General features: G+C 53.5%; 2 protein-coding genes across 3 annotated transcripts; both read left to right on the top strand.

Moving 5' to 3' along the window:
• Nucleotides 1–32,736: 32,736 nt before the first annotated feature.
• On the top strand, nucleotides 32,737–60,465 carry Sema3f (semaphorin 3F). Of its 2 annotated transcripts, XM_075964685.1 has the most exons (19): nucleotides 32,737–33,292; nucleotides 37,045–37,204; nucleotides 49,380–49,540; nucleotides 49,645–49,707; nucleotides 49,810–49,929; nucleotides 50,681–50,773; nucleotides 52,287–52,380; nucleotides 53,609–53,728; nucleotides 53,918–54,057; nucleotides 54,162–54,276; nucleotides 54,412–54,481; nucleotides 54,624–54,768; nucleotides 56,246–56,468; nucleotides 57,035–57,123; nucleotides 57,253–57,294; nucleotides 57,462–57,619; nucleotides 57,801–57,868; nucleotides 58,123–58,256; nucleotides 59,084–60,465. In XM_075964685.1, the coding sequence occupies exons 2-19, from the start codon at nucleotides 37,093–37,095 to the stop codon at nucleotides 59,492–59,494; spliced, it is 2,358 nt and encodes a 785-aa protein (XP_075820800.1). In that variant the 5' UTR covers nucleotides 32,737–33,292; nucleotides 37,045–37,092; the 3' UTR covers nucleotides 59,495–60,465. The 2 variants fall into 2 exon arrangements, with proteins under 2 accessions (XP_075820800.1, XP_075820801.1); XM_075964686.1 differs by lacking the exon at nucleotides 50,681–50,773 and having other exon boundaries at nucleotides 59,084–60,464.
• A 1,596-nt stretch (nucleotides 60,466–62,061) lies between these two features.
• On the top strand, nucleotides 62,062–67,248 carry Gnat1 (G protein subunit alpha transducin 1). Its single transcript, XM_075967708.1, has 9 exons — nucleotides 62,062–62,825; nucleotides 64,074–64,116; nucleotides 64,203–64,344; nucleotides 64,430–64,587; nucleotides 64,718–64,846; nucleotides 65,058–65,187; nucleotides 65,371–65,524; nucleotides 65,640–65,871; nucleotides 66,136–67,248. The coding sequence occupies exons 1-8, from the start codon at nucleotides 62,720–62,722 to the stop codon at nucleotides 65,828–65,830; spliced, it is 1,053 nt and encodes a 350-aa protein (XP_075823823.1). The 5' UTR covers nucleotides 62,062–62,719; the 3' UTR covers nucleotides 65,831–65,871; nucleotides 66,136–67,248.
• Nucleotides 67,249–69,287: the final 2,039 nt, after the last annotated feature.

Genomic DNA, 69,287 nt, shown 5'->3' on the forward strand with positions numbered 1-69,287 from the left:
TAAAGGCGTGCGCCACTACCGCCCGGCTTAATTTTTAATTTTTAAAAGCAATTTTAGATTTATGTGTATTCATGTATATGTCTGTGCTTATGAGCTGCTTTGTGGGCACTGGCAGTCAAGCCTTGGTCCTGGGGAGAACAGTGCCTTTATTACTACTGAACCATCTCCTGCTCCCTGTTGTTTATTTTCCGTCTTACAATGTAACCAGGCTAGCCTTGAACTTGAGGTCCTTCTGTCTCAGCCTTCAGAGTGCTGGGATTATGGGCATGACCCTCACTGTTTTGGCAGTAATTCAGATAAAACTTCCTCCTCTGCTGGCATGAAGATACCAATGCCAACCCACACAGTTCTCCTCACTTCCTGTTTTCCCAGATGCTAAGGAAAAGTGCTGGGCCTCATTATGGGGCTTTCTATTTTGGCAGATAAAATTTCATCCTTATCACTAGGACAAGAAACATTTTAGCCAAAAAGACTTTTGTGTTTTTTTGTTTTTCAAAATGGTTTTTCTGTAGTCCTGTCTGCCCTAGAACTAGCTCCGTAGATCAGGCTGGCCTCAAACTCAGAGATCCTCCTTCTGCCTCCCAAATGCTGAGATTGAAGGCATGCACCACCATCGCCCACCATTCTTTGATTTTTTTTTTTAATTCTACATGTATAGGTGTTCTGCCTGTATGCACCACAGTATGCCTGGAGCCTGTAGAGGCCAGAAGTTATGTCGGATTCCCTGGAATCTTCAATGTGATTATTAGGGTTCAAATCCAAGTCTAATGCAAGAGCAGCCAGCGTTCAATTGCTGAACTGTCTCCCAGCCCCCATTACTTGATTTTTTTCTTTAGTTTTTGAGATGGTCTCTCTATGTATCCCTGGCTGTCTTGGAAATCCCTATGTAAACAAGGCTGGACTTGAACACCGAGATCCTGCTTCTGCCTTTCAAGTGCAGGAACTTTGGGTGTGCCACCGCAGCTGGGATTAGTGCTGGCACAGCAATGTGAAATTTCTTTAACTCCACTGTGTTCAGGTGGGCATGGGCCTTCCACAGTTGGGATGGACCATAGAAAGGACTGAATAGGCCAGTCTCAGCCAGCCTAGTAGTGCTCTAGGGAGCTGTGTTGCAGCTTTCCTAGGCAAAAGTGAGATCAAATGCAAAACTCCCAAGTGTGGTCATACATGGCAACCTCTCAGAGGAGGCCACACATTCCCAACACTTGGGCACTGAATGTATCACCTGGACAAATGTCTCCCTAAGGGATGCATCAGCCCTACCTCGGGAAGTCTCTAGGGAGAGGCTAGTGCTTTCACCACCTGAGCAACAGTCATAAGCAGCCTCGTTAACTCTTGTCGGGCAGCGTGGATGGCTCTTCATGTGAGCACAGGTGGGGTGGGCTCTGGGAAGCTCCTTGTTAGCTGCACCCAAATCACCAAAGCTTGGGTAGTAGTTTCTTCCCTGCAGAAGCCAGTCCTCCCTCAACCATCTCAAGCCTTAAGTTGATGGCCCATACCAACAGAAGCATATAAATCCTTTCTACACTGCTTGTTGGAGGGAAAGAAACTCCGACTTTTATGTTGCTCCTCAGCTTCACCTGTTAGCATGCATCTGAGCCCAGGTGTTTGAAGTTTTACAGGCTTGGGGCTTGGTCTCATGCAAGACCACGTTTGGAGGATTCTGGTACTGTAGAGCTCTCACCCCTGTGACTGATCATCGGGATTGGATTCAGCACCAGTACCAGGGATGAAATTGCTCTACCCTGCCTACAGCGTGCATTTCTCCTAGCTAGGTTTGGGTTTAGGTGGATGCTGCCAAGGCACTGTAAACTTCCCCATCAGCTCAGACTGGCCTGGAGGAAGCCTCCAGGGTCCTGAGTCCAGACTGTCCTTGGCTGGGACAGCTGCTGCAATGTGCAGGGCTTTGAGGACCATCCAGGAGCAGCTGTCATGGCCATGCATCAAACAAGTTTCAAAGCCCAGATGAGTAGCCAGGCCTGAGCTAAGCTCTCCAGGCATGCACAGTCTGGCTGGGGGGTCTCAAGGGTGCCTGGAGCCCAGCTACCCCTATTCCAGAGGGGTGAATGCCCTCAGGGACAGGTGGAGTGATCAGGAGACCCAGTGCCTGAGAACACAGTGCTTCATACAGCCAGGAGGTGGCAGCACTCGGTCATCTATCTGGCCAAGCCAGTTGGGCAGTAGTAAGCAGGAGACTGTCCTGTCCCAGGACCTGAGGCACTGGAAGTTCACAACTTTTCTTAAACCAAATGTAGGAAATATAGCTAAACTCATACCATAAAGTACTATGTTGTCAAGGCTGTAAGTCCTCAAAGGTTCTTCTCTCCTCTAAAAGCTCCACTAGCTAAAAGTTTTCTTATGATATATAATCCTAGCTTTTAGAACCAGATACAGGAGGACTAAGATAAGGTCAGCCTGAGCTACATAGTGAGAACTTGCCAAAAAAGAGAGAGGGTGCTGGAGAGACAGCTCAGCAGAAAATAGTGTATGGTCGGTGCTCTTGTTGAGCACCACTCTGGGCTGTTCACAGCTGCCCGTAACTCTAGCTCCGGGGGATCTGACCACATAATTAAAAATCTTTTTATTTGCTAGATGGTGGTGGTACACGCCTTTAATCCCAGGACTCAGGAGACAAAGGCAGGTGAATCTGAGTTCGAGGCACAGAGCAAGCTCCAGGACTGCCAGGACTACAAAGAGAAACACCCTGTCTTGGGTGTTTCTTAAAGTTGTCACCTGGTGATGTGGCAGTATACACCTTTAATCCTAGCATTTGGAAGGTAGAGGTAGGCAAATTCCTATACATTCCAGACCAGCCTGATCTAGACAGTGAGCTCTGGGCCAGCCAAGGCTACATAATGAGACTCTGTCTCTCTAAAATGGAAGAAAAAGAAATTTCCACAGCCCCTAGCTGTGGGGCAGTGGAACAAGGACTAGGCTAGCCCTGTGCACAGCAAGTGCTTTAGTCTCCTAGCAATCACTTCCTACCCAGGTAAATAATTCCTTCGGTCGATAAAATGCACTTCTGCCTCTCGGGCTCCCTTCATCCATCTACATAATTATTGACTCAGAATAATCTTGGCCTAGTTCCCATCAGACCTGAAGCTTATATCTCCACACTCCGTCGGGAGTTGCACACATTCTTGTCCAGAGCTCTCAGAAGCTGGGATGCCCTAGTCTTCCAAAAAGTGGCAGGAGGGAAAGATGTATAAGCATCTGCTAAGGTCAGAACAAACTACAGTGAGGAGCCACACCTAGACAGAAAACAGTCCACAGCAAGAAGTACAGTGTTCTCTTCTGTCTCAGTCCAAGCTCCATTTTCATCCAGTTTAGAGAGAAAACTGATGCTCAAGTAGCTGGAGGTTACTGCTGGTGAATATCAAAGCTGGATTCCAACTCAGGTACCTTGTCAAACCTCAAGATCTGGGGCCATCAATTCAGGGTGAGTACTGTAGTTACCGGCTAAGTAGGATGATGACAGGCTTGGCTGAAGAACAAACTGAAAGCTGGCATCTCCAGACCCTCTGAGGAGCTGACTCAGATCCTCCAGCCTGCCGAAACAAGGGCGGGCTCCAGCACCCATCACTCCAGCTCTGGAGTGATCCGGCCCTTCGGATGTACCCCCAGTGCCCCAGGGAGAAAAAGACAGACAAGAGACAAAGAGCAAGACCTAGAGGATGCTGGGAAGAGAAGCTGGAGAGACCTGCAGCTGCTGCGAGGGGGCGGGAGGCTGAGGGGGTGGGAGGCTGAGGGGGCAGGAGGCTGAGGGGGCAAGATAAGAAGGGGAGGAGCAGCCAGCCAGAGGGTCTGGAGGAGTCTTCCATTCTGCTCTGCCCACGAGGCTGCTGAGATAAGACAACTGTGCAATGGGTGGGTTCCGCATACTGATGAGGCCACAGTGAGTGGGAGAAAAAGGAGTCAGGACTCTTATTCTCTCTTCAGAGGCCAGGAATCTTCCCTGAGCCCAGGTGAACTTGACAGTCCTAGACATCACCTCTCAGGGTCAGGCTGGACAGAGGCTATTTGCAATGACTCATGGGAGCAATTAAGCCTCTGCTCTTGATGACTTGAGCCCAGAGGCAGTGTGTGAAAACCCATCAGAGCCTGCCCTGCAGGTGATGCCTATCTCTCAGGCCTGAAACATGGCAAAGTTGAGTTCATATCCTGAAGGGTACCACAACTGGGGCTTCTTTCCCTCCTATTGCTCAGCCCTTGGCCTGGCTGAGGGGTCACCCTCTACACTCAGGTGGTGTGGACACAGACTGAGATAGTCATCCTGCATCCGGATGTCATCCAGAAAATATGCATATTTTCTCAGAAGCCTGGACGTATACAGGGCCACTGCATCAAATGCCTTCAGTCTAATGTGTAGAGCACATATGTCATGTGTACCTCCATGACAGCCTTCGGTACAAAGGGCAGGGCAGATAAAGTCATCAAAGTTCAGCCCTGTGTGCCAAGAACAGCCTGGAGGGAATCAGATATACTCACTCCTGAATGAAGGAGACCTATGCTGGCAGCTGGCTATGAACTAAGATGAAGATGGGAATCCTCAGGGCTATAGCATTCATGACAGCAATGCGAATCACCACCCAGGACATACTCCTGTGCACATATTCATTCTGCAGGTCCTCCTTGTTTGATGGGGGTTGTTTGTTTCATTTTATTGGTTTTTTTGCTTTTTTCCCAAAAAGTGTGTGTGTGTGTGTGTGTGTGTGTGTGTGTGTGTGTGTGTGTGTATAGCGGGATTTAGAGAGAGGGTTTGTCTAATCTAATCCTGGTTGTCCTGGAACTCGCCCTGTAGACCAGAGACCAGGCTACCTTCAAACTCAGAGATGCATCTGCCTCTTACCTCTCAAGAGCTGGGATTAAAGGCAAGATTTATTTTTTTTAATGTGTATGGCGATTTTGCATGCATATGCATATATGTCTGTGCACCAAGTGCATGCCTAGTGCCCTTAGAGGCCAAAAGAGGGCAGCAGATCCCCCTAGGACTGGAGTTACAGATGGTTGGTTGCTGCCATGTGGGTACTGGGAATTGAACCTGGGTCCTTTGCAAGAGCAGCAGCGAATCTTAGGCATTTCCTGAGCTCCCAAATTGATAAAAAAAAAAAAAAGGGCCAGTCACCGCTTAGCATCAGGACTGAGTCAAAGTTGCAAGAAGATTGAGGGATGAATTAATGGCCTTAGGTCTCATAATACAGTAGCCATACCACCCCAGGAAAAGAGGGAGAGAGAACAGACTGGTAAAAACGGGGCTCGGTACCTCATGCAAATGAGGGGTCCCCTGGCTCTCATCTCCAGAGATTGCTGTCTGACTTTCCCCAAGGCTGGTTTCTGCCATCCTTCATGCTGAACCTTCAGACCAGCCATCTCTCCCTTCTCCCCATCTCAGGAAAGAGTCCCCGCAGTTGGATGGGCTCTTCTCCCCTACAGGAGTCTCTCAAGTTGAACTAAACACTAACTTAACACTGGCCCAGAGGCCCCTTCTGAGCCTCTCACTGCTGCCCTCTACCAGCCTCCAATACAAACTGAGTGGTAACCACACACCCTGCCTGTCACACACACCCCACCTCTCCCCACACACGGATTTTTCTGGTTCTTATTAATGTAAATGAAATCTGCTCGGAGCTAGCGTCCTTAATGGAAAGCGTTCCTGGAATTTGTGCACACATGGGGCAGGGGGCGGGGGTGGGGACTGAGATTAACTCTTGTGCAGCCAGACTCAGTCTAATCAGGTTACAGAGACCCTGGTGAAGACTGGAAAAGTTATTCAGCCTTTCCCAGAATTGTGACCTTGAAGGCAAGTGGCAGAGCTTCATCTACATCCTATCCCTTGTCCTGGGACCAGTCGGATGCTTCTTACTCAAAAAAGGTGACCTGAACAGAAAAGGGGAGTCCTTGATCAAGAGATAGCCAAAAACCTGGCTGGGACCTAGAAGAAGGAGTTACTACCTAACAGGCTGCTGTCTTGTCCTCTCTCAACTATACACCCACATTTGGAGATGGGACCCAGACATTCTGCACAAAGAAGACCCACCTTTGAAATTCCCTCCTCTCCTCCACTCCATGCATCTTCGGGGACTATCAGTGTAACTGGGGCGGGGCAGTGAAGAGAGGGAGTTTGGGACCCCAGATTGGATGCCCAAGGCCAGTTGGCATGAGGGGATCAGGTCAGAAAAGCTTTGGCTTGGAGCCTGCAGCATGCCCTGTTTGGCTTCCTTCCCCAAATCTGAATGCTTGTTCTGGCACGGCCCACAGCCTGGCCCCAGTGGAGCTGTGTTTTACTGCCTTTCGTGGCCGGGACAGGGATGTCTGCTCCATTGGCGGGGGTAGGGGAAGAGTCTAAGATTTCAATTTCTCCCAGGTGTGGCTCAGTCTGGAGGATGCCTTAGGGAGGCTGGCTGAGCTGCCCCACCCCCGCCCCCCACACCTACGGGGGTTGGTGTGTAGAGTACGGGAGAAGCCCACGAGAAAGGAGGCAGGAAGGGGGGAGGTGAGAGGGAGCTCAGGGGGACTCCTTGGGAGGAGGTAGTGGCCCTTTGAAGGACAGAGTCTGGGAGTGCTGGGAGAGGGGCTGGAGGCTTAAAGGGAGTTGGGAGACAGGAGCTACAAGATAAGGATATAAAGACAGGGCGGGGGTGGGGGGTAGGCAGGGGCTAAGGAAGGGGGGTCAAGGGACAGGGGCTAAGAACAGACCTGACTTCCTAGAGGGACAATAGGCTGAGAAGCCTCCTCCCCAACCCACACCTGTCAGGCAGCTCAGGGAGGAGACTGACCCACTTAGCTGCCTCTCCCCGTGGGCTTCTACTAATGAGCGCTCTGGGCTTTGGGAGGGAGCCTTCCCCCCCAGGCTGTGCCTGAGGCTGTCCCTCCCCCCCCCCCCGTGTCCCTCATTATCAACTGGGGTGTTCATTGGCTCTGGCTGTCCTCCTTATCTTTAGCAGTGTTTGAGAAGGAAACACTGGGCCCCAAAATATGCCCTCTCTGCCCCTACTCCTCCTGTTCTTCCCCAGACTGGGGAGCCTTTGTCTCCCCGGTCCCTGCTGTGCTGCTCAGCTCTGTGCTGCAGAGAGCTTTGATTCCACCTGTGGGTCTCACCAGCATGCCAATGAGGAGAGGCAGCGGCAGGGTGCCAGTGGCACCAGAGGAGAGCTAGGCTGAGGATCTGAGAAGATCCCCCTCCCCCAGGTGGCCAGCCTGCTTGACTCACCTAGGTTCACAGGGCCTCTGGTTAGAGAGGAAAGAGGCTCAGGTGGACGAAAGGAGCCCGGACTCCTGGGTGAGCACAGATTTGGAAGATGGAGAAAGGGAGTAGTTTGAGAGGACATTTTTGGAAGATGGGAGCAAGGTGCTCAAGGAGGGACAAAGGATCTGGAGTAATTCCAAAAGGAGGGTTTGGGGTGGGAGAGATGGTGGGACAAGGTAAGAGACTTGCACCAGGCACAGCCTTTCCACAGCAAGGGCAGTAAGCTCACAGACACGTGGATCCAGAAAGAGCATCGCTGTGGAGGAGCGCCATGGCTGGGAGTGTGTGGTACCATTCTTAGGACATTTGGGCAATGCAGTTCTAGGACTGTGTGGGGAATGAGGTCACAACAGGGGATGATGATGGTTAGCGCCAACTATGTGGAGAGCACAGCTCTCAAACACCCCTGGTGTAGCCTAAGAAGGCTAAAGTGTCTCCAGTAGCCTTGCCTGTTTGCCCCCCCCCCCCCACCAAGCACTCCTGGTGTAGCCTAAGAAGGCTACAATGTCTCCAGTAGCCTTGCCTGTTTGCCCCCCCCCCCACCAAGCACTCCTGGTGTAGCCTAAGAAGGCTAAAGTGTCTCCAATAGCCTTGACTGTTTGCCCCCCCCCATTTTTCTTGGGCGCACAAGGTCTGGTTGCTGGATTATACCCAAACTCTCCCTGACTGTCCCGCTGTCCACCTGTCTTCTCCCTCCAGAGGATCCAGGGCGGCACTCTCCCCTCCCAGTACCCTCATTAGGAAAGGGCTTTGAGATCCTCTACAGCATCTGCCCCCACCCCTGCTTTCTACCCTTCTCCTAGCCAGCTGCAGGCTCTAGCCCCTGGAGCCTGATAAATATTTATGCAGAGACAAGCAGAATCTGCCAGGTCCCGGCCCAAACCTTTGTCCTGAAAGCAGGAAAGAGAGGCGGCCTCAAAACCACAAGTCTTTAGTTTCTGGGGGACAGCCTGGTCTCAGAGCAGGCTTAGGGGCTTCTTACTGGACAGGGGTGGGTGGGGCTCCAGGAAAACCTACTGGCATAGGACAAGGCTCAGGAGCAGGTGGTGAGGGAACCTCTTCTAAGATGCCACACTAGCCAGGGCCCATCACCCCTGCACTTCTCCGCTACACAGTTTGTCCCCATGCCAGGCTGAGTCTGTGGAGGAGGAAGACAGCTCTTCTCCAACCATCTGCCAGGACACTACCCGCCACCCTGGCTAATGACTGAAGTGACCCTCAACCAAGTCACCCAGTGCGGGCTGGAAGGAATGAGAACTACTCAGTACACTTCTGAGAAAAAAATCTAGGGGAAGCAGCCCAGCAACCTATCACAGGTTATAGAACGCTCTTCCAGGCTGGTCCTCTCTTTCCGACCTCTCCATTTGCCTCCCCATGGGAATGCCATGACCAACAGCAGAAAAGGCTAAAGGTTGTTCAAGAAGGAAGGCAGAGGCCAGGGGTAACGGTTTCACACGCCTTTCATCCCAGCACTGGGAAGGTAGAGGTAGGCGGATCTCTGTGAGTTTGAGGCTAGCCTGGTCTACATATCTAGTTCCAGGTCAGCTAGGGCTACATAGGAGACCCTGTCTCAAAAATCATAAATAAGCCTCACTCTATATGCTGAGTACTGATGAATACTGTCTCTGCTTCAGGAGCAGATCTTCTCTATGCTAAGCTATGCAGCTAAACTCTGTGCTCAGGGACTGTCATACTTAGGCTGCTAGGAAACAAAACAACCGGCGTTGGGGTAAACACTGTTCTGAGTTCATGAGCAAATGCTGCACTGGAGAAGAGAAGCACACTTCTCCAGGCAGGGGTGGGGGCAGGGGTGTCGTAAAATGTGAGTAAATATTGGTGATTTCCAGACATAAATACCGTCTTTCGTTTGTGGGCGTGCATGCGGTACCTGGAACAGAATGTTACATGCACAGGATGGAAGTGTGTCGGATGTGGTAAGTCAGATCTCATGTAGAGTTAGGGCTGGGGGGCGGGGTAATGTGCTTATCTCCTGTGTTGGGAGCATGGTGACTGACTGTCCTTAGCTAAGGAATTCAATGCAGTCCTTACTTAGCTGGACCTGGTAGCTCATGCCTGTAATCCTTGCACCCTGAGGCCGAGGCAGGAGTTTGAGGCTAGCCTGGGCAACACCATAAATTAAGTCTCAAAACCAAAATAGTAACAGCAAAGCAGCCCTGAACTTGAGTCATTAGAAATGTCACACCATGTGGAAAGCAGGCATTTCTGTCCCACAGCCTTTGGCCCAAGTGACCTGGCTATCCATGTTTTCCCTACCTGCACTCAGGGTACACTCCCGGTAAGGTCAGCCCTGCCCTAGCTAGCTAGGTTCCTGGATTAAGGGAGGAGGCAGTCAAGTAAACCTACAGAAAAGACCATCACCACCAAGACCCTTCTATGCTCTGGCTCCTGCCCACTGTTTCCTTTTTCTCATGGAAGCTTGGGAGCCACCCAGCAGAAGAACCAGGCACATCTGTGCAGACTGGTGCAGAGATGGACCCAGCCTGGGGCTAGAGTCTTCCTCCTTTGGGGCCAGCCTGGTGCCTAATATCCCAGATACTCATATCTGTGGGCCCCAGACCACAGCAGAAAGGTACCAATTGCTCACTTAAACTACACAGTGCTGTGTCCCACGAGGCCCAACCCAGGCCAGGTTGAGTGGGCATGGAGATGGCACTTGTCAGCCAAGCACAGTTCGAAAGCGTCTATCTGGAGAAGGGTCTCAGCCATCTCAGGACAAGGATGTGCATGCAGTCCCCGTGTGTGCCCACCTGTGAGAGGTAGTGTTGTGGAATATTATTTTGTGTATATGAAGATGTGTTACATTTGTTTATGCTGCATTTGTTTAGTTATGTAAAGATGAGTTGCATTTGTTTCACCTTGCCTGCCTAAGGCACCTGAGTGGTCTAATAAAGAGCTGAACAGCCAATAGCCAGGTAGGAGAAAGGCTAGGCGGAGCTGATGGGCAGAGAGAATTAATAGGAGGAAAAATCTAGACAAAGGAGTGAACAAGGGAGAAAGACAGGGACTGCCAAGGGCAGGAAGTCAAGCAAGCAGCCTCCAGCCAGTTAGACATGAGAAGCAGTGAAAGTCAGATATACAGAAGGAAAGAAAGCTAAAAACCCTGAAACAAAATGTAGATGAAGAGAAACAGGTTAAGTTATAAGAGTTAGCGGGGGGGGGGGGGGGGGGGGGGCTGGAGAGATGGCTCGGTGGTTGGGAGCATTGCCAGTTCTTCCAAGGGACCCAAGTTCGATTCCCGGCGACCGCATGGTGGCTCACAACCATCTGTGGGGGGGGTCTGGCGCCCTCTTCTGGCCTTCAGGCATACAGACAGAAAATTGTATACATAAAAAAAAAAAAAAAGAGTTAGCGGGGCTGGAGAGATGGCTCAGAGGTTAAGAGCACTGACTGCTCTTCCAGAGGTCCTGAAGTTCAATTCCCAGCAACCACATGGTGGCTCACAGCCATCTGTAATGAGATCTGGTGCCCTCTTCTGGCATGCAAGCATACATGGAAGGAATGTTGTATACATAATAAATAAATAAATCTTTAAAAAAAAAGTTAGCAAGAGCTGGGCGGTGGTAATACACACCTTCAATTCTAGCACCCGGGAGGCAGAGGCAGGCGGATCTCTGTGAGTTTGAGGCCAGCCTGGTCTACAGAGCTAGTTCCAGGACAGGCTTCAAAGCAATAGAGAAACCCTGTCTTGACAAACAACAACAACAAAAAAGGGGGGGGGGGAATCTTCATGTCATGATTTGGGAGCTGGTTGGTGGCCCAGGACAAAGCCTCAAAGCCTGGTACAAGGTTTGGGTTCCGTCACACTCAATCCTATCAGGGGTCAAGGTCAGTGACTCCTCCCTGCCTCAGTGGTTTCGAGTACAAAACCCTGAACGATGAAGACTCCATCTTACCCTTATTGGTCCTTCCTCCTTGGGCTGGTGGAGCCAGGGTACGTACACAGCCAGGCAGGGTGGTCTCTGTGGTAACAGAAGAGCTCCTGGAGGCTGTTGAGATGGTTCAGTGGGTAAAGAGAATCTCACTGCCAAGCCTGGTAATAAGTTCAGCCCCGGAGGCCCACACGATAGGAAAGAACCAACTCCTGCAGGTTGTCCTCTGATCTCCATGCCCACATGCACACTGAGATACACACATGTAATAAAAATGTTACAAAAACACCAACAGAGAACAGTTGTTCTCAGTAGTTGGTCAGTGGCTAATCTAGGTTGACTTGAACTGGAGGGTAGGATCCTAAAGGGGTCCCCTGAGCCCCTCATCCCAGTCTCCCTACCCATGACCAAGGCACTGGGGCTAAGAGCTGAGACACTGACTAGTCCTTGGACTTGGGGAACAAAAGGAAAGCCTTTGCCCCCTCTTACTCGTCAGTATGCAGCAGGCAGCATCAGCTGCCAGGGGCTGCTTCTGCCTTCTTCCCCAAACCTTCATGACTTACTCCACTCACTGATGCAGGTTTACCCAGCCTACTACCTGGGCAGCCCAGGCTCAGCAGCCTGCCAGGTGCTCCTGTGTCTCCTCAGAATCTCAGAATCCTGGTGACCACGCCATGCCCTCAATTTGAGGGAACTCATCTGGATTGGAGCAGCCCACTAAAAACTGGCCTGGTGAGCAGTCTGGGAAGGTCTCCCACTCCACTCCCCCCATCCCCACAGCCAGGTCTCCAAGGCCACCGGCAGCCTGTATCAGCCCTGCTTCACTGAGCCATTAATGGAAAAGTCGGCCACTCCAGGAGCCAGGATGCTCCCAGGTGTGTCTAACAAGCATCTTACGGTGTCACTGGGTAACCCAAGTGTCTGTTGGTAGACAGTAAGGCCATGGGGAACAGTGGGCCTAAATGTCCAGTCCTTAGCACAGGGCCTATGCTGGATGACGCATAGTCAGGACTGACGGTGCCTGCCCCAGGGCCACCTCAAGTCATGTGTCTCTCGCTGCCGGGTTTGTCCTGAAATCTTCAGGGATATCAAAAGATGATTCTTTCTGCCTCTCTCTGGACCATCACCAAATGGCTCTGAGGACCAGGTTTGTGGGTAAGAGGACTGCTTCCTGTAGATCATCCTCCGGGTGAGTGGCTGTCACCGTCATCATCCAGGTATGTGTGTCAGTGGCACCTCAGCATAGGCAAAGCTGTCTTCTAGGCATCCTGGGCCTGGTCCCTGCCATGTCCTACTTTCTCAAGACCTGCGAGCGGAGCTGATGACTCCCTAGGTTGTCCTTTCTGAAGTCAAGGAGCCCAACTAAAGAGTTTCTAAGTTCTGGGTTCTGCCTAGTTTAGAAGCCCAGCATCCCACTTCAGTTTCCCAGGATGGGGATGATATGAGCTGAGGGCTGGTGGTGGGAGCCAGGGGATCACTCCTCAACATTCTTTCTCTTGTGACCCCGCTGCCAGGAAGAAAATATCCAGCCTGGCCTTCTGGTCCCCCGAAAAAGTGGGCAAATAATTCTGGGCTCCCAGTCCCCCACCCCCAACTGCTATAGCCCGCCTCCTCTGCCCACCCCCTCCGGCCATATCCCAAATCCCCAATACCAGCAGCAGACCTCGGTGTTTGCCTGTTGCCATGGTGATGGGATGCACCTTTCTGTTACTATGGCAACCAGCCAGGGGTTTTTAAAATTCAGTTGAGGTAATTTCCACCCCTCAATCCTCATCCTCAGACACCTTGTTTCTTCTCTTTTCTTCTCTGGCTGTTAGAATGTGGAGGGGGGTGGGGGTGCCCATAACCACCAGCTAGGGATGGAGGGGTGAAGGACTGACAGCCAGACTGGTCCAGTCCTTCCCTGAGGGGATCCTGGAGAAAAGATGAGCCTTTCCCAACGCCTCCCCAGGCCCAGGTCAAGGGAAGATGAGTTTTACATGGCTTGACAGGCAGAGACCAGTCTACCTGGAGCCTCGATAAGGGTGCAAACCATCTGGATATATGGCTATAGAAGAACACAGGAGCATGCAAAGTCCACAGTGACCCAAGCCATGACAGGCCTTCTATGTCCCCAGGGCTCATCCTAGGATCTCAAGATACTGGCGCTCAGGACCCTGAGCCAGGGGACAGATGTTGTTTATGCTGTGTCCTGGTGCTAAGTAGCTTAGCATAGCAGAACCCGAGGCAGACTGGATTTGAGCAAAGGGCATCTAAGGAGGAGGAGCAAAGGGAGGGGCCGAAGATACAGTCCAGCAACTTCCTGTCTCCCCTCTGTCCCTAGACACCTGATTCATTAAGTGTACTCATTGCAAATTCATAAGGGTCAATATACCGTCCCTCTTTCTCAGCTAACGAAGAGACTATGATAGACCAAGACAGACAGACAGATATCCTCGACTTCATGGCTAGGTCTGGGAGACAATGGGGTCACAAGCAGCACCTGCTCGCTGAGACTACCTCATCTGCATGTCACTTTCACACCTTGGCCTGTCTCCGGAGCAGGCAGACAGAAGAGGTTCCCAAATCGGGGAAGTTCCTGGAGGTTTTGCAGCAGGCGCGAGTCGCCCATGCCCCCAGCTCTGCTCTGTGCCTGTCCCCCGCATCCCTCCATCACTTGGGCTGGGTGTCAGACACGAACGGAAGCCACTTCTAGCTCCCCTGTCCCTTGAGCATTGCAGTCATTCTGAAGGTCCAGATGGGTGAATCAACTTTGGGGTGCTACAGGTAAATTGAAGGTCCTGTCAATCATGCCCCTCTTTCCCTAGCAGAGACGCCCTGCCCTAGAGGCCAGTGTTTAGAGGTGAGCATTGCCCTCCCCAGGCTCCAGTAAGTAGTAGCCCGGTCACAGATTCTATTCCACATGGGGTAGGGAGTCCCTCCTGTGCTTTCCACTAAACCCACAGGAGCCGGAACACCTGGGTCTGTTGTCCTCGCCTGCAGGAAGATAAAGTCTGTTTGACACTTCTTGTGAGTTATTATCCCCACCAGCCTTGTAGGCCCCACTGGCTCAGACAAAGCCACACAGTTTTCAAGGGCAGGCATCATTAATTCTTCTGTCCTCCTGCCAGCTGGTGTGATGGGTGGAGGAGGGGTTGGACCAGGACCTCAGACAAAGAGGATGGGGAGGATGAGCTTGAATGGAGGAGTGCTACCTGCTTTTCCCAGGCTCCTAGACTAGAGAAACCCCAGGCTAAGTTGACTCCTGGGGATGTCCAGAAACCCTCCTCCCAGGCACTCACCTTTGACTCCTGGGGATGTCCAGAAACCCTCCTCCCAGGCACTCACCTTTGACTCCTGGGGATGTCCAGAAACCCTCCTCCCAGGCACTCACCTTTGACTCCTGGGGATGTCCAGAAACCCTCCTCCCAGGCACTCACCTTTGACTCCTGGGGATGTCCAGAAACCCTCCTCCCAGGCACTCACCTTTCTCTAATCAGTGTAGTCTCCCAGAGTTATACAGGCCAGGAGCTGCTGGGCGCTCTCTCCTCAACAACTCGGGGCTCCTAAATTAACAATGAGCTCCCTCTGAGCCACACTGCAGTTCTGTTGAGGTCTCCACACTTCAGACTCCATAGCTAAAGTCCTGCGGATGCACATAGAGGGAGTGTGACTTGCTCAAGCTTGCCATCAGGTCAAAAAAAGACCTCTGGTCTTGGACAGTTAATGCAGCAGCCCAATTCCGAATTAATGAAGGCCGCACTTGAGAGATCATCAGGAAGGCTCTGAGGTCCTCTGCTGGGGCAGGACAAGGCTCAGCTGGGTGCCAGTGTAAGGAGCTCATTCAGCACTGGGCACAGCCTAGACTCCTGGCACCTTGGCTTCTCTAATGTCAGACACCTCCAACACCTCGCCCCTCCCCCGCCTATGCATATTCAGGGAGCTAGAGATTCTGAGAAGTCCCTGGGGCTCTGGGATTATGTATCAGGGCCCAGAAAGCGCTCTCTCTCTCTCTCTCTCTCTCTCTCTCTCTCTCTCTCTCTCTGTGTGTGTGTGTGTGTTGGGGGCATTTAAGAGAAGGGTTGAGATGATGCCAACAAGCAGTTATAGCCTAATGGATGAACCAGCTCAAGCCGAGAACACGTGTCATGTTCTCTGGGCAGCCACCTCACTCTAATCTGTGAGACAACCAAGATTCAGTAGCAGTGAGCCGGTGCCTTAGCCTCATCCCACAGCACCATGCACGACTGTCCTCAATGGCCCACCCTCATCTCCTGATCTTCTGCCCGGCCCACCTCTCTCTGGCCTTCTCCAGGGAAGCACCTCTTTCCTCAATTCCAGTTTTGTCTTCAGGGAAAATTCTGGGCTTCCTGAAGGAAGAAACCACATGTCTAGAGCCCTCCCCACCATGCGCCCTTTTCACCACCTGTCCTGTTCCCTACCACCTGCGCTGCTCCCCACCACCTGCCCTGCTCCCCACCACCTGCCCTGCTCCCCACCACCTGCCCTGTTCCCCACCACCTGCCCCTGTTCCCCACCACCTGCCCTGTTCCCCACCAGATGTCCTGTTCCCCACCACCTGCCCTGCTCCCCACCACCTGCCCTGTTCCCCACCACCTGCCCCTGTTCCCCACCACCTGCCCTGTTCCCCACCAGATGTCCTGTTCCCCACTACCTGTCCTGTTCCCCACCACCTGCCCTGCTCCACACCACCTGCTCCATTGCCCACCACCTGCCCGTTTCCCACCACCTGCCCCTGTTCCCCTCCTCCTGCCCCTGTTCCCCACCACCTCCCCCTGTTCCTCTCCTCCTGCCCCTGTTTCCCACCACCTGCCCCATTCCCCACACCTGCCCCTGTTGTCCACCACCTGCCCCTGTTGTCCACCACCTGCCCTTTCCAAGGTCTGGGAAAAAGGACGCACAGGCTGTACACATGCAAAGCAGGGAAGAAATTCATTAATTAAAACATTTTAAAGGTGCCTGAATCTTAGGATCTATTGGCTGGTTGGCTGAACTGTTACTCAGTGTCCCCAAGGGTGACATCTGACCAGTCCAAACCTGTGTACTCTTCCCTCTTTAGCCCTGGACCAAAGTGACCAAGGCAGGTGTGGTCCCCATATTATCAGAAGACAAAGGAAAAGAATAGAGGACAGACGGAGCCCTTTGCCCTGTGCTAGGAACCACAGGAGATGTGAACTACTGAGGAAGATGGATGAGGGAGACTCCCTTGAAGAGGAGCCCTTGACATAAATTAGCCAGGACTAGCGTCTCCAACATAAAACCTCTCTCATGACTGGAGGGCAGTGGCTAGGGAGGTCAGAGAAGAGGTGCTGGGGGAAAGGGACACCTCTTCGTTCACAACTGACAGCCCGGGATGTTAGCCAGAACAAGGCAGGGTAGGGCTCGGTCATTTCCCATTCATGACCTGAAGGACAAGTGAGCTCAGATCTTTCAGCATCTGTTCCGTGATCCACCTGGAGATCGAAACCAACCAGGAAGTCATTAGGAAACATCCAGGCTGGCAACATTCTAAGAGCGGCAGGAGGGGCCCCTTCAAACCTCAGTCTTAGGGGGCTCTACCGTGCCCTTGCCCAGGGTCTGCCAGACAAACTCAGGTGCATGGGGCAGGTATATACCTGCTCTACAGCCGACCAGCCCCTCCCAGGATGTAAGGGTCAATTCTCCCACGTCTGGACAGGAGAAGCCCATTTCTCAGCAGCCGCCAGGATGGAGCCAGCCTCCTCTCTGGGAATGTGACTGCCCAGCTCGGGTTGCCTGAAATGGGCACAGGCATGTGAACAGACAAAGCCTGGTGGGTGGGTGGGGCTGGGGCCCTCACGGGTGGTGTGTGTGTTGTCAAGGCAGCAGCAGTAGGACAGTCCTCCAGCCCTGCTGTGGAGCGCCAGACTTCCCACAGCTGCTCACGAACCTCCAACCCACAACCGGCCGCTAAGCACGTCTTCCTTCCTTTCTTCTATCTTTCTTTTCTTTTTGTTGTTGTTTGCTTGTTTTTTGTTTTGTTTTTGGTTTTGGTTTTTTGAGACAGGGTTTCTCTGTGGCTTTGGAACCTGTCCTGGAACTAGCTCTGTAGACCAGGCTGGTCTCGAACTCACAGAGATCCACCTGCCTCTGCCTCCCGAGTGCTGGGATTAAAGGCATGCGCCACCATCGCCCAGCTGCTTGTTTGTTTTTAAGATGGGTTTCTCTGTGTAATCCTGGCTGTCCTGGAACTCACTCTGTAGACCAGGCTGGCGTCCAACTCAAGAGATCTGCCTGCTTCTGCCTCCTGAGTGTTGGGATTAAAGGTGTGCGCCACCAATGACCAGCTTCAAATGATCATTTCTTGAAACCACATCGAAGGGACCAAGCTGTCCTTCCCAGTGTGGACAGGTTGGCATAGATAGCATTACTAGGCATTGTCATCTCTGGTCACAACTCTAAGGGAACATATGACCAGTCTTAACAGGCCCGACTCCTCCCTGTTTCTTCAAGGCTTGCTTTAGACATAGGACTAGACCCAGGGTGCTGTGGAGTCTGCTGCTAGCTGTCCTCTCCGCTCTACCAGGGAAGGAACTGGTCTGACCCACCTCCTACTCACCTCACTTGTGAAATTAGCCTTGGGGAAACCCTATGACCCAAAGAGGGAGGCAGCTGGTCTGGCCTCAGAACACTTATCTGGGAAATGGGGATGACTGTCCTCATTGATGGGACATGGGGCTGGGGAGAACCGTAGGGTCTAAGCCTCTGGAGGGAGGGGCTAGCCTTGGCACATCTCTCCCCTTGGTCCATCCGCAGCCCTCTGGTCTTCTGTATTCAGAGCAGACAGCGCTGGCTTCTCACTTTAGCTAGCATCCCATGTGAAAGTACAGGCCTGAGCTACCCGCCCTGGTGCTTTGTGTCCTGACTCTTTTCGACAATGTTTGGCTGTAGGCTATGGGGTCCTGTAAACTTTCAGGACTGCGTAAAGGGTTCCAGAGGACCCAAGGCCACACCGGAAGGTCTGACTGTGCCCTTGCTGTGAGACCTTGGACCACTGGCAAGAGTGAGATGTGCCAACTCCTCCCACTGGGTACTCCAGAAAACAGTGACTACACCCGTGAAAGTTCACTTCCCATTTCCTGTTGATTGGATCTCAACTAGACAGCCATCCTCTCTCACCACCCAATCGCCATTTCCTCCTGCCCCTTACCCCACCCCCACCTAATCAGAACCTGCCACTGCCCCTACTGAGCGACTTCCTCTCAGTCTCCTGCGACCCACTGCAGTGAGAAGGGGGCACAATTCTCTGAGTCTCGCTTACTCCAGACCCATTGTCCTCTCCCCTCTGTCCGGCAGGAAGGCCCCATCCCTCCCTGAGATACCCCACCCTGCTAGGTCTTCTTTCCCTAGCTGAGGTTCAGGGACCTGACCCCCACCCCCAACAAACTTGGCTCCTTTCAGCTCCCCTCCCTTGCGGGCAGAGGCAGGGCGTTCAAGTCCATTTAATCTTGGCAGAATGCAATTTCCTGCTTCAGGGAGCTGGCGGGTTTAGGAGGCTTAATGAGGGGGGAGGGGGGAGACAGGGAAGAAGAGAGGCTGAGAGATGGAGACGGAGAAAGTCCGTGAGAAGGGGTGGTCCAGGAAGCCTAGGGGGTGTGTCTGGGATTGCCCTGGAGTGTGGGGGGGGATCTTTGAGATCACACAGAGGTCAGCTCCTGGGCTTCGGTCTCCCACTGATAGGTCAGGGACTCCATCCCCAAGCTATAAGGGTCAAAAGAGGGAGGACTTTGTCAACAAAATGTAGAGAGTCAGGGATGAGGACCTGGTCAAGGGAGTAGTGGGGGCCCTGGCTCAAATGTAGAGGAGGGGGAGGAGTTAGCGAAAACTGTGCAAGCTAGGGAGGAGAACGGTAGGTGGGATGTACGTGTTGGGTGGGTCCCGCGAGAGTGTGCAGCTGGCAGGTCCCAGACCTCCCGGGGGTGGAGTAGCTGCCAGGTTGGAATTTCAGCCCAGAAAGGGATGCTTATCTGTTTGCTGCCACCAAAGAGGCAGAGAAGATAAGGGACAAAGGGGCCTCTGAGGTGCCGGAAGCCTCACACCTGGTGGGGGTGGGGTAGCCTGGAGCCGGCTTGACACCTGGAACACAGACAGCCCCTAGGGGAGACTGAGGCTGATTGTCCTCCTGTGCTCCCTGCCCTGAATCTCTGCTTAGCGCCCGTCTCCAGCTCTTCCCCAGGTGGTCTCCTCAACCTGACTCCTCAGAAGCACTTGAAGAGCCCTGGATGATGGCCAAGGATGTGGAGAGAAGCAGTCAGGAGCTGACCAGAGGGTCCCCCAACCCAGGAGAGGCCAATGAGGGGCAGACTAGAGGGAAAACAGCATGGGAGCAAGGTCATGCAGGTGGGAAACTGCCTGGGCTGCTGGGAGTGGACAGAGCAGGGCTCAGAGAGGCAGGACCAAGGCTGGCAGAAACACCAGACATGCAGCCTGCAGCCGGAGTCCCACTCTTCCCGCTGTGAAGGGTGCTGATGTAAATGGACAAGGCCCTCTCTCTGCCTCAGTTTCACCATTTATGATGAAAGGCCATAAATGTTTAACCAGATAGGAGCCTTTGGAAGCAGGGGCCCTGCCTCTGCCTGGGGATCATCTGAAGGTGTGCTGGATTGCACCCAGGTTTGAGGACTACGAAGGAAGGCGGAGAAGGTAACAGGGTTACTGTGGCCTTGGGTCCTCCCAGAAACCTTGAGGCCCCCAGCTTGTCAGCATTTGTGAAAGCAATGTCCTGTTCCTCAGGAGAGAGTTGTCAGTCATCCAACAGAGGCAGCGAAAGTCCCACAGGCTGGGGTCCTCCAAGAGCACCCAGTGGAGAGCTGGCAGGTTCTTTTCAACCCTGCTTACCTTCTGACCAGCTAGCTCCTCACCTGACTGAATCTAGCTGTCACCTCATTCTTCCTATGCCTGCCCCTAGGTCGGAAGATCTCCCTGCTGACCCCCAGGACCTGGTCGTGCTGATTCCATGCTGATTCCTGTCATGGTCTGGAGGAACTATAGACTGGACATTGAGGAGGGTTGAGGCCGGCCAGAGCCTGTTTAAGAGGGGGGCAGTATGGGACCCATGAGAAAGACAGCCTGCCTTTCTAACATTCTGTTCCCATGACAGCCTGCAAACAGGTTATCTCCCAGGGGGACAATAAGGCTGCTTTCCCTAAGGAGACTCCAGTGGTGGGAAGAGGATATCATGTAAGCTGCTTCAGGGCCTGAACACCTGACAGGCAGAGGCAAGCAGGAGATGCTCAGAGCCCAGCAGCTATGAGCCACCCCCCAACCTCAGTGCATCCCTGTGTCAGATGCGAAGGCAGACACCTGCTCCTTCCTTTCTGGGGCTCCAGCAGAGCAGCTCCAGACAGGCCCTTGTGTCCCTGGCATTAGCATTTTGGTGTCCCTGTCACTAGTGGGGAGGGCCAATAAGTTATAATCTGTTCGCAGTGGTTCATTTGACTCTCCCACCACCTGGTGAAGGATGGATGTGTCAGTGTGTCCCCACTTTAAAATGAGAACACCAGGGACAAATGAAAACCCTTGTAGCTGGTCCTACCAACAGCCTTTCTACACAGCTCTGTCCCGACTTATGCAGGATAGCAGAGTGAAAACCAGTGAAGTCACACGTCTCCAGGGCTGCCTGGCCATCTAGGTAACCCTTCCTGAGTCTGTCCGCTATTTCACCTCCATAGAAACTCTAGAACATCAGAGCTGTGCTGGCTGGCCTCTTACCTTGTGGACTCTGGCTTCTCTGAACACCAGGCTCCCTCTTGCCTAGGCTTTTCTCTTGCCCTCAGGGAACTCCAACTACAGTTAGAGTTGATGGTTAGGCTCCTAGTCCTTAGCCCTTCACCTCAGAGCCTGACCTACTTATTCCATAGGGACGTTTGTGGTGGTACACATCTTTAATCCCAGCACTCGGGAGGCAGAGGCAGGAGGATCTCTATGAGTTCGAGGCCAGCTTGGTCTAAAAGAGCTAGTTCCAGGACAGGATCTAAGGCTACAGAGAAACCCTGTCTCGAAAAACAAAACCAAAAGAAAGAGCGAGCAGCCCAGACTAGAATGGAGAAGTCAGCCTGTGTACCTAGAGCATGGAGGGTCACACATGTGATGTTTGCAGAATGAATGAATGATGTCTGATGGAGATTTAGGGTGCTGTTATAATTCTCTTAGGACACCGGTTCTCAACCTTCCTAATGCCGTGACCCTTTAATACAGTTCTCCATGTATAGTGACCCCCCAACCATAAAACTATTTCATTGTTACTGCATAACTGTAATTTTGCTGCTGTTATGAACCATGGTGTAAATGCCTGTTTTCCTATGGTCTTAGGCAACTCCCATGACAGGGAAAGGGTCCTGACTCACAGGCGCAGAATCACTGCCTTGAAGCTAACAGGACAAAGGGCTACTGGGCAAGCCAAAGGCAGCTTTTAGGGAGAGTGTTTGAACCAGGCCAGGGGACCTCTTAGAAGACAGGGAACGGTATTTATTGCTTACCTTGTGCTCCGACCCTGCCTAGTCCTTGCCTCTCCACCTAAAAGTCCCAGGATGACCAGGGCCCTGGCCGGATGAGCTACAGTGTATCTACCTCTAAGGTCCCAGACCCTGAACAAGATTATGACCCAGGACTGGCCTCTCTGGGGCCAGCCATGCTCAACAGCTCTCTGAAGAATGCTACCCCAGAGACTAACCCGGCCCATGATGGGAAATACCATTCATTCCCTGAAGTTCTCTGCCAACATGGAGCCTACCCATCCCATCTAAAGGAGATTAAGACCTGTCTTGGAGGGGCTGGAGATGTAGTTTAGTTGGTAGAGCTTTGTCCAGCATGTTTGAAGCCCTGGGTTCCAGCACTTGGGAGGTAGAGGCGGATGACCAGGAATTCAAGGCCAGTTTCAGCTATATAATAAGTTCATGAAGCCTGGGCTACATAAGACCCGGTCTCAACCTAGCAATCAATTTTTAAAAAAAAGTTTTTAGTCTGGGTGTAATGTACCACACTTTTAATCTCAGCACTTGGAAGGCAGAGTCAGGTGGATCTCTGTGAATTTGAGACCAACCTGGTCTACATAGTGAGTTTCAGGACAGCAGGGTGATATAGAGAGACCCTGTCCCCAGAAAACAAATAACAAAAAATATTTTTAGATTTATTTTATGTGTATGAATGTCTGTCATTGTGAGTACCTGGGAGTTACAGATGGTGGCTCATGAGCCACCATATGGGTGCTGGGAATTGAATCTAGGTCCTCTTAACCACTGAGATATCTCTCCAGTCCCAATAAATTAAAAAAAAAAATCTAAAGGCCCGTCTTCAGCTGGAATCCCTTGTTGCTAGAAACACTGAAAGTTCGGTGTGTGAACTTGAGCATGGGCAGGTAAAGCTGAGACCAGTTCATTCCCTGGGAGGGAAATGGAGGCATTGGGGATAAACCGTTGAGATTGTCTCCAGATAACCAGGTCTGAAGTGACAGACCCCTCCCATGCTAGCTGTCCTGCGACTGGTGAAAGCTGGCAGAGAAGGGCCAGGGTTTCCCTGTTCTGCCACAGGCTGTCATGTGTGTTCCTCACCCAGGTGGGAGCTGGGTGCCTGGCGAGAGGCTGAGGCAGGTACCGGGGAACGGAGCCAATACAGACTAGAAGACAGCAAGAAAAAACATCACTTCCTAAGAGAAAGCTGGGTGTAGAGCTGCCTAATCCCAGCATGAGGAAGGATGTGCAGGATGTCTTATGCTCTCGCCAACCTAATCTAGATCTACCAGGAGCCTGTAGCTGCAGAGAGGGCTCAGTGGTCAAGAGCAATTGCCGATCTCTCCCACCACCCTCACCAGGCAGATCACAACCTCCTACAACTCCAGCTCCCAGAGAGGTTCAACATCCTCTTTTGCCTTCCAAAAATACTCTCACATGCACGTATGCACACATAAACATGAATATACATACATATAAAAAAATTAAAAATTCAGAAAAGACCCCATATCAACTTCCTTCTTTAAAAAGGAAGACAACATGAGTTTGGGGGGATGGCTCAGTGGTTGAAGCGCTTACTAAACAAGCAAAAGGACCTGAGTTCAGATCTCCAGAACCCATGTAAATTCTGGGTAATATGTGGTGGCCACCAGCAGTTTTAGAATCTCCGTAAAACTAGCCATATCTGCAAGCTCTGGACTGAACTGAGAGACCCTGCCTCAAAGAATAAAGTAGAAGAGTGACAGGGCAGCCAGGTGGTGGAAGCAGAGGCAGGAGGATCTCTGTCTGTTGAGACCAGCCTGGTCTACAGAGTGAGTTCCAGGACAGCCAGGGCTGTTACACAGTGAAATCCTGTTTTGAAAAACAAACAAACAAAAATAAAAACAAAAAAAAGAATGATAAAGGAAGACTTCCTTGTCATCAAACTTCAGCCACCGCACACACACGCAAACACATTTGCCTATACACATGTGTGTGTTTCTTTCTTTTAAATTTTTTTTAATATTTATTTATTATGTATACAATATTCTGTATGTGTGTATGCCTGCAGGCCAGAAGAGGGCACAAGATCTTGTTACAGATGGTTGTGAGCCACCATGTGGTTGCTGGGAATTGAACTCAGGACCTTTGGAAGAGCAGGCAATGCTCTTAACCTCTGAGCCATCTCTCCAGCCCCCTTTCTTTTAAATTTTTATTCTGCACATATGCATGCTTTACCCACATGTATGTGCATCATATGCATGCATGATGGTTGTGGAATATCTTGATTGCTGGCCAGCGGTGCTTCTTGAGCCCCAGAGAGCCTAGTTACCTATGGCCAGTGCAGGTGGTAGAAGACAGGCTGTAGATGCATGGATATTCTACGGGTGGCAGGAACAAGGTTCCTGGCATTGAGGGTTCTCAAGCCAGGAAGGCAGAGTGTGAGATCTGCTCTGCTGTTCTGCCCCTCCCCCCTCCGGCCCCACCCCTTCCCAGTTCTTATCCCTCCATCTGGGTCGGTCCCTACTCCTCTGTACAAGCTAGAGCTCTGTACAAACTTGTCCTCAGATTAAGGTTTAAATCAATCTTGTAGGAGAGGAGGGGAGCGAGGTTTGCCAAGCTGGCCCTGTATCTGAGGGTAGGAGAGCCAGGGAGGTAGCCTGGATCTCCAGTCCAAAATCCAGGTCATACCCAATGGTTGGGTTCAATAGAAAGCCGAGGATTCTGGCTACCTCTGAAGAGGTCTAACAACAGTCCAGTGTTCCAGCCAAATTTGGGGCCTCACCCCTGGATAGCCACAACTTTCTCTCTAGGACCATATTACCCAGGGGAATGCTTACAAATCTGAATCAGGGCTAGGGGTATAGATAAATTGATAGATTACTTACCTGGCATGTGTGGAACCCTGGATTTGATGCAGTTCTACATAAAATCAGAGAGGGTAGCACATACCTGTAGCCCCAGCATTTGAGAGGTGAAGGTGGGAAAGTTAGAAGTTCAAGGTCATCCTCATGGGCACATAGAGTTGGAGGTCAACCTGTGATGCTGTATCAAGTAAATAAATTTAATTAAATTGAAACCAGAACGTGCCAAACCCCACCACCCTCAAGACAGTGCTAGTCATTTCCCTTTCAGAGGTTGCACCCCAAGATTCAAGGGAGGTCCCCGGTCTGGAATCCACAGACAAAATTAGGTAGGCTCTTATTCCTCAAGTTCAGTGGCTAAGTGACCATACACAGCCAGAGTGAGCGCAGGGCCTGACCTGGCCTCCACAGACCTCTAGGACACAGTGGAGGCCCCTCCCCATCCTTGGACGAAGGGGTGGAGACACACATGGTGATGGGCCCATTAGGCCCAGTCATGCTTGGAAATCAAGCTCTACCAGGACAAAAGGTACCCATGTGGCTCAGCAACTCCACAGAGCAGCACGAAGAGCTGCTTCTACGACGGACAGACGGAGTGAGCCCAGGGTTGGGTTAGCTCCTGACACACGCCTGGCCTTGGCCTTGCTGTCCCTGCCATCCTCCAGAGCACCAAAGCTACACTCTGCAGAGGGGAGATTTTTCTCGAAGGAGCATTCCTGGTTAGCCTATCCCGGTGCTGCTATGCCTCAGAGGCCTTGCTGGTGAAAACTCTCAGATTCCTGAATCAAGGAGGCTAGAGATTTAATGGGGATGCTCTGGTCTAAGCTCTCTGGAGGGTGAGAAGGGACAGTGACCTTAAATTGCAACCCCTCTTCTAGGATGACCTGTAGCCAGGCCTCGGGAGGAAGGCCTGATGGCAGGGTGCCCAGTGTCTGTGCACTAGCCCTTCCCCCACCCATGGGGGGGCTGCCTTCATCTGGGCCTCACTCCCCTGCTGGGAGAGAGGGACTGGGGGGGCACGCCGCCACCGCCACCACCACCACTGTCACGGAAGGGACATTCCCTAGTCATTTGGAACTAAGTAAGTCCAGATCCCGGGCTTGCAAGCCTGGCTGCAGAACCCTCTCTGGGCCCCCCTCCCCCAGGACAGGGCCACACAGACACATGGAGGGAGTGTGCAGAGCAGATGCGGTCCTGGGAGGGAGCCAGAAACCTCACAAGACCAGAGCTGCCATGGCCCGCTTTGTCAGTGAGCTGCTGGGGTCTCTCCTAGCCCTGAGGTCCACCTCTGCCCAAGGGACTGCTTCTGCTCCTAGAAAGCTCAAGGTCCAAGTTGTTCGCCTTTTAAGTTAGAGCCCAGTCCTTGCTACTGCAGCTGCCGCTTTCAGGAGTGTCTCCTGAGGCCAGATCTTAAGGGGGAAGCATTAAACAAGCACCCCATCCATGCTCCCCACACCCAGGGGAGCAGAGGCCCCATGGTCATCTCCCCTCCCCAGTGCAAACAGAGGCCCCACTTCAGGGGAAAAGGTCGGATTACACAGCACCCTCAACCCCAACTGGGTCTTCCACTCACTATCACAAAACAGAGCTGCCTGCCCTCTTGGGACAGATTAACCACTGAACATGAAAATAGGTCTCTTCTGGGGTCTGCTGGGGGCGGGGAGAGAAAAGGAGGCAGGGAAAGTGGGAAATGAAGGCAGTAGGAACATCAGTGGTTAGAATGGACCCAGAGAGAAGGCAGCAGCCCAGCAAAGCAGAGTCCGTGTGAGAACGCATGCAGGTGTCTGCAGGAAGAACTTGCCAGCAGGTACAGTCAGAAGTCAGAAGAGAGGCCCTCAGGCTGGAATGGTTCAGGTGTGCAAGGAAAAGCAAGAGTCAGAGGGTGGGGGTGGGGGACAATCAGACAATCCACCTAAAGACAGCAGGAGTCAGAGGGTAGGGATGGGGACAATCAGACAATCCACCTAAAGACAGCAGGAGTCAGAGGGTAGGGATGGGGACAATCCACCTAAAGACAGCAGGAGTCAGAGGGTAGGGATGGGGACAATCAGACAATCCACCTAAGGACAGCAGGAGTCAGAGGGTAGGGATGGGGACAATCAGACAATCCACCTAAAGACAGCAGGAGTCAGAGGGTAGGGATGGGGACAATCAGACAATCCACCTAAAGACAGCAGGAGTCAGAGGGTAGGGATGGGGACAATCCACCTAAGGACAGCTTTCCTCCTCCTCCTCTTTTTTTCCTTTTATTGTTGTTATATTACATTTTTGTTTAGTTATGGGTGGAAGTCAAGGGCACCTTGAGGGAGCCAGTTCTCTGCTTCCATCTTGTGGGACTTGGGGATTAAACTTAGAATTCAGGTTGTGGGGTTTAAGCAAGTCCTTTACCTGGCCTCTTTTTCCCTTCCCTTTCTTTTTCCTTTTTATTTTTTTAGGGAGGGTCTCACTAAGTGGTCTAGGTTGGCTTTGAACTCACTATCCTCTTCCCTCAGCCTCCAGAGTGCTAAGATTATAGGTATGTGCTACTATACCCAACTTGAATTTGACTTTTGACAAAGTAGGAGCCCTGGAGAGCTTTGGGTAAGCAGAGAAATATGACCTTGCATTCATTTTTAACAGAGTCACTCTGAATCCTGCCTAAACAGTGGAAGGAAAGAGTGGGGGTTGAGGGAACAAGGTGGGGGCTTTCGTAGTGTCAGATAAGAGGCAAAGATGGCCTTGGAGGTGGTAGCTGTGGCTGCTAAGCAAGCTGGTGGTAACCTGTGGTCACCAGTCATTCGGCAAACTGTAAAGGTGAAGCTGCAAGTATTTACTAATGTAAGAATCCAGACCAACTTAGGCTTTTGGGCCTGAACTTCCGGTAAGGAGAATTGCCCACGGAGCCAGGCAAGGCCAGGGTTAGTAGTATGGTAGATGTTCTCAACCAGGTCCATTGCCTTGCTGCCCAATCACCATTAACAAGGTTCTCAGAGAAGAGATCTATGCCAAGGAAGCAGAGGAACCCCGAATTCTCACCCAACTCTTACTGGGGGTGTGGGTCTGCAGAGCTATATAGGGATGGAGTTCTAGGCCTGGCTCGTGGCTCCCCATGCAGGCGCATGCTAGTCAGGCCCGATGGGTTGCAGCAGGGTTTATATGGCCTCTGTCTAAACAGGATGTGCTCAGGACGGCCTTAGTCATGGGTCACTTCAAAGCCAGGCGCTTAGGTCCTCCCACCTCTCTCTCTCTCTCTCTCTCTCTCTCTCTCTCTCTCTCTCTCTGTCATGCACATATGGAAAACAAGGATCTTAGCCCCTGTGCCTGTCGCTATTATTCACACTGAACACACATGGACAGCAATTGCTGATGGAGTTCAGGATTTCCTAGTGCCTGGATGGCTGTGGGACCTTGAGGACCCCAGGGAGCTCTGATTCATCCGTCATCAGGACGGGCTTCCTGGGTGATAAGGCCTCTGTCCAGGGACCCGAAGGGTCCAGAAAGAAACTGGAAAGGCATTCTAGATACAAGGGCACCTCATGTGGGAGAAGGCTCCAAAATGAGAGTACAGAAGTTCTAGAAGAGACCAGGGATGCCTGAGGGGTCTGGGAAGCTGAGTCTAAGGGTGAAAGAGATGACCAAAGGCTGGGTCCTGGAGGAAATGCAGGGTTTCGCTGGCATAGCTGCCTGGGAAGAACATTCCTAGCTGAGGGAAGAGCAGCAGAAAGGCTGGTTAGCAGCCAGGGAGGTGGGTCATTCCAGCTTTTGATCGGCTCCTAGCCAGCCTCTGGGGCAGGCTGGGCAGGAGGTTGAACCAAACCTCATCCTGGCCCTGGGCCAGGGGTGACTCCTCACTGCCTCCCCCTCCTGGTGCTGCCCAACCGGCTGCCCCACACCCCCTCTTAGGCCTCTTCCCAATTCTCCCCCTCTCTGGTTCCAGTTCCTGGGGTGGGGGCTGGGCGAGAGAGCAGGCAGTGGCGCCTGGGGCAGGGGAGATGAGAAAACCAGAAAGTAGGGAAATCTGAGCCAGCAATGCTGGGCGGGCCAGGGCCTGCTCTGCCTGCTAGGCCCGGGAAACAGGTTCCCCGGAGACTGGTGCAGGGGAGAGAGTGTAGACACCACCTTCGTCCAAGGGGCGTGGCAGGTCTCTGAGGTCCTCCAAGTCCAGCCTTCATGTGCAGAGAGTTGAGGGCAGGGTCCGTCCCAGGTTAGCTGGGGCAATGCATCTTCTGGCTTCTCTCTAGCCCGTGCTAGGCCTGGCAGCCAGATAGAGGATGTATAGGCAGCAGGAGGCCAAGAGTCTGCAGTGCAGTTCCCACAGCACAGCCTGAAAGAGTGAAAGGAAGAGAAACAGGCATAAAATCTGCCAAAAAACAGCTTGGGCCAGGTTGAAGGGCTGGAAGATCTGGGAAGGAGCTTTTCTCTTGCTTTTAGGGAGCACTGTCACCCAGGGTGGAGACTAAGCCAGTTCCTGCCTACCTGGAAACCCCAGAAGGTGCAGAAAGTCAAGTCACAAGCAACCATCAGTACAGGCTAAGGAGCTGTCTGAACGCTCTCCCTTGACCCTATCCTGTGACTGGACTGGGAGCCATAGAAGATGCCTGGAGCTGAGGGTCTTGCAGAGGAGGGACAAAGGCCTGGTTGGGGATTCCTTAACCCCTAGGGCATCCCCTCAAGGGGAACCTGGATGGCTTATGGGTGAGGGGGTTGACAAGAGAACTCTGGGGTCAGGGAGTGCATAGGGCATAGGGAGAAGTCAGCCAGTCTGTTGAGCTGGGTAGGATGTTGGCTGTCTCACCTCTGGGCTTCTAGACTCATTATTTTTAGAGCTGGCGCTCTACCGGCTTGCTCACTCGTCATTCAATAGAGATATATTGATCTCTGTAGGTGAGGCTTGGGGCTCCAGCACTCTGCCACCCCAGAGCACCTGTCTGCTGCATACCTTTGGTTCCCTGCAGGCACCAGGCCTGGTCTTCTGCTCTTAGTCTTTCTCTCAACTGAAGCTTACCTTAGGCACCACAGCCCAGAGGGCACATGTCTTGCCCACCTCTCTCAGTCTCTGTCTTCATTCTATGGTAGGGGCAATGAGACCTACTTCTCTATGTAGCTCTGCTTGGCCTAGACCTTACAATGTAGACCAGGTTGGCTTCAAACTCACATATCTGCCTGCCTCTGCTTCCTAAATGCTGGAAGAAAACCAAGGTTGGTTTTAAAGATTTGTTTGTTTGTTTTTTGAAACGGTTTCTCTGTAGCTTTGGTGCTTGTTCTAGAACTAGCTCTTGTAGACCAGGCTGGCCTTGAACTCACAGAGATCTGCCTACCTCTGCCTCCTGAGTGCTGGGATTAAAGGCATGCGTCACCACCACCTGGCTTAAAGATTCTTTCAGTCCTTAAAATTGAAGGCAAAACTGCAGAAAACTACATACGACTTCTTCAGATAGTACTATATAATCACACATTTCAGGGTAGGGGGTGCAGCTTAGGTGACAGAGCTAACAATCGTGCACAAAGCCCCGGGTTTGATCCTCAGTACCACATACCTGGTGTGGTGATACATGACTGTAATCCCTGCACTGTGGAGATGGAGAGAGGAGGAGGATCAGCTGACATCATCCTAGGCTACTAGCAAGTTTGAGGCTAGCCTGAGCCTCTGCCTCAGAGATCTGCCAGCCTCAGCCTCCTGAGGGCTGGGATTAAAGGCCTGTTCCACCACACCTGGCTAGTAGCTAGCTTTCAACTCTCAAGTCCCCTCTCTCAGACTCTGACGTGTTGAGCTTATAGGCACGCGCTTCTGGGAATAGCTTTCTGATTGTCCTGCCTCTACCTCCCAAGATTGTAGATGTAGCCACCATGCTTATCGATATCAATACTCAGATACTCAATTTTTAAAGTAATTTATTCAGCCCTCTTGGACAGTTTAGAGGGAACTTGGCCTTACACTCTGCATAGTAAGGTTCAACTCTTGTTCCTCCCCTTCTCTGCCCCCCTTCTTGTCTTCCCCATCCCCTGAGGCCTTTGTGTGACAGGTTGTTCTGTGTGTCTGAGAGTCCTCCACATGCACAGATAGTTGAGAGCTACCCTTTCCAAGACTGAGCGGGAACTCTGCCACACCCTTATGGTTCTGCTTGTGACCTCAAGGATACTGGTGACAGAAAAGTTGTGAGACAACAGGTGGAGGCTGTGGAAGAATGGAAGAGATGGTTCTAGAAGCCATAGCAATGGCAATAACCACTTTCTTTTGGTTTGCTTTGTTTTATTTTTTTCGAGACAGGGTCTCTCTATATAGCTCTAGCTATAGACCAGGCTGGCCTCAGATTCACTGATATTTGCTTACTTCCACAATATTCTGAGTGCCGGGATTAAAGGTTTGTGCCACTCCATCTGACTACAATAGCTACTTTTAAAAAATTTATCTATTTATGTATTTCATGTATATGAGTACTTTATTTGCATGTATGCCTGCATGACAGAAGAGGGCATCAGACAAAAGAGGACACCAGATCTCATTAAGGATGGTTGTGAGCCACCATGTGGTTACTGGAAATTGGACTCAGGACCTCTGAAAGAGCAGCCAGTGCTCTCAACCTCTGAGCCATCTCTCAGGCCCCTGGTGATAGCCACTTAATCACAGTAAGTATGTAGCCATGGTAGCCTAAGCCATCACTGTGATGGTGCAAAGGCGGTAGTCACAAGGTAGTCCTCACACAGACCAGTGAGGATGAGGCAGGCTGCTTATCAAAGTGATTTATTTATCTCTGATGCTGCAGCCAGAACTTAGAGTCTAGTACATGCTAAGCCTATGTATGTTCTACGACTGAGCAGCACCTTAGCCCTGTCAGTGTGTCTGTGCCTTTCGTTTGTCCGGGTTTTTTTTTGTTTGTTTGTTTGTTTTGTTTTGTTTTGAGGCAGGACTTTATTATATAGAGCTGACTGGTCTGGAATTTGCCATGTAGACCAAACTGGCCTGGAACTCAGAAGTTCTGGGATGAAAGGCTAAAGGCATATGTCCCCCCAATCTATCCTCTTTTCAGTGTTTTGAATGAAGCATGACACAGTGGAAAAGATCAGATGCTGTCCTCACTACTGTCACCATAAACAGGTAGATGTTTCCTCACCTCAAATATCCCATCCCTCTTGGAAGCACATGGGTGGCGCCACTTCCCCACTTCTGAGTCAGGTGACCCTCTGCAGTATCCCGATAGATACCCTTCTCTACCTTATACTTACAGTCACCCAGTCAATGGGGCTGAAGAAAAGTGGCTTTCCCAGGAGTCTTAGCCAGAAGAGTAGGAGAAAAACAGAGAGAAGCAAAGAACGGGAAGAGGAGGAGGAGCAGGAAACAGAGAAGGACAAATGGGGTCAGGCATGGGAAGTAGGGAGCAAGAGGGCAAAGGGGATGAAAGAGGGGGACACAGAAGCCAAGGGGAGAAGAAAGGAACAGGGAGAGAGGAGGGAGAAGAGAGGTGGGGAGAGTAGGAGAAGGGCATAGGAAGGCAATGGAGGACACGGAGGAAGCGGAGGACAAAGAGGGCCAAAACCTCTGGGGATCACAGTAGAGTGTGTGGAGAAGGGCTGAGAAGTGGTTCTGGCTGATGGGGCCATGACCTTGGGGGATGGGCTGCTCAGAGGGACCCTTCCTGGGGTCAAAGGAGACTCTTGCTCAATTGTTGAAGCTATTTGAAAGCAAGTGCCCCTTTTAGGGCAGGAGGTCTCGACTCATCATCTGGTTTCTCTGGACTATGGCACTGTAAAGGGGAAGTGTGGGAGACGCTAGCTCGAAATAGGACTTACTAGTGGTTGAGGTGAGGAGCTTTTGGGTAGCTGGACAGAGCTAGTGGCTGGGCTGCACCGTCTTGACCTACTCTGGAGGCAGTCATCTGTCGGAAGGTCCAGAAGTGCCAACCGTCCCAGGGGCTGCACCGCCACCTGCTGTGAGGCCTGGGCCGTCCCAGGTCCTTCGCAGCGGGCGCGCAGGTGAGTGCAGGCTGGTTGTTCTCCTGCGCTCCAGCCCTTCTCACTGGGGAGTTGAGCGCCCGGGTAAACACCAGGCGCGATGTGCGCGGTGTATCCACGGAGAGACAAAGCCAGGGCGGGGCGGGGGCGCCGCCCGTGATGCCAGGGCGGGGGGTGCAGGGCGCAGAGCAGCCTCCCCTGGCGCGTGTCGCCCACCGCCTGGGAACCCTGAGCCCAGCCCGCGGACAGGTGGAGCGGGGGGCGGGGCGGTGGCTGGGAGGGTCCCGCCCCGGGGGTGGGGCCGGGCGGGCCCGGCGGGGCGGGGCCGTGCTATGCAAATGTCGCCCACGGGCGGCCAATTGCCTGCTCTCCGCGCGCGGCTCCGAGCGTCCCGTCCCGCCAGCGGCCTCGAGACCGGAGCAGCTAAGGAACAAACCGCAGCGGTCCAGGGAGCCCCGAGCGCAGCGTAGAACCAGGCACGCCTCGAGGAGCCCCGCGCGGTCTCCGGGCTTCAGTCAGGCAGCCAGACGAGCGCAGCGCCATCCGGCCGAGCCCAGCGCAGGGCTCCGTAGCTTAACGCGCGCCGCCGCCCGCGCCCCGCACCGGGGAATGCGCCCTCGGCGCGCAGGCCAGGGGGCGCCCGCAGCCCGCCCCGGGGGAGGCGGCCCCGAGCGCCCCTGAGCCTTTCCATGGCCCGGGCTAGGGCCCGGGGCCTCGGCTGCTGACGTGCACGAAGCCAGTGGAACCAGTGAAGCCGCGGTCGCGGTGTGGATCCCGGCTTCAGGCTCAGAGGCAAGAGGGCGCGGACAGGGCCGTGGCCCCGGGGGGCCGCTAGAGCGGACCGGCCCGACGCGAACCTCTCCGCTGCTGCGGCGGCTACCACTGTCTGGGCGCCCAGGCCCCGCCGCCGTGGACGAGGTGAGTACAGAGGGAACGCGACCCCCCAACCCCACTGGGACCCGCGGCACTGCAACTCCTTAGAAGTGTACAGTGCGCGGGGTCTGGCGAGCCGTGGCGCACTGTCCGCGGGCACCAGGCGACAGGACGAGGATGTGCTTCATACCTGTCCCGGCGGCGGGGACCCCGCGGCTTCCGGGCGGTGTAAAGATGTGTGACTGGGTGATGTGGCCTGCCGGGTCACCGGTGTGTGAAGAATTAACTTTTTCCACCCCCGCAAGGTTTTGGGTGGGTATCCTCACCCTCGCGGAGTGGGAGTTCGGATCCTTCTGTTTTAGTCTTCCGCTAACGCCTGCAGTAGCACTCTTTCCCAGTCGGTGCGCATGCACTGCCTCAATGGCCCTAGTCTGAAGACAGGTCGGCCTCAAGGGATGGTCCAAATGGGAAGCCCCCACGTGGAGGGTCACCCGGAACAGCAGGGCAAGAGATCTGCCTCCAAAGGGCTTTTCTTCCAGCCCTTTGCCGACCCTCTGGCCCCCAACTGCATCTTGGTCCTGCTTGGATTTAGGGGTTTCCCTGTATGTGAGGTGTTGGTAAGTTGAAAGAGCCTGCAGTCAAGCCCCAGTTTGAACCACGGGCCCTAGTGGTGAAGTGGGCAAGGGAAACGGGGGTGAGGGGGTTGCCTAGGGTAGGTGAGGCAAGGAAAGTGTCAAGATGAAGAGGCCTTTGGAACTAGGGCTAGGGGCCCAGCTGCACCACTAAGTCCTTATTCTTGAAATAGGTGCGTTTTGCCACCCGTCCATTAACATCTGGGGAATCGAAAGCTGAAACCTCCTTCATGTCCACCCTGGAGCAGGGCGAGGTGGAAGGACTCCTGTCCCCGTGAATTCGCTTGGTTTCTCCAGTATCCGCTAACCTAGTTACAGACGTGGGGAGGACGGGACTGCCCAGGGGTGGCGGGATGGAACAGGGCCTTCTCCGACTGCTCAGGGGGTGTGCCTAGATAGACCCGTGGACTAGGCAAGGATGCAGGCATAGCCACCCCCACTGTTCCCCCTTAGTTCCAAACGAGCCAGGGCCCGGAAGTAGGAAGGTGGGGGTTGGCGAGAAGGCCAGAAGCCCGGCCTCAGCCCCCGCTACTCTGCATACCTTGGTGGGGGGGTAGGGATGGAGCCTGGCCCAGGTGACCTTGACTGGGAAACCCTGGCCACAAAAGGGGGTTTCAGGCCCAGCAGGTCTGCTTCCCAACCCATGAGGTGTTGGGGGAGGGGGGAAGCTAAGGATCCAGGAAGGATTCTTGGGGTGTGGGGGGAATAGCTGAGGAGCTGATGGGGTGCTGTTAGTAATTTTCTCCCTGCGTTCCCCCGTGGTCCTGTTCTTGCCTCTCTTCGGTGAAGGCAGTTGTTAGCTAGAGGAGCCAACCTCCCTTTGCTGAGACGGGCTCCCCCGGCTCCCCCCGACACACACATATACACACACACTGTAAGCTTGGGAGGTCTGGATCAGACTGAACAATTTGACCACCTGGCCCCCTGTCCCGCCCCCAGGTGCCTCTGGACCCCTTCCTCTGTCCGCCCCTTCCCTGCACCCCTTGCCAGCCCCAGCTCCTCGTTTCTTTGTTCAGGCGTCTCTCTTCTGTCCCTCCCTCTCTCCTCCCTCTCTCCTCCTCCCGCCTGCTGCCTCCCTCCCTTGTTCCCTCCCGCCAGCTTTCTTCCCCTCCTTTTGGTTTTTCCTCCTGGTGGGCTCCCAGGTGGCGGTGGCAGTTTCTCCCCTGTCCATCTACCTGAGCTGATTCTGACATGGGGGTTTTGAGGGGGCTAAGGCTGAATGGAAGGAAGCCGGGGGCTGCCTGAAGGAAAGGGACTGTAGGAGCCCCCTCCCCCTTTTCTCTGTCCTTCATCCTTCTTTTTCCTCTGTCCTCACCGCTAGGCTGCCAAAGAGGGACCCTGAATTTGATCTTGAAGTCCCAAGAGACTTCATCACACACGCCCCCATTTACCTCTTTCAAGGGCCAGAAAATTGTGGGAGGTCCCTGTAGGAGCCTTATGGGAAGATCCCCTACTTTTCTGGACACCTTCAGTGAGCCCAACACCAGCTTTGGTGACCCTGACCTTGTCACTGTGAAAATTGATACTGGAAAAAGGAGGTCATGGGGGGTTGACATGAACCCCCTGATCAAAGCTCTCAGGGACTCAGACAGCATCTTGCCCTCCTAGCTTCCTTGAGCCCCACCCCACTAGCAGGTCAAGTTCTTGAGCAAACTCCTGCTTGTAAAGACGTGCGTGGGCACGCAGGCGTGGATGTGTGGATATGCAGGGCTGCTCATGGGGGCCTCCAAATTCACCCTTAGGGTGGTGGAGGCTGCACAGCCCTTTGCTCCCCGGCCTCCCTGCCAGAGCCTGCCTTGAATTCTGTCAGCACTAGCTTTTGTGCCCCCAGCAGACTGGGGGAGGGGGCTGGGGCTGGTTCTCCCCTCCCCCAGTCAGCCAGCCTCCCTGAGAGAGAGCATCTGGGATGGGGAGATCTTGGAGGAAGGAGAGGTGTGCCAGGCACTCAGCGCACTCAGTGAGCACCGCTGGAGCTGCACTTCCTGTCTGAGGAACCACCAAGTGGTTTGCCTTGGCAGGAGAGGCAGGGCTCCAGGGCTGGGGGCTGGGTCTGAGGAGGGCATTGGAGTCCAGAAGTCCTCAGTGGAGCCCTGCACAGTCCTGGCTGGGGGAGTAACAGGCCACCGTGTCCCAGCCCTATCCCAACAATACACACCCTGGTGGCCTGAAAATGGGTCTCATATTGCTTCCCATGGGAAAAGGGATAGACATGGCAGATCTGGGGGGATGAGGCTGTTATTCTTAATGCCCCCACCCCCAGTGCTCCTGGGTGGGGGGTGGGAGTTGGCAAGGATTTGTATCGGAAGGAGCAATATGTTTCAACAACTGTGCTGAGCTGCGTTTATCCAACAGCCAGCCTGCCTGGGGAGACAATATTTGAAAAACAGTATTAAAATTTGGACCTGCCAGAGATGTGGGTGACTTTGAAGGAGCAGTGTAGCTGGTGCACAGTTTATCACAGGTCCACTGGCCATCCTAGCACCCTTTCTGATTCCTGATCTGGTATTTCTTCATGGAGGAAGTCCTTCTGTCTGTCTAACCTGGGTGCTTCCTGTTTTCTGCTTTTTAGTAAATGTGAGTCCTGCTATTCTCTGACTTTTCTTTTTTGGCTGGTGTCATCTCCCCTGCTTTGGACCATCGGTGTGTCTCATTCTTGCTTCCTGTTCTCCCATGATTCCCCTCCACTATTATTAGGTCCAGATTTTCCTGCCCTGGGAGGAGTGCTGTGGGCACAGTGTGGGAACCTGCCGTGAACCACAGAAGGGTTTCTAACATCTGCATGTGTTCCAGCATGTAACTGAGGGACAGGAGGGGGTAAGGCTGCGTCTCCAGGTACTCCCCTCAGTTCTGGTGCTCCCAGCTACTCCACTACGGCTTGGACTTCAGACTCTTTGGTGATCTGCCCTCAGACAAAGGAAGGCAGGAAAACGTATGAGCTTTGTCCTGAGCCTAGAGTTGTGAGTATAGAGATGCCGTCACTCTCTGTTGAAGGAGGGAAACTGAGGTAATTTGGTCAGAGGTTGAGTTGAACAAGGGAAGGTAGGCAGGGCACTGTTCGCTTGTAATCCAAGCACAGGAGGATCCTTATAAGTTCTCTGACAAAAAAAAAAAAAAAAAAAGGAAGAGAATTGGCTCATACATTTTCCTAACTTGTTCTCTTCCCAGGTGTCCAGAGACTTGGAGCCTGGGTCCTGGGCCCTAGGCCCCTCCACGATGCTCCGCACTGGCCTCATCCTGTGGGCTTCCCTGCTGACCGGGGCCTGGCCTGCCTCCCCCATCCAGGACCAGGTTCCCGCTACACCTCGCGTCCGTCTGTCATTCAAAGGTCAGAGACTGCTTTGCTTCTCCTTCCTTACAGCACTGGCTTTCACTGCTGAGGACAGGATTGAGATCAGGGCAAACTCTGCGTTCACTTGGGGGAGGATGGAGAGAGCAGGATCTATTCGGAAAGATGGAACCCGGAGGATGACAGAGAGGAGACATTACTGGGTTCTCTGAGCTCTGACTCTCATAGGTGGGGAGATGCTGTTGTCAGCTCCTAGGGCTGAGGGTCATACCGTGAGGTAGACCAGAGCCTCTGCCAGCTGGAGGGGCAGGCACACAGTTCTACTGGGTGTGTGGCTACTCAGGCATGTGTTCCAGGGTCCGCGAGGGAAGGGCACTGCTGTTGGCTGTGTTGTGTGGGGAAATAGAGCGCTTGGTGAGCTCGGGGAAGGCATCAGCTGTTGCTGAAGTGAATACTTTGGGAAGTCACTAGACTTTAGTGGGGGGCTGGGTCTACTTCCGTCACCTTGCACCCAGCCCACCCGGCAGATGAACACACAATGACGTGTTTGCTGGACACTTCCTCAGGGGATAGTGTGTGTGTGTGCACGTGTGTGCGTGCGTGTGGATGTGTGCACATTGTAGGCCCTGGGGTACACAGGCTGTGCTGTTCCTGTTGAATTCTGTCCTGGCCACCCTCTGGCTAGAAGCAGCGCTGGCCAGCCTCCTGCCCTGGGTGGGGCCAGTTCAACCCCGGCTGGCCAGATTTCCCAGCAGCCATATTGGGTGAAAGGCTGAACTGACCTTTCCTTCCTCAGGCTTGGCTGAAACCCAGCCCCTAGCTCATCAGCATGGCTCCCTGGCAGGGCCCCTGGCCTCCTCCCACCCACACCTGGAGGAGGGATGGGGGAGTGGGAAGTGGGAAGTGAGCTGGTTTATGGTCCCAGTCCTGATGGGCAGACAAGAGTTAAAGGGTTCTAGTTCCTAAAGGGCTTCCTTTCCCAGGCTTGGGAAGGTGAGATATTTATTCGGCTGATACTTCTACCTTTCCCTGGTGGAATTTCTGGGAGTAGATTAATAAATCTTGATGGGGCCAGTCACCCCCTCACCTCCCTGCCTGGGGCCACTGGAGTGTTTCCTCCCCCAACAAGAGACGGGAGGGGGCTTGAACTCCACACCTCAGGACCCCTGGGTCTACCACTTTTGGTATTATTTTTATTAAAATTCATGCCAGAATGCAAGAAGACATAGGACAGTCTCCTGGGTGCTCCTTTTAAACCTTGTCGAACCTCAGGGGCAAAGGGGAAAAAGCTTTGCTCCTGTTTTCCAGAGGAAGAAACTGAGGCTCAGGCAAGGGCAGGGCCAAGGTCAGGCCAAGAGGCAGAGACAAGGCCAGAAATAGAACCCTGGTGTCCTGGGCTTGCTGGCGCCCACATCGAGTTGGGTCGATTCCCTCTCAATTAGCTCTGAAGCCGACACCCACAGTGACTAAAAGCCCAGCTTCCTGGCAGCCAGCCTACGGTGTTGTTTGCTGTGCCTATGCGGCCTGGGTAGGGTTGGAGGATGCTTGGGACTACCCCATCCTGGGACTTTGAACTTTTGCCCAGGCAGGTTCATTAGCCAAAATGACACCCCCACCCCACCCGTTCTCACCTGACCTCAGGTCCTAGTATTGTGCCTGGATGTGAGCTCAGTTTAGCGGGTGCTCGAGCACCTACTGTGTGCTCCACTTTGCTGAGCCCTGGGAACTCTGCGGTAAACAAGATGAAGTGCCCATAAGGAGACTAACTGAGAAACACTTGCTAGGTGGCCCCACTGAGGGACCCAGGCCCTGTGTGACCTCTCTGCTGCTAGTGGTAGTGGCTCAGTGAGGAGAGTAGGGACTGGGGTCTCACAGCCAGTTTAAGACTGGAGAGGAGTGGGGTGGGGGTCTTCCCGTCCAGGGTGCACATACGGGGTTCATAGAGAGTTGCTCTCAGAAGCACTGTTGGTAACGTGGACTTTGTGAGTCTATTTCTCCTTCCTTGGAGGGACACAGCAGCTGGAAGCCAAGGCGGGAGAAGATGCTGGCCTTTTTTCTTTTTCTTTCTTTTTTTTTTTGTTTTTCAAGACAGAATTTCTCTGTCTTGAGCCTTGCTTTGGAGCCTTGCCCTGAAACTAGCTCTTGTAGACCAGACTGGCCCTGAACTCACAGAGATCTGTCTGCTTCTGCCTCCTGAGTGCTGGGATTAAAGGCTTGCGCCACCACCACCTGGCTGAAAATGCCTGTCTTGACGCGCTTTGGGTGTTGTAGCAGAGCTTGCCACTTCACTGGATTCAGCTAGACTCTCCTGGGCAGAGGTGCTGGTGTGAGGGGCTACACTGCCCAGAGAAGATAAAAGAACAAAGGCAGGAATTAGACCAGCTTGCAGCCCACCCATCCGCCCAGGCACCCCAGGTCTAGAGCCCAGCGGGGCATGAGAGCAAAGGCACCCTGCGTTCATTCAGACTGGAAGATTTCTGTGTCCATCTCTTAGCAGCACAGAGGAGCCAAGTGGGACCACCACCTTCCAGGGGCACCAGATGTGTCTTTTCTTCCTGCTTCTGGATGCCTGCTGGGGATCCTAGACAGTAAACCCTTCCTCCTTCCCCTGATGGGGCCTGGAGTCCCCTTTGCCTAGAATCCCAAGCCAAGTTTGGGTGGAAAAACTTTTCCTTCCCCTACCCTGGGCTACCCTAAATCCTAACAGCAGTAGGGAGGTGCCAGGCCCTGCCAGGTCCTTTGTTCTGTGTGGGGAATGTTTACTTTTCCCCAGGAAGCCAACCCCCACCCCAACATGCCACTGCTGTCTGGCTGGCTTTGGCAAGGATTTGGGGCTGAGAATTTTGTTTGGTGGGAGAGACTGATCTCGTGGTGACGGATCGGATCTCGTGGTGACGGATCGGATCTCGTGGTGACGTGAGGCAGCTGGGCTACTGGGGAAACTGAGGTGTAGGAATGAGAAGAGGGAGCAAATGGTCCTTGTGTGGATGGAGAGCAGGGAAGAAGCTGCCAATAATGAAGGTGAGAGTGGACGCCTTTGCTGAGGTGAGAGCCTGGGTTGGCTCTGACCCCAGGCGCACCTGGCCCCTCAGCGAGGCTGAGCACTCTGTGGGCTGGTCCCTGCCTTCTACCTCTCGGTGCGGTGCCCACTCCTTTGCATGTGGCATAAGTGGACCAGGTTGCTTTTTCTTGTTGGAAATGAAGGGAATGAGTATTTACAAGTCATTTGCTTCACCCTTGGGGGTGGTGGATAGGGGTTGAGGTGTAAGGGCTTGAAGCAAGCCTTGACAGAGCCTTGGCCCAGGCTTCACTGAGAGGTAAGGGCGGGACTGGAGAGCTGGAGTATCACTCTGGCCCCTAGGGGTTCCCCAAGTCCCCAAACTCTATGAGGAACTTGTAGTTGCCGAGAAGAAGGAGGAAGAGGTACAGGAACTGAGGCCAGTGGTGGCATCAGGGAGCTAGGCAGGGGTCAGGTGGCTTTGACAGCCACAGTGGGTTTGAGCTCTTACACTAGGGAGGGGTAGGCATTCCAGGATGAGCCAAGATGACAGTTGGCTCTGGAGGAGATGGAGGCTGGATCTCTGTGATTGTAGAAGGCCCAACTCACTCAGGTCAGGAGCCTCGGCCTTTAACCCAGTCTCACCCCAAGCTTTGGATGGGGCGCACTGGCTGGGTCTTTCGGAAGCCCGGGCCTTGTCTCAGGCTCTGGCATGTTGCCCACCCCGCCCTGCTGGCTCCAGCTTCCCTTGGCACTGAGTGGGGAGCTGGTGCATGCTCAAGGAGTAAATCATGTTCCCTGGCAGCCCTCACGGCTTCGTAATCGTAAAGAATTTAAAGAGAAACTGCCAAGATACAAATCTCACTCGGGGCCCCAAAGGCATCTTTTACCCTGTGGCTTGGGAGGCAACGAACCCCAAAGAAAGTTCTTGGCTGCCTACACACCTGTGTGTATGTGCACGTCCCTTCTCCTTCTCCAGAAGCGATACCTCAGAAGGTAGCTTCAGGGCCTTGACTACTAGGGACCTCCAGTGCCTCCTTCAGTTGGAATGTCACGCTGTTGCCATCAAACTCCAGTCCTATCCTTGGTGACTATGTGACTTCTATGAAATGGCTTAGGCTCCCTGAGCCCTGGTTTCCCCCTTTGTTAAGTGGGAATGGCGGTAACCTGTTGAAAACAGCATCAGCTGTAGGCCGGGCAGGCCTTGAATTTGAGATCCTCCTGTCTCAGCCTCTGGGGAGGCTGGGATTATTCGCCTGTACTGCCAGACCCATCCTGGAAGGAGCATCCCGAGGGCTTCCTTGATTACATCATGATTATCAATAGACCTGTAACAGCGAACTTGCCTCTGTTCCCACTGCCTTCTGGAAAATGGGGCCAGGAATAGTTCTGACTTCATTGTGGTGTTGGGAGGATGAATTATGTGGATACGGTCACTGTCCCCAGCAGAGAAGAATATCTTAGTGACTGGGATGGTGGCTTACAGGCAAGGATTGATGGGGGGTGCCCCGAGGTCTCTTCACCCTTCCAGAATTCTGACCTTTGGTTAGGGAGATGGTTCTTGGAAAGGACCTGCTGGGGAGGGGTCAGGAGGGAGAGACTTCTACCTTGGGCTGGTAGAAGGCAGACTGGTTTCATGGGTGAGGCAGCCTTGGAAACAGAGGAAAGAATGGTAAGGAAAGAGCAGGGGCAGAGTCAGGGTTCAAACCACCCAGCACCCTGTGGCCTTTAGCTGTTTCCTCGTGGCCAAGTCCTAAATATAGGTGGTGGGAAAATTTCAGTGGTAGAAATACTTTGATGGGAAGTAGGCACCAGCCTCCCGCTGAAACTGGCTCTCAGAGCCCAACTTGAGCACCTGGGCATCTGCAGTGACCCCTCCTGTGGGTTCTGTTCTGACTTTGCAGCCTGTTTTGGGGTGGCCTGGCCCAGAGCTATCCTGGGAATGTGAGTCCTGCCTCAAGGGAGCCCATGGAGAAACAGAGGATTCCGACTGCATTTTTCTTAGAAATAGCAAGAGGGCCTTTGCCAGAGACTTGGATGCCAGAAGGCTACATACAGCCTGAATCCAAAGCCCTGCTCACGTGGGTGCCTGAGCTTGGCAGGCCTGCAACTCCCACCCAGGCTGCTCAAGCCCCAGGGAGAGAGGGCCTTCTGGGTTCCAGACCCTGACCCATGGTCCTGACATAGCAAAGAGCAGAGCTGGGCAGTGGCTTCTGGTCCGGGCTCAGCTAGGCCCCCTGGCATACTCACCCATCTGTCTGCAAGCGTTGGCTGTCTAGGACTGGCTCTACATGGCAGGGACAGACACAAAGCATCAAGCCTTTCCCGGGACCAGGAATGCTGGGAGTCTAGCTCTAGTCTTGGCTCTAGCAGGTCCCTTCTTCTTCCTCCACCCCCACCTTACACTTCTCCTAAATACTACCTTGTCTTGATTTTGACCCGATCTTTCCTCTGAAGTCTCCATAGCTAGCCAAGCGCCTTATTTCTTCCCACAAGGGACTTGGTGCTGATGTCCTCGTTATCCTCTATGGGCCTGGGTCCTAGGGATCATATGCAATAGGCAGAGTAGCAGCTGGAATCTGGGCTTCTGCAGCATCAGAGGTAGGTGGTACTCCAGGGGGGCTGCAACAGAGAGGCTGTGATTTTAACCCTTTCCTGACCCAGCACCACTACAACCTCTAGGATTAACTCTGAGCATCTCTGCCTTGGTTTCCCCATAAGAATGTGAAGGGTGGGGGCCACAACTGTCTAGGGCATCCTGTAAGCGTGGTGGGAAGGGCCTGCAGGGACTCTGAGTCTGAGGGGGACAGCAGAGATGATGGCTGGGCCTCGGGCAGGGGGAGGGTCTTGACACCCACAGCCTGTCGTCCCATCCTGGCCTGTCTGTCCGGGTGATTTATAGCAGTAAATGAGCCATGGAGAGTTTGTTGTCTTTTGCAGTCGTGGGGGTGGAGGAGGAGGCTGTGATGGAGGAAGGAGTGAGGGGTTTCCGGGCCAGGTCTGGAATGTGGGAGGAGGGGTGAGTCCCGAGGCCTTTGGAGCTGGAGACCTCTGAAGACTGATTCGCTCTTTCTACCTGAGAAGTGGATCGCCGTTCCCCTCGGGCTGGCCCTTTCGTTCCTTTCACATCGCTGCTCATTCTGGGATTCTGGGATTGCCTGGCCTTAGTTGCCCTGCACTGGTCACCTTCTCCCCCCTCCCCTATATAGGGAGTCTCTGAACTGTGCTGGGTCCTACCTGGCAGATGCCCATGTGTGTTTTCATACGGCAGCTGTGCGTGGTATTTGTAGGACCTCCTGATCTTCTGTCCAACAGCCCAGACACCATGGGGCCATGGGATATGTGGAATTGAGGGAAGGCATCGAGTCTGGAGAGCCTTCCTTTGCTGGGACAGAGGGTCAGAAGTGATTGGACATCCCTAGGACAAGGTGTGGACCCTCCGGTTCTGGGCTTGTGTGTGCTTGATTGGAGTGTCATGACCCCGCTGCTCTTTCCCTTGGGCTCTTCCTGGCTTTAGAATGAGCTGGCTCCTAGTCCCTTGTCTGCCCTCTCCTGGGCGGAGCAGGTGGGCAGTGGGGCAGAACGGCCGTGGGAATAGCAGGCCTGGGCCTGCTGGCCCTAACCCAGCCCCTAGCCCCCAGCCCCAGCCCCCAGCCCCAGCCCCCAGCCCGAGATGGGAAGGAAGAGTGGTGGAGCTTTAGTCCATCTGGGTGGCTCTTACTTGAGCTTGCTTGGTGTTTACTGAGCAGCTGGGATGTTTACAGTAGCCCTTAAGAAGCGGGCCCCTTGTTCTAGAGGATTTCCCATCTGGAGGGTCCCATCAGGGTTTCTTCCTACCTTTCTACCTCCCTACTCCTCTGGGATAGAAGTACAAGGATTTAGGACCTGGACCAGGAACGCTCACTCCTCTCCCCCTCCCCTGGAGTAGGTTTCCTGGAAGTGGCAACTGTAGGTGAAATACGGTAACTGGGTTCCCAGTTCAGACATTTAAATTAAATTCAATCAGAGTGGTTATTGAATATAAACACGCGGAGTCATTTACATGTTAATTATGTTGAACGGACTATGAGGCCATAATTAGTTGCTAATTGGGTGAGAGTGGCTGTAATTGGTTTTGTTGGCATCGACCTGGCTCACCTGCTTGGTGGTGGGTGCCGGGCCTGTGAATCCTAGGGAGGCTTCTGGCTTTTATAATGCCTGGTCAGGAAGGGGCCGGGGACATAGTGGTTTAGATTGGTCTATTCCCCAAGGAGATGCAGCTCATCACCAAGGCCAAATTCTCATTCTGACTTCTAGGGTTTCTTAGTGAAAAGGTGATCAGCAGTGGCAGCCCCCTTGCAAGTGAAACTCGAGTTTGACTGTGTATATAACATGTTATTATATATTAGTGCCCAAGGGGGGGCCCATGGCAGCCATGGCAAGTACTACTGTTGTTGATAGGGTCCAGAGTTGACCTGGTCCGTGGCTGAAGTCTTGGCTTTGGGTATGGTATGAGTGGGGTAAGTGCCCTGAGCTAGTGGGTGGAACATACTAAGACTTCTGGGATGCCCTGCCCCCAACTCAGTCTGGCTGGGGCTCCCAGGGTTGAAGAGCTGTGGCCAGGGGCTGAGGCCTTCCGGCTGGCCGCTCATTAAAAGAGGATTAGGCTGGGAGCCAGGGGGCCAGGCCAGCCCCTGGGCCTTCCTCTGGGGCCCCTCATAGCTTTGGAGGGGTGGAAGATGCTAAGGGTGACCCTTCCCTAGAGCCCATGGGAATGCTGAATGGGGATTTCCTGGGCTCTACCACTTAGCGTCACTGTCACTGCTTTATCTCTCTATGTATTTTAAATATATAAGATATAGATCTATCTGGTTTGCCTCAGTTTCCCTCCTCAGGTCACGAGGCCTGTCTTCCTGGTGGATGATGCACTAACAAAGATCTAGATTGGCAGCCCCTTCACACCCAATCCCATTTCTCTTCAGCTCAGGGATTAAAGCTGCCACTAACTCACAGGAGGTCAGAGGTCAGAACTAGGCTACAGGGACCTGTCTATCACTCCCTCGTCCCCAGCCCTTTTGGGGGAGGTCACGCTGTCAGTCAGAGCCTATTGCTTTGTGGATCTGTAACCAAGGGGGCGGTACCCACCTCTACTATGAGACTCTTCTTTTTGCAGCAGCCCCTGCCTCACTGGTGGCAGGTCTGCTGTCCAAGAGACACACAGCAGGGTGTGGGGCCCGCCCACTTGGGGTCTCTGGGGAGGGCTGTGGACACGCCTACTGGCTTCTTTAGAGTAAGGCATCAACCTTGCAGAGAGCCCAGGATCAAGCCCGAAGGCACTGAGATTGTTCCTGCCTCTGGACCTTGGCCAGGCCATTCTGGGGCAGGCTAGTGTCTTAACAGCCACAGGGAGAGGTCTGGAAGCTGGGAATGGCTGCGGAAATGAGGTGTCTGATGCCAGAAAAGGCTCTTCCTTCCCATGACGGGAAAATCCTTCCCGGATGCTACCCCACCCAACCTGTGCCCAGCTTGGGTGAGAGCCGGGGGGTGGGGCTCTTCCCAGGAAACAGCACCCAGGCCACCACCCTCCCCTGACAAGCTCAGAACTCACTCTGACTGGAGTCTTACTGTCATGCACTGAGCAGAGGTCAAGACTGTCTGAAGACATGACTTGGCCGGGTCAGCATCAGCACCACACACATTGATACCCTCAGGCCCCCGGACCCTGTGGGCCCAAGTCCCTTACAGAGTATTGGACCTAGTAGGATCTGCTCATACTGCAGGTGTCAGCCAAGGGTACCTGCTTGAACGTCCCTTCCCGCTCTGAACCAGGCTTCTTGGGGAGAAGATAAAAACCCCAGATCCTTTGTCCTGTGGTACACAGTTTAGGTAGGGTAGGTCAGATTGCCCCATGGTACACGGGGTAGGTAGGGTAGGTCAGATTGCCCGTGGTACACAAGGTAGGCAGTATAGATCAGGTTGCCCCATGGTACACGGGTTAGGTAGGATAGATCAGGTTGCCCCGTGGTACACGGGTTAGGTAGGGTAGGTCAGGTTGTCCCGTGGTACACGGGTTAGGTAGGGTAGGTCAGGAAGCAGCCCAGGATGTGGGATCGTTGTGGGGCTTGTTTGTGTTTTCTCCTGACATCCAGCATGAGTGGCATTAGCACCTGCGTCTTGAGTTAGCAAGGCTAGAGCCCTACACATGATTCTCTCTAGACCCTGGAAAACTACCTGTCTCCGCTTTTCTCTTATGTGCGCTGGCTCTGATGAATTGAGATTTAGCTGTGCTTCTGCGGATGGGGCTGGGGGAACATGCTGGCATTACGGAGGTTGGGGCTGAGTCAACAGGAAGCCTCTTCCGTCCCTGTGGCCCTCTTTGCCCGTCTCCCCAGCTCTAGGAAATGGGGTAGCAGAGATGTGAGTGGGAGACATGGTGACATCTGGAAGGAAGCCTGCTTCCTCAGGAAAAGATCCGGGAACCCCAGCCCATTTTCTGGTCCCCCTTGAGACAGATATCCTTCAAGGATGTGTTGAGGAGGCAAGAAGCATAACAGCTCTCAAGCTTCATCCAGGCCACCTTGAGCGTGAAATTTAGGACGCTCATGAAACGTTCTAGACTGGAAAACGAAGCTCAGAGCCCAGGGTATTTCAACAGAGGGGGGGCAGGGGGTGTGTCAATAAGGGCCATACTGGAAATGGAGCCAGAGCCAAGGATCCCTGACCTCCCTCTGTCCTCTTCTCCAACCTGCATTGCCTCCTGGGGACTCCCCGCCTCCTCACCATTTCCACAGTGACTAAAGCATCATGTCCTGTGACATCAGAGTGTCCTATAATACCCGTCATTGACGCCATGTCCTGAGGCCATTGAGAGGAGTCCCTAGGGTCCTGAATCACATCTGTTGATGATGGAGGACGAGTCACCTTCCGGCTCTCCATCTCCTGGCAGGCAGTCTCTCATCACCAGGACTGGTTTCCATAGCTCCCCAACCTTCAGACATCAATCTTCAAGCAGTTTGCCTGTCACTACTTCCCTTTCCTATACCCTCATGTCCATCCTCACTGATAAACTGATGTAAGCACAAAGCTCCAAGGTGCCTGAGAGGCACCCTCCACCTGGGGAAGACTGGAGGAGATCGTGGTGGTGTATCAACATACATCAAAGAGAGCCTTCTGTTTCCTTTCTAGAACTTTCCTCGTCTGCCCAGTGATGCCTTTCTTGTCTTTCTCACAGGGAGGTGGGGCCCTGGGAGCAGAATGCTGGTTTGGACTTGGATCTTGGTCCCTGGTAGTCAGCATAGGGTAGGGTCTAGGTTAGGAAGCCAAAAGTGAATAGGGATGTGGAAGCATCAGGCTTTGGGATTATGTCTGCTTGAGTGCCTGGAGGCTAGCTCTCTGAACCTCCCACTGCTGACCTAGGTGCTATTAGAAGGTGTCCCCTTGATCTTCTGCCCTCCTGTCTTCCATTGCCCCTGATGTGCCCCCTGGTGTAGCAGGATGAGTAAGGGCACAACCAAGGCCATGCCCCCAGCCAGGGTATAAATAACCCCTGGCAGGCTGTCCCAGCCTTGGGGGGGCTCCACTGGCAGCCCCACTTCCTCTCTGGCCACTTTGCAGCCCTGGGGGTGGGGGAATGTTTACTTTCCTGTTGTCACTGTGACTGGGTGGCCAGGCAGGAGACTCCGAGTGACCCAACAACAGGTGCAGGACAGGTGCCCAGGGTGCCCTGCCCAGGACTTCAGAGGCGCCGCCGGACAGGCGGGTGAGCCATAGCCAGGCAGGGATCGGCCCTTTGATCTCTGTCCCAGGGGCTGGCCAAGGTCATCACCTATACTCCCTTGTTGCTACATAATCAGGTCTGAGCAGGGCAAGGCTTCTCTTTGCCCTGCAGTTCTAAACAGTAAGAACCTGAACCGGACACGGGCTCGAGGCTGACAGTCAGATCTCCTTCCTCCATAGCCCAGCCCAGCCCCTTCATGTGCCCTGACCAGCTTGCTGGTCTATCCTAGGGTCTCTACAGACCAGCTGGAATCAGAGCCAGGCCAATCAGGGACAGCCACCTGCTGGTGCCACCTTCCGGCTGTGTCCTGAGCTTCAGATCTCAGCTGTTCTCTCTCCAGGTGCCTGGTCCTGGTCTTCCACTCAGTTGCCCCACCTGTGAAGTTGGGTGCCAGCTGTGGGATCAGGGAATGGGCATATATGCTCCAGTAGTCTCTCATCTGTTGCAGGACACATTTGCATACCTGCTTCATGTGTGTGTATGTATGTGTTCTGTATGTTGCCACCTACGCCCCCTTTCTAGTGGATATCCATGACCCTCAATCATAATTTTCACCTCTCCTGAGCTAAAAATAGCTGGAATTGAATGGGGGACAGGCTTACCAAGTGAACCTTTCAGCTCCCCCAAAGACAGGTTCACAAACTTCCAGGAGTCCTGTGTGCATTGTTGGCCTGATGTTGGCTGAGCTACCTGTCATTCTTCCCAGGAAAGGCTTTGCCTTAGTGTCCTGAGAATGGGAGTCAGGGCTGCTGCAAACAAGCAGAAGGGAAAACAGAAGGCCCAACTGGACCCTGCCCTCGGCCCCTGGCATGGGGCTCCTATATATAGCATTGCTGGGGGAGCCTCCTTTCTCACGCTGACACCTCCTGGCTCATTCAGAGTAGGCTGAGAGACTCATTCGCAGCCTTGTGGGGTCTGGTGGACTGAAGATCTGTAGGGTGTTACTGCTCCTTCAGGGCTTTTTAGTGTCTGGCTAGCCTGTTTCAGGACACGTGGAGACCTTGAGGTGTGCCAGCTGTGTCCTCTGCCTGGTGGTCAGCTAGGGTGAGGGCAGGGTACCCAGGCTCTGTGCCAGCATCTGTAGCATGTCCTTACCCCGCCCCCACTTCCACCTGCTCATTAACCCTTTCAGGCCCCCACCCTGAGAGGAAACATCTACCCCCCCTCACCTGAGCAGACTCTTTGATGCCATCACACACCTTGGCTTGCACCCATGGCCCTTTCATTGGGATTAGCTTGGGCTGCCTGTGAATCAAGGGTTTAGCTTTGGGTGTGGCCCCTTCTCCGGCCTGCCCACATGTCCCACTTTCTCCTCCATGCCTGTCAGCAACTGGAGGGGGAGCTAAGTAGGCGCTGGGAGAGGAAGTGGAGGTTTAAGACAACTGTGGTCCCAGTGCCTCTCTGTCAGAGGGAGAGTGTCTCTTACAGGCCCTAATCCGTGTCCTGCTCTTCATCCACAGAACTTAAGGCCACGGGTACCGCCCACTTCTTCAACTTCCTGCTCAACACTACGGACTACAGAATCTTGCTCAAGGACGAGGACCATGACCGCATGTACGTGGGCAGCAAGGACTACGTGCTGTCCCTGGACCTGCATGACATCAACCGAGAGCCCCTCATTGTAAGGGCTGGCCTGGAAGTGGGGCAGAACAGGGTGAAGGGCATGGAGCTCAGGGTCAGGGGCCTGGCCAGCAGGCTGCATCCTCTAACCCCCATCTTTGGCAGATCCACTGGGCAGCCTCGCCACAGCGCATTGAGGAGTGCATACTGTCAGGCAAGGATGGCAACGTGAGTGCCTTGGGGTCCACGGAGGGTGAGGCCATGACCTCGGAGAGGGAGCAGAACTGGGCAGGTATCTGAGCATCCACACGGCTTTCTGTCTGGCCGCAGGGAGAGTGTGGGAATTTCGTCAGGCTCATCCAGCCCTGGAACCGAACACATCTGTATGTGTGCGGGACCGGTGCCTACAACCCCATGTGCACCTATGTGAACCGTGGCCGTCGTGCACAGGTGAGTGAGCTTCCAGCCCTGGCTCTCTGCCATCCCCTCTGGTGGCTTCACTCCAAGGTCCTGATGGGAGGATGGGCTTGAGCCCCACCCATTCTTATCACTTCCAAGCCCAGTGACCTTGGGTGAGTAAGTTGTTCAGCTCTCTGAGCCTCAGTTTCCTGACCTGGAAATGGGGCTCACCGTTCCCTTATAACAGGTCGGTGTGAGGAAGAGGCAGTGAGTTAGAGCTCTCCAGCTAGCACTGTGCCTGGCGCATAGTAAGCACTTGCCCCACATGGGCCAGTAATTCTCTTGGCTATGCCTGTGGATCTTCACCAACCGCCAAGTCAGAGGGCCTGGTGGGGTCTTTGGTATCAGAAGGCTGGAAACCTGGGTCAGCTTCCACCATTGTGGCCTGGGGAGGGGAGAGCTGCCTTCCTCCCCTTGGCCCAGGGGTTGGGGAAGCTGCCCTTTCCCCAGCTCTGCTCCACCCTGCCTGCTTCTGCCCTTTTCCATTTCCATGTGGGCATGTATGTGAGTTGATGTAACCTCGTAGGGCTTGTGTGAGAGTGACTGGACATAAGGGCACATGCGTGTGCAGGCGTGTGCCAAGCCTGTGTGTATGTGTGTGTACACATGCATATACGTTCTCTGGGGGCCCATGTGTTCATGTGTGTTCCTGGCCTGTGTGGTATGAGAGGCTGGCAGCCCAAGCCCGCTCCCCCAGCCCCTGCCATCCCCAGCTCTAACTCTCTATTCCTCGTCTTCTCAGGCCCCGCCGTGGACCCAGATGCAGGTGGTCAGAGGCCGAGGCAGCAGGGCCACAGATGGTGCCGACCGCCCGACACCCACAGCCCCACGCCAGGTGGGCCTCATCCTTCTAGTCTTTTGCCAAGCCAAATGACTTCTGAGCTCAGTTTACCCTGGGCCTGGCCCCAAGGCCAGCTTCCCCAGTATCTCCCTCCTCCCTCATGCCCCCACCCCATTCCCATCCCTTCCCCTGCAGTGCCCTCAGGTTCTGAAAGCAGCTCCAGCTGGACTCCTGTCAGCCTCAGTGGGACCCCTGCAGGCAAGAAATCCTGAAGCCACCAGGTGGGGAAGACAGGAGTCCTGGGGACAGTTGTGCCTCAGTCCTGAGAATGTGTGTGGAGACACACATGAGCACATGCCAGCCTGTGCTTGGGCACATCTTATCCACAGAGGGTCTGGCACATGACTCCTATGTGTCTGTTCCCATGCCTCCTGTGGGTCACGTAGCAGATACAGGAATCCTGCACACTCATATATGGGGGCTCTCAAAGGAGGCAGTGTGTCTCTCTGTCCATTAGTCAAGACTGGGGGTCTGGGCTGGGTAAGGCAAGCTGGGGCTGGGCAGGGGCGGGCAGGGGGGCAGAGGCTGCCGGTGAATGACAGCATGTGAGTGCGTATGAGATTACATGTTTGTGCTTGTGTGTGTGTCTGTCTTCCTGGTGGGGAGTGCTGAAGATCTAAGGCTGTCTGGAGTCTGTGTGTGTGTGTGTGTGGTGGGTTACATGTGCCGGTTGTGTTGCCTGCCGGTCTGTGTGCAGCCCCTGTGTGTACAGGAGGTTACGTGTGCGAAGTGTAACTGACCTTCCCATCACCATCCTGCCACTCGCTGCCACCTTCCTCTGTGCATCTCTCCTCTTCCCTTGCCCTGCCTTTGCCCTGCCCTCCCCACCAGGCCTGCGAGCTCTCCCTGGTCCCAGAGACTTCACAGGCCTTCCTAGCATCTCCCAGGGCGAAGTGGGTGGTGTGGGGATAGATGGCTGTTAGCTTTGTGAATCCCACACGATCTCAGCTGTCTCCCCTTTCCCCCAACTTGGCTCTCTGGGAAGATGTGGAGGGACAGAAAACCATGGACCTTTGGGTCCATCATGAGGTCCACAGGTACAGCAAAAAGCCTGGAGACAAACCTTGGGCTCCCTGTTTGGACCTGATGCTAGGAGAATAAGACCCCAGGCCTTATTCTTATTCTAACTGTGTCCCCATTCCTACTCAGGTCTGCAGCCCCTCCTTGGCCCAGGAGAGGCAGCTATAGCTCAAAGTAGCCTCTGTAGCCCAAGGGGGTTTAGCAAGCATCTTCCTGAGCTAGTTGGCGTGGAGGGACTTTAGCCCAGATAAACCCACCCTGTGGTCCCCAAGACCTGGACCTCTGAGACTTGATCCTTAGTCCTTGCCTGAGGCATGAGATCAGAAATTAGTTCCCTTGGAAATACCATGGGCCTGTCCCAGGAGATCTGGCTGGATGGAGTTCTAACCCAAGGACCCTGGGGGATGGACTCAGGGTGTCCTCTTATGAAATTTATCCTTGTCTGTGGGACTGGCCTGGATGTGCTGAGCCCCTCTCTACCCTGCAGGATTACATCTTCTACTTGGAGCCTGAGAGACTGGAGTCAGGGAAAGGCAAATGTCCATACGACCCCAAGCTGGACACAGCCTCAGCCCTTATCAGTGAGTGCCTTCACCCCACCCTGGTTCTGTGGTGTCAGTATGTAGCCTTTGCCACTAGAAGATGTGGCAGTCACCAACACTCCTGAGTTGACCTTGTCAGAGAACATGACCCTATCCCATTAGCATACCTGGAGGAGGTGAGGGCACAGCACAGATTCCCGGGTGAGCTGAGAGGCAGAGCTGGGTGTATAAGCCTCCACCCAGCCTTCTGGATGGGACACTAAGAGGCCAGATCTTCCCCCGAGATACCAAGTGGGGTCTTTGCAAAGAGAGCCGTGGCTTGCCTAGAGGAGAGATAAGCTGGGTTTGTACTGAGAGTCGTGTGAGGGGTTCCATGTGTCGAGGAGACCCGAAGGGGCTCACACAGAGCACCCAGACCAGCTGGGGAGGACGTGTTTCTGTACTATGCAGATGTTTGGGAGAGTTGGGGGCTCTTCTTAAGGCAGTGTCCTATTTATTGGAGACTGGAGCTGCTGCTGCACCTGCTTGAAGCGTGGGGAGCTTGCCCCTGGCCTCGGCCTCTGCCTGCTTTTTGACTGTCCGTAATGTCCATCCCCAGGGCATCTCACACAGCTGCCAGGTGCTGTGCCACCTGCAAGCCTGGGAAAGGTCCCTGGGGCTGGGGGAGGAGCAGGTGTTTTTCCCTTGGTGAATAAGAAGGCTGAGTCCAGAATAGGGGCTGTAACTGGGGGTAGGTAGGGTTTACTCTGGAGACTCTCAGAAGGAAGCTAGGATGTGCTGGAGCCAGCTCAGCAGCTGAATTTTCAGGAATTTTGTAATCCAGTTGTTAAATACGGCTGTTATTGAAAATCAAATTATAAAGGCTCACAACCAAATCAATTGTATTAAAACAGAAGTAATGGCAGCAAAATATAAATGCTCAAAATTTATTACTTCCTAATTGTTTTACTACATTGCCACATTGTAATCTGGCTTTTGAGGCTCTTTAGGCCTGTTATGATTGTGTGGTAGAGTCTTACAGGGTGATACTGGCATGTCCTCCCAGCTCTGTGGTGACTACAGGTTAGCAGCTTGAGACAAGCTGGGATAGGGGGATCCCAGGAATTGGCTATTGCCACTGACAGGTCTCCTCCGAGAACCAGTTGTAAACACTTAACAAAAGATATGATCATGCCCTGGGCAGCTCAAAGTGTGTGGGGGAGCGTGCCTCTGCCTAGGAGTCCCCGAGTCTGAGCAGTCCCCTGACTAACATCTGACCCCCCTACAGATGAGGAGCTCTATGCAGGAGTGTACATCGATTTTATGGGCACTGATGCAGCCATCTTCCGCACACTTGGAAAGCAGACGGCCATGCGCACCGATCAGTACAACTCCCGGTGGCTCAATGGTGAGCACCACCCACAAGCCCTTAGTGGGAAGTGTGGCTGTGCTGTGCAAGGAAATCCACAGACGCACGCCTGGGGGAGAGTTTTGAGCCTGGGACAGGCATGGTTTCCTATTGGGGATTCTATTGGAGAAAAAGAAACATAGCCAGGGTGCCCATGCTGCTGACCCCTGCCCGCCTGTCTGCCCACAGACCCTTCATTTATCCATGCTGAGCTCATCCCTGACAGTGCGGAGCGGAACGATGACAAACTCTACTTCTTCTTCCGAGAGCGCTCTGCAGAGGCTCCACAGAACCCCGCTGTATATGCCCGCATCGGGCGCATCTGCCTCGTAAGTGTCTGTAAAACTCGGCTGCCTCTCCCTCCCCAGACCTTCTCCAGCCAGTCTGGGGGTGAATGAGTTGATCTAATCTGGCTCCCTGCCCACACCTCCAGAATGATGATGGCGGCCATTGCTGCCTCGTCAACAAGTGGAGCACATTCCTGAAGGCACGGCTCGTCTGCTCAGTGCCAGGGGACGATGGCATCGAGACCCACTTCGATGAACTCCGTGAGTGCTCAACAAGCTAGTGGGGTCCTATTGCTGTAGAGGGTGATGGGGGATGGATCAGTGGTGGTCAGGGTCCCTCTAGGGGGACCCCTCCCTTAGGCAGTGTCCCCAGTACCTTCTCTCTTTTTTTTCCAGAGGATGTGTTTGTCCAGCAGACCCAGGATGTCAGGAACCCCGTCATTTATGCTGTCTTTACCTCCTCAGGGTGAGGTTGGATCAAGCCATGCAGTGGCAGGATTGGGGGGTTATGGCTTGTGGAGGACCCTGGCCTGGTTATGAGCTGTTGGGTAGATGTGGGCTGGGGAGGGCCATGGGCTCATAGCAGTAACCTGCTTGTTCGTACACAGCTCCGTGTTCCGAGGCTCTGCAGTATGCGTCTACTCCATGGCTGACATCCGTATGGTCTTCAATGGGCCCTTTGCTCACAAGGAGGGCCCCAACTACCAGTGGATGCCCTTCTCAGGGAAGATGCCATATCCCCGGCCTGGCACAGTAAGTGTCCCATGTGTTTCTCTTTGTGTAGAGTAGGCTAGCCTCCAATTCAGAACTCAGAAGACTACCTGCCTCTGCCTTCTGAATGCCAGGATTAAAGGCATGTGCCATCACCACCCAGCTTTTTTTTTAACCTTCCTGTCTTGAGACTGTTTATCCCTGGCTGCCCTGGAACTTACTAAGTGGATCAGGCTTGGCTCAAACTCACAAAGTTCTGCCTGCTTCTACCTCCCAAGTGCTGGGATTGAAGGCGTGTCCTCTGGTTTTTGTTATTGTATGTGTATGGGTGCTTGGCCTGCATGTATGTCTGCACCACATGCATGCCTGGTTCTCACAGAGGCCAGGAGGGGACATCAGATCCCCTGAACTTACAGATGGTTGTAACGTCAATGTGGGTGCTGGGAATTAACCTTGGACTTCTAAAAGAGCAGCCAGTGCTCGTATCTTCTGGGCCTTCTTCCTAGCTTTTCTGCTTTGTTTTTAAGAGGCCTCCCCATCCTCTGCAGACATGGACTCCACTCTACTGAAGCTCCCAGTCAACAAGGCAGTGAGACATAGCACACTTAGAAACTTCTATTCTCAGCCAGGCATGGTAGTGCACACCTTTAATCCCAGCACTTGGGAGGCAGACAGGTGGATCTCTGTGAGTTCGCAGCCAGCCTGGTCTACAGAGTGAGTTCTGGGACAGCCAGGACTGAGAGACCCTGTCTCAAAAAAAAAAAAATTACTATTCACACAACATGCATCAGGCTGTAAGGAAAGTGGCCGCCCAGGGTTCTGAGGCAGATGGGGCCTGCTGTGGTGGGCTGCCCCTTAGAGGGTACTCTAGGAACCTTTATGAGAGGTGAAGTTTAGAGGGGCAGAAGTCAGTCTGGCTGGCTGGCTGCCAGCAGGGACAGTGATGAGGAATAGGCAGGATCAAGCCATGTGCGCTCTGTGTTGTTGGTAACTATTCCACTTTATCTGGGTGTGACCTGGGTAGGCGTGCCCCAGGAGACTGAGTGTGGGAGCGTGGCAGGTGTGTCTGTGGGGTCATCAGGACTGGCCTGGGGAAGCTGGTCTCGGAAGGGGTCTGGGAAGGCTTTCTACTAGAATGAAGCTGGAGTTGGAAGGAGGACAGACTTGAGCCCAAGGCAGAAGCAACAGCATTGGGGAGGGGTCTAGAAGCAGGTCTAGTGTGTATCATCTTCTTGAGGCCAGCAGCCCAGCTGCACAGGAAAGAGCAGTGAAGCCAGAGGGACAGCCAGAGAGGAAGGAGACAGCTGGACAGGGATGAGGACACGGGAAGGGAGTGGTCAGTTCAGCCAGAAGCTGCCACAAGGTCATGACGCATGATCTGGTGGGAGGGAGAAGTCAGGAAAGGATCCAGAGAGGGAAACAGGTAGATGTGGAGTCAGTCTGGAAGCTTCTTCTGTGCTCATGGGTCCGCGTGTCCCACCTGGACAGCCTAGGACTGATGCTTGCTATCTGCCCGCAGTGCCCTGGCGGAACCTTTACACCGTCAATGAAGTCCACTAAGGATTATCCTGACGAAGTCATCAACTTCATGCGCAGCCATCCGCTCATGTACCAGGCTGTATACCCGCTGCAGCGGCGACCCCTGGTGGTCCGTACAGGTGCACCCTACCGCCTCACCACCGTCGCTGTGGACCAGGTGGATGCAGCTGATGGGCGCTATGAGGTGCTTTTCCTGGGCACAGGTACCCACTGCTGCTCTCAGACCCTCCCACACTGGGCCCACTGGATGGGAGGAACTGATCCTGGGGCCAGATTCTGCCCAGCTAGGGGTTGCTTCAAACTCATCTATGGGAACCTTCTCTCCTTGACCAGAATAGCCAGAAAAGTAGGAACACCAGGCACCTAGGGGCCCTTGTATGACTTGAAAAGAACTTAGGATGCATGGCTCTAACTGCTTGCCCATGCATGTATACACACACACTCACACACACCACATGTAATTATACTTGTCACAATTATGACAGCTTCCAACTCAGTTGCCCATTTTCTGTTCTCAGCAGGGCCCAAAATGAAAGTCTGGGTGTGGGGGGCAGACCCTGGCAATGACCCCCTTTGTCCTGTTCTAGTCTCTCCCCGCACCCCCCCCCCCGCAATTCTCCCCTTTATCCAAGGGAGGCCTCTGAACCTCAGCATGGAAGCCCTACTCCACTGCCCTAGAGGAGATGGGGCTTTGGCGGGGAAGGGGCTGAGGCTTTGCCCCTTCCCCAGCATCCTCAGCCCCACTGAGGTCCTGCCCGGCCCGTTCCAGACCGCGGGACAGTGCAGAAGGTCATCGTGCTGCCCAAGGATACCCAGGAGGTGGAGGAGCTCATGCTGGAGGAAGTGGAGGTCTTCAAGGTAGGTGAAGTACCGCCCAGTCCTGCCTACAGCACCTTACCCCTCTCTGGCCCCAGCCTCTAACCTTAGACCTAAGTCAGGGCTGGGAGGGTTCCTCAGGGTCCCAAATTGACCCCTGTTTTCTTCCAGGAACCAGCAGCCGTGAAGACTATGACCATCTCTTCCAAGAGGGTGAGTTTTTGGCAGTGTGGACTGGGAGTGAGGTTGGAGCCTGCGTCCCAGTGGGGTCACGCCCTTGGCACAAGGATGGGGAAAGTGAACCATGAAATAGGGAGAGAAGGAGTCCAGCCCGACTGTCTGTGGGAAGAGAGCTGACACTGCCCTGCTTCCACCCCCAGCAACAACTCTATGTGGCCTCAGCCGTGGGTGTCACACACCTGAGCCTGCACCGCTGCCAGGCATATGGAGCTGCCTGTGCTGACTGTTGCCTCGCCCGCGATCCCTACTGTGCCTGGGATGGCCAGGCCTGTTCCCGCTATACAGCATCCTCCAAGAGGTATAGACCGCCAAAACCTTGGGTGTTATCCACAGCTCTGGGAGCTCGGAGGGGCGGGAGCAGACATGGATAAGAAGGCATAACTGCCCTGGGGTACAGGGCCCTGCTCTAGAGTCTTGGGGTGCAGGAACCTGGGAGTAAGCCTCCCAAGAACACTCCTTCAGGAGTTATCCTCATCCAGGCGGAGTCGCCGGCAAGATGTCCGCCACGGGAACCCCATCAGGCAGTGCCGTGGGTTCAATTCCAATGGTGAGTGAGCATGTTGCCCTTCCTGTAGGGTGCTTCTCAGCTGTGCCCACAGACACTCCCACACACACCTTGAAGATGCAGATGACTCCCTGGGTGGTGGGAATCTTAGGCATGGGATCAGGACGTGGATAGATACTCCGTGATGTTGTTCTGTCTTTGTGTGTGGGTGCCCCTTGATGCCTGCTTCTCCCTACTGAACAGACTGACTGCCTAGGAGCAATGCTGCTTCCACTCAAGGCCCTCTTGATCCACAGCAAACAAGAATGCCATAGAGTCTGTGCAGTATGGAGTGGCCGGCAGCGCGGCTTTCCTTGAGTGCCAGCCTCGCTCACCCCAAGCCACTGTTAAGTGGTTGTTCCAGCGAGATCCCAGTGACCGGCGCCGTGAGGTGAGTTCCTATGTCCCACAAGGGGCAAATTCTGCACTGTGGGTATGGGAGTTCCTGTTTGCAGTGGGAGCCCGTGTGGGGGGCACAGAGCATGGCAGCCAGCCTGGGGCAGCCTTCACTCTGTGAACCCCTTCTAAGTGCCCACCCTTACACCGAAATCACTGGAGTGAAATGAGTTACATAACAGCTGTGGGATAGGCTTCAGTATATGGAACCGTTCATAGGCTGGCTTCATTTAATAAAAATTCCATATCTGAGCCGGGCATGGTGACGCTCGCCTTTAATCTCAGCACTCAAGAGGTAGAGACAGGCGGATCTTTGAGCTCGAGGCCAGCCTGGTCTACAGAACAAGTTCCAGGACAGCCAGGGCTACACAAAGAAACCCCGTCTTGAAAAACCAAAAGAACATAACTATTCCATATCTGTACTCTGTTGGGGTATCCTCCTTGTATGGAACATCACATGGGTGAGCTCCAGTATATGGAAACTATGGATATTTTCTGGAAAAGCCTTACCGGTGTCCCTCTTTATGTGGAGATGGTATGTGGGTGCCACAACTGGGTATTCTCATTAAATGGAAATTCTGTGTGTGCTCCAAAATTTTCTCATTCATTGTTCAGAACCCCTAACCTCCAGGGTCATCATCCACCCCCTGAACTGGGAATATGTGTGGGTTCCTTGTTCAGATCCCTCTCATGTGCAAGCAGTACGTGGAAATACCACATGGGTCTCTGCTTGGAATGGCCACGAAGGTGGTCTCATCCGGAAGCTGGCTAGGGCCGTGGAGTGGTGACCCAGCCCCTGAGCCCCCACCCCTACCCCTGCAGATTCGTGCAGAGGACCGCTTCCTGCGTACAGAGCAGGGGCTGCTACTTCGCGCCCTGCAGCTTGGTGACCGCGGCCTCTACTCCTGCACGGCCACTGAGAACAACTTCAAGCACATCGTCACTCGGGTGCAGCTGCATGTACTGGGCCGGGACGCCGTTCATGCTGCCCTCTTCCCCCCACTGGCTGTGAGCGTCCCTCCACCTCCTGGCACAGGCCTCCCCACACCTCCTTATCAGGAGCTGGCCCAGCTCCTTGCCCAGCCGGAAGTGGGCCTCATCCATCAGTACTGCCAGGGTTACTGGCGTCATGTGCCCTCCAACCCCAGGGAGGCTCCAGGAGCACTTAGACCTCCTGAGTCCCAGGACCAGAAAAAGCCCCGGAACCGTCGCCATCACCCTCCGGACACATGAGGCAACTGCTGGAGGCCTACATAGGACCAGCCTAGCCCCTCATCCCTTTTAATATAAAAGATATATATATATATATAAAATATCTATATTCTATACATACCCTACCCCTGCAAAGACAGTATTTATTGGTGGGTTGTATATAGCCTGCCTTAGTGGCAGCATTATTCAGAACTTAGACCCATGTTGGTCAGCAATGGCACATGACTGAGCATGCCCAGCCTGGCCCAGGAAGTTGCCAGGGCCAGGCCAAGACCACACAGCCCCCAGACTGCGGAAATCTTGCTCTACAGCTGTCAAGATCTACGGAACTCAGGGAGGGAGCGAGCCCTATTTGCCAGGGCATGGACCATATACCTTTGCTGATGAGTGTTGTCAGCTGTTCCGTGGCGTAGACATGGACACCAGGACTGCTGTGGTGTCTGGGGGTGGGGCCTGAGGGCACTCAGAAGGGAGGATGGGGCCATCACAGGATTCAGGTCCCTGCCTGGGTCAGGGGTGCTCAGTCAAGGCCAACCTTTCCCAGGTATTTATTCTCTATTTATTGGGAGCAGAAGAGAAGTCTGCCTGGGTGGGGCAGGTCTTTTCTTCTCCCTTCCTTGCCTGTCCTGACAGGTCCACCCCACTCTACCTCCTTGCCACCTTGACCCGTGGGGAGAGAAGTAGCAGGCTGGATGCAGGTGTGGCTCAAGAGAGCCCCCAGCCCTGAGGGTTGATGGGCCATGGTGGAGGCCCAGGGTCTGCAGGGCATCCCCAAGGTTCCCTTCTGCCCACCGCTTCTGGTGATGGGTGTAAATAGCTCTGGGAGGGCAGTTGGGTAGATGGGGGGGGGCTCCTGCAGCCCTCTGCTCCCCAGGCCACAGCCGCTCTTGGGTTCCATCTTGCTAATAAACACTGGCTCTGGGACTAGACTTTGCCTTCTCTCCTTGGTGGTTGGAGTGGGAATGGAGGTGGGTTAGGCCCACATGTCTCAGCACTAGAGAGCCAGAGGCAGGCTAATCTCTGTGCCTTTGAGGCCAGCCTGGTCTACAGGGCAAGTTCCAGGACAGCCAAGGCTACACAGAGACGCTGTCTCAAGCCCCCCCCCCAAAAAAGTACTCCCCCATTTTGGGGTTGGAGAGATGAGATGGCTCAGCAGTTAGGAGCACTGGCTGTCTATCCAGAAGACCTAGGTTCACTTCCCAGAATCCATGTGACAGCTCACAACTGTAACTCCAGTTTGAAGGGATTGGACACTTTTTAAAAATCCATATGTAAGCCGGGCGGTGGTGGCGCATGCCTTTAATCCCAGCACTCAGGAGGCAGAGGCAGGCGGATCTCTGTGAGTTCGAGACCAGCCTGGTCTACAGGGCTAGTTCCAGGACAGGCCCCAAAGCCACAGAGAAACCCTGTCTCTAAAAAACAACAACAACAAAAAAACCAAAAACCCATATGTAGAAAAACAGGCTAGATTTAGTTAGTGCTCCTGTGCTGCCTTAGAGACCCCTGTGGCTGCCTGCAGTGTGGAAGGGAAGGTCTAGGTGGCTCCTGCGCAGAGGATGAATGCCCGCAGTGCCAGTTTAGGTTGTCTGCTTCCTGCACCGCCTGATCAGGGATAACTTCATGCAGTGCCTGTGGCCCTGGCACCCTCCTAGCAGTCTGTGGTAGAGTCAGGTCTGGTTTCAGGGAAGGGGTCCAATGAGGAGGCTCCAGACCAGTCTAGATAGCCTTGAGAGTCAGGATACAGGTTTTCAGTTGTGTGCAGACAAGCCCAGCAGGTGCCATGCTTTCACCAACTGCCACACCTGAGCTGGTCTCCAGACCCGGTAGAGGCTGTCAGGTTTTAGTGCTACCCCGTGCAGGTTCCACATTGTGAGTGGACAGAATAGGAGCAGGGCAGGTGAGTCCCCACTCTCCATACTCTGGGGCAGAACAAGCCTCAGCATCCATCTCTGACAATCAGCCTGCCAAAGATTCACTCAGTTTAACCACCTCTATAGTGATTTTGTTGCACCTAAATACATATGTATATATAGACAAATGTATGCACATGGACCGGCACAGGCAAGCTCTGTGCACACACATGGACACAGGTGTGCATCTAAATACATAGGCAAACCGGGCGACGGTGGTGCACGCCTTTAATCCCAGCACTCGGGAGGCAGAGGCAGGCGGATCTCTGTGAGTTCGAGACCAGCCTGGTCTACAGAGCTAGTTCCAGGACAGGCTCCAAAGCCACAGAGAAACCCTGTCTCGAAAAACCAAAAAAATAAAAAAATAAAAAAAATACATAGGCAAGTGGGCTGTAGAGTGTGTCACAGTTAACACATTTGCACATTCAGGCACATGTGAACAGCTGTGAACCCATACAAAGCACAGAAAAATAAACATACGACCACCTGTGCTAGTACAGGCATGCATAGGATGCTGGGGTGCAGCTCAGGAGTAAAGTACATGCCAACATGCAGGAATCCCTAAATTTGATCTCCAGCATATACACAGCACCAATGCATACACACATAAACAGGTATGTAAGTGCATGCCGTCAAGCTACTTGGTCCTAGTAAAGAGCAGAAAGACACATGCAGGCATGCACAGCAGACTCACCCTGCAGAAGGCATGTAGGGAACATGCTTAGGTCATATTTAGCCCTGAATATGAGGCAAATATAAAGTCATCTATCCCCTTGTGGCTTCCAGCAGGCACAGAACCCTCTGATCCGGAGACACCCCACTTGGGAACCACTGCTAATCATGTGACCCCATCTCTCCTAAACTGTAAAATGGGGCTGTGATTTGGGCACCATCTTCCCCCAAGTTCCATGTAAGCTCACAAAAGAGTGGTCGTGAATCCAGCTGGGCAAGCAGTAGGTCCTCGTGACTGTCGCTCCGTCAGTATTCCCAGCCAGTCCCTACCCTGGTTCCCTCAACTATACCGAGCAAACTCCTATAGGACAGGGGAAGGACTTGCTAGGGTCTCTTCTGGAGAATTGGAGGGGGCTGAGGGGTGCAGAGTCAGCAGCCCGAGGATTGGGACTTTGCCAGCCTGATTAAAAAGCTAGGAGACTGAGCTTCACCTGTCCTTGTCTCTGATTGGCCCCAGAGCATTCCTAGCTCCCAAATCCCACTAAGCAATCCTGCCAGGGCCTGCACGGGTCTGTGGAGAGCCAGTTGATTGCCAGCTTTAGGGCCAAAAGGTCTGAGGAGGTCAGAAGCTACCTACCCTGTCCCTTTGCCTGCTCCTGGGACCATGGGGGCTGGGGCCAGCGCTGAGGAGAAGCATTCCAGAGAGCTAGAAAAGAAGCTGAAAGAGGATGCTGAGAAGGATGCTCGCACCGTGAAGCTGCTGCTGCTGGGTAGGGGTGCGGCCAGTGTTGGGGAGGGGCTGCTGCGGGTCAGCAGCCTGGGGCCGGGCAAGCAGCCTTTCTATGATGCAAGGATTCCTTGCGGGGTGGGGGGGGGTGTGACAATGTGGTGGGGCAGGGTACAGAGTAGGAGCCGGTCCCCAGCAAGGTCTGACAGGTGGTGATGTCCCAGTCCCCTAAGGTTAGGTATCCCATGACAATTTCCCAGAGACAAGCTGCAGAAGTGTGTGCCAAACACATCTTTGTATAAAGGTGTGCATTCAGGCACACTTTGGCCCTCAGGCTCTAGCCTTTGGTTTTCCAAAGCCTGCTCAACAAGGCTTGGGTCTTCTTGGTGGCTCTTTCTCCCTCTGGAATAAGGCTCTAGGGTCGCCCATGTCTACAAAGGCCATGAGTACCATAACTTTATCATCAGTAGACCTGTGAAACAGCTAAAGAAAGTGGAAAGATGCCAGTGATGGTGCACGCCTTTAATCCCAGCACTTGGGAGGTAGAGGCAGGCAGGTCCCTGAGTCTGAGGCCAACCTGGTCTTCGGAGGACGTTCTAGACTAGCCAGAGCTATACAGAGAAACCCTGTGTAGGGGTGGAGTGGGGGGACAAAGTGAAAAGATATTGATGCCTGTATGAATAAAGCCAAGCCCATGATCCCATGGGTGGTAAAGAGAGATGGGGGTGCTGCCATTGCTTAACCCCAAGGGAAAGTTGCTGATTTAGGGGGGCAGCCAGGGCCCCCAGGAGAAAGGCCGAGAAGCTAAGCCGGAGATCCCATTAATTGTATCCAACACCCTTGAGGAGGGCAGGCTCAGAAAGGATGTCAGTTCTGTCCTCTTCCCCCATCTAAGGTGCTAATTCCCTCTGAGCCTCTCAGAGACATCTCTTAGCCTTTAGGTGAGAAGCAGAGGTTGGTCCTATTCAGATAATCCTGTACGTGCAGTGCCAAAAATACCCACAAGGTGGCCCTAGAGGACTTCCTTATTTTGGTCTCGCAGCATAATAAAGGCTCTATATACAAGGATCTTGGGGAATCCCCACCTGAATGGGCACAGTTAAGGCCACTTAACTGATGTAGGTCCCTTTTGTCATTTGCAACCATTTTCCCCTAGGGGTCTTCAAGACATTACTTTGGATAGAAATGAGGGCAGGTGTACCTAGAGTTCTAGCTGGCACCCCAGAGTGCTGATCCAAAGGAGGTGTTCAGTGCTGGTCAGTGCGGCTCTGAGGCACAGCTTCCCTTCCAGGTGCAGGTGAATCCGGGAAGAGCACCATTGTCAAGCAGATGAAGTGAGTGTTCCCTGCCCATCCTAAAGCCCTTAGTGATAGCCCTTCCCTGCTGGCCTAGGAAGCTCTGACTGCGGTTTGGGTCGTAGGATTATCCACCAGGATGGTTATTCGCTGGAAGAATGCCTCGAGTTCATTGCCATCATTTATGGCAACACTCTGCAGTCCATCCTGGCCATTGTTCGGGCTATGACTACGCTCAACATTCAGTATGGAGACTCCGCACGACAGGTGGGGCTGGCTGATATCTGTCCCTGGGGGCTCGAGGCATCTGACTAGGCTCAGTTTCGCAACCACTACCTTACCCTACTACCAGGATGATGCCCGGAAGTTGATGCACATGGCGGATACTATTGAAGAAGGCACGATGCCCAAGGAGATGTCCGACATCATTCAGCGTTTGTGGAAAGACTCCGGTATCCAAGCCTGCTTTGAACGTGCCTCAGAGTACCAGCTCAATGACTCTGCTGGCTAGTGAGTGCCCAGATGGATGCAGGGCGCGGAGGAGGTGGGCGGGGATTCAGAGAGCAGAGGTGGTGGGTGGGCAGCACCAAGAGTGATCTCCCGCACCGCTCACCCACTCATGCCCAGTGGTCTTCCTCAGCTACCTTTCAGACCTAGAGCGTCTGGTGGCTCCAGGGTATGTGCCCACTGAGCAGGACGTGTTGCGTTCTCGTGTCAAAACTACTGGCATCATCGAGACACAGTTCTCCTTCAAGGACCTCAACTTCAGGTAAGACCCCTGCACGCATGTTCGGCTGACTTGACCGGAACTTTACTGTCCCGAGTGAAGGCCCTACCCTTGCCGGGAGAAAGGCTGGTCACCTCAGATGCCAATCCATATGAGAGCTCTCCAGCCAGATTAGGAAGACAAGGGGTGCCAGTGGGCATATCCGAGTGACCTGATACACAGGTCCAAATCCGGGTTTGGCTCGGTCCTACAGAATGTTCGATGTGGGCGGGCAGCGGTCCGAGCGCAAAAAGTGGATCCACTGCTTTGAGGGTGTGACCTGCATCATTTTCATCGCGGCACTGAGCGCTTACGACATGGTACTGGTGGAGGACGACGAAGTGGTAAGTGCCAAGTGGGCCTGAGTGTTTGAGAAGGGAGGTGGAGCCGGGGTAGCCACTGAGACCCACAAAGCAGAGGCTGTCTGGGAGCGCTTGGAGTGCGGAGTAGCCTACATCCCAGGAGCCCAGAGACCAAGGGGCCGCGGCCTGCGCAGCCTGGTGTCCAACAGCCTCTGCCTTCCTCAGAACCGAATGCACGAGAGCCTGCACCTGTTCAACAGCATCTGCAATCATCGCTACTTCGCCACGACATCCATCGTGCTCTTCCTCAACAAGAAGGACGTTTTCTCTGAGAAGATAAAAAAGGCACACCTCAGCATCTGCTTTCCCGATTACGATGGTGAGATTCCCTAGTCCCGACCGCCAGGCGGTGCCCCAGTCCCAAGGATTCCGGCCGTGCGCTCCTTCCCGAGGGAGGGCTTCCCGCGCAGAGTGAGTGCTGCCCTCTGCCGCAGGACCTAACACTTACGAGGATGCCGGCAACTACATCAAAGTGCAGTTCCTCGAGCTTAACATGCGACGTGACGTGAAGGAAATCTACTCTCACATGACGTGCGCCACCGACACACAGAACGTCAAGTTCGTCTTTGACGCTGTCACCGACATTATCATCAAAGAGAACCTCAAAGACTGCGGGCTCTTCTGAGGTGGGATCCTAGCTAGCCAGACCTTCCACCGTCCTTCTCGGTAATCTCAGGACCCGAACCCTGCCCCTCGTTCCTCACGGTGCTCACTGCTCCAGACTGCCTCATTTGCTGCTGCCCACCCCTAAGCCCCGCCCCAAGGCTTTCAGGCTTCACTCATTAGGAGAGGCCCCTCCCTTACTATTATGCTCAACATGTGTTCATCCCTCTCCAACCTCTAGGTGCATGGGGCTGCCCCTACAACGCCTAATCCCATTTATTTTGCTGCTCAAGGATGCTAAAGTTCCATTCCCTTTTCTCTTCACAGATGCCAGAATTCATGTGTGTCCCTTGCTCTGAGACTGTGTAGCCCAGCTGCCCTGTAGTCCCCTCTAATAACTCCTGTGCCTCAACCTGCTGCCAGACATCCAAGGCCCTGAGGCTTGAAGTGCGGACCCTCCCCTAGGTCCCCAACCCCGCCCTTCACCGCCTGGCTGCACTGGCCTCTTGGACCCACAGCAGCTAGCCTCAGCTAGGACAAGGCAGGACTTGGGACAGCTGGAGCTCACAGTGACTCAGCAATGCCCGAGTGACCCGGGTCTCCTGACGCCCTCTGCCACCCCCACCAGCAGCAGCTCACCTGGTGGATCTTGGTTCAGCAAACAGCCCGCCCTCCCTCCCCAGCTTTCATGAAGGGCTTGAAGTATCCCTCCCTCAAGCAGGCCTGCCACTTGCCAGCAGGTCATTCCAGCCTGCTACCTGCATATGACAAGTCCAACATTTGTCCACCCAGTGATCAGTGACTGTCCACTGCACTTCCAGCAACTAAAGGGATCCAAAGTTCAAGCTCTGATCTTTTGTAGCCTCACATAGACAAATTAGTGACTTTGAGATGGGTGCCAGGGAGAGACACAAGCCAAACCTATTCCCAAATACCAGGCTCGGGGTATCTCCCAGTCTCTTGTCCCTCTGGGTCTTCCCTCTCTGTCCTTGGACACTTCCACACCCCACTTTGTTCGCCCACACACAATACTCAGGGTTTTCTGATCAAGGTATGGTGTATTGAAGGAGAGTACATTGACATCCGCTATGACCAATAACCACGCTATGCTGAGGGGTGGCTGAGGGCAGAGTCCAATGCCTATTGATCAACCACGGGCAAAGAATATCCCATGTGAGGTTGCAGGCAATCCCATGTGACCCTGTTCTCCCTCCTAATTCAGGGCGCAGTCCTTTGGAGAGAGAAGTGAAAACCATACCTGAACCATTAGAGACAATGTCCCACGTCCTCCAGCCACTTCTGTTTTTATCAAGCAGCAAGTCTTTGCTTAAGTCTGTGGACCAGAGGCAGAGCTATGGTCTGAGACACAGTGATTCTGTCCAGCAAGGCTAGGGCATAATCTGTACTTCCCCTAGCTACGTGCCCAGACTCAGCAATAAACCTTTGCACCAGGTCTGCTGTTCTTCCTTGGGTCAGTGGGGGAATCTTAGTTGCCATGAGTCCAGGACATTTATTAAGTTCCCAGCAGTAGGCATGTGTGATCTAGGAAGAGGATCCCTTCCGACGTAAAACGCAAGCGTGTGGCCTGACTTGGGCTCGAGAGATCTCGGAGGAGGATAATGGGTCCAACTCATGACTCTTGGCAGAGGCTGAGAGATATGGGAAATGTTACTGGGACAGTCTCAGGTCATCAGGGAGTTTTTTGTTTGCTTGTTTTATGAGACAGGGTCTCACTGGGTAGCCTAGGCTAGCTACACATTCACTATCCTCCTGCCTCAGACTCCGAGTGCTGGAATTATAGGCATGCTTCTTCGAAGGCACCTAGTGACAAGGAGAGCTGAGGCAGAAGCTCCTCTGATGGAGACGGTAGAGCATCATAAGAGCGGCTGAGCACTTGGACTTGTAAGCCCAGGTGCTCAGGGAAGCAGGAGCGTGGAAGGGAAAGACTGGTGGGGAGACGGTGGAGAGGACCAAATGCCAGGTGGAGGTAATGAGGACTTTCTGAAGCCCTCAGAGCTGAAACAGGATTATGACTAGGATTAGGGCGAGACTCTCATCTCCACAGCAACAGGGGCAGCCAAGGGCTGGCATGATGGTGCATGTTTTTAATCCGGGATTTAAGAAGCAGAGGCAGGCAGGTTTCTGTGTGAGAATATCTTGGTCTGTATAGCAAGTTCCAGGTCAATCAGGGATACATAGTGAGATTCCCCCCCGCCTTTAAAATCAGAATTAGGGGAACTGGAGAAATGTTAAGAGCATATATTGCTCTTACAGAGGATTGGAGTTCTCACATCAGGCTGTTCACAACCACCTGTAACTCCAGCTCCAGGGGATCTGATGCTTTCTTCTGACTTCAGAAGGCACCTGTACTCATATCCACAAACCCCTACACAGACACACGCACACACACACACACACCATAATAAATAACAAAATTAATCTTAAAAAGAAATCGGGACTGGAGACAGCTGGCTCAGCACTTACGAGCACTGGCTGCCAGCACACCGGTAACCCCAGCACTGGTGAGGGGATCTCTGAACAGGACAGCCAGGGCTACGTGGAGAGAAATATCATCTCAAAAGACAAAATAAACAAATAAATCAACAAAATAGCTAAGATGGAGCTAGCGAGGTGTTTTCGTGCTTCAGAACACTTGCTGCCCAGGCCTGAGGAGCGGAGCTGGAAGCCAGGGAGAAAGACAAGGTAGTTCCCATCTGTAATCTCAGGATTACAGCGAGGTGGGAGACAGGAGCACTGCCTGGAAGCTCATGGAGGGCTCAGCATGGAAAAAACTGAGAGACTCTGCCTGAAAATCAAGGTGGGGCGGGCAAAACTGACTCCCCAAAGGTGTCTCCCACCCTCCCATACAGGCCACATGTGTGCACACATTCTCTCTTTCCCTGTCTGTTTGTCAAGCTCTCTCTCTCTCTCTCTCTCTCTCTCTCTCTCTCTCTCTCTCTCTCACACACACACACACACACACACATTAATAAGCCATAAAAATTTTAATGGTTAAGACTGTAAATTCTATGGTAGATGTATTTCACTACCACCACCAAAAATGAGCAAAAATGCCAGGCGGTGGTGGTGCACGCCTTTAATTCTAGCACTCAAGAGGGAGAGGCAGGTTCATCTCTGTGAGTTTGAAGCCATCCTGGTCTACAAAGAGTTCCAGGACAGCCAGAACTGTTACAGAGAAACCTTGTCTCAAAAAAAAAAAAAGAATTAAAAATAGAAAAAGAAAATATATATAGGAACAGTTTTTTTTTTTCCAAGACAAGATTTCTCTGTAGCTTTTTTTTGGTGCCTGTCCTGGAACTAGGTCTTGTAGACCAGGCTGGCCTCGAACTCACAGAGATCCGCCTGCCTCTGCCTCCTGAGTGCTGGAATTAAAGGCATGAGCCATCACCTCCCGGCCAGATATTTTCCTATATGGTTCAGGCTCCAATAAATATTAGCATGCCTTTCTTGGATTTTTA

This window comes from Microtus pennsylvanicus, chromosome 3 (assembly GCF_037038515.1).
Source record: "Microtus pennsylvanicus isolate mMicPen1 chromosome 3, mMicPen1.hap1, whole genome shotgun sequence".
Taxonomy (NCBI): Eukaryota; Metazoa; Chordata; class Mammalia; order Rodentia; family Cricetidae; genus Microtus; species Microtus pennsylvanicus.

Excerpts from the sequence above, each read along its gene's own strand:
- Gnat1 (XM_075967708.1), top strand. The coding sequence starts at position 62,720 with ATGGGGGCTGGGGCCAGCGCTGAGGAGAAGCATTCCAGAGAGCTAGAA. Across the intron at positions 62,826-64,073 it reads CGTGAAGCTGCTGCTGCTGG|GTGCAGGTGAATCCGGGAAG; the intron begins GTAGGGGTGCGG and ends CTTCCCTTCCAG. Across the intron at positions 65,525-65,639 it reads CTGCTTTCCCGATTACGATG|GACCTAACACTTACGAGGAT; the intron begins GTGAGATTCCCT and ends CCTCTGCCGCAG.
- Sema3f (XM_075964685.1), top strand. The coding sequence starts at position 37,093 with ATGCTCCGCACTGGCCTCATCCTGTGGGCTTCCCTGCTGACCGGGGCC. Across the intron at positions 54,482-54,623 it reads GCTGTCTTTACCTCCTCAGG|CTCCGTGTTCCGAGGCTCTG; the intron begins GTGAGGTTGGAT and ends GTTCGTACACAG. Across the intron at positions 58,257-59,083 it reads CCAGTGACCGGCGCCGTGAG|ATTCGTGCAGAGGACCGCTT; the intron begins GTGAGTTCCTAT and ends CTACCCCTGCAG.